Source organism: Henckelia pumila, chromosome 3 (genome assembly GCF_033568475.1).
Source record: "Henckelia pumila isolate YLH828 chromosome 3, ASM3356847v2, whole genome shotgun sequence".
Taxonomy (NCBI): domain Eukaryota; kingdom Viridiplantae; phylum Streptophyta; class Magnoliopsida; order Lamiales; family Gesneriaceae; genus Henckelia; species Henckelia pumila.
In genome coordinates, this window is record NC_133122.1 from 193432382 (window position 1) to 193493936 (window position 61555).

A 61555-nucleotide genomic window follows, 5' to 3' on the forward strand; every position below is an offset into this window, starting at 1 on the left:
AAACTCTTATGCTAATGTCCCAATCGCGTCACACAAGAAGGTAGATATGACAATGGTCCGGGGCGGGTCTCGGGTTTGGGTAGACGCGCCCCGGACCCGCCCCGCATATATATATATATTGTATACTGGTACATATATGTATATATTATATTATATAATGTATATTGTACATATATTATATATATATATGATATTATTAAATGCATATACTGTAATTATATATATATATATATAATATATTGTATATTTATACACATAATATATAATTAAACATGGACTTGTACGTATATTATGTATATTTCATATAATAAATATATATGTATTTAGATATAATATATATCAAAATTACTAATTAATTAAATTTTTTAAAAATAAATATTTGCGGGTCGGCGGGTCCAACCCCGGGTTTTTATGCGGGGCGGGGCGGGTCTATTTTTTTCTTTGTGGGGCGGGTCCCGGGTTCGGCAAAACCCGCCCCGTTGTCATCCCTACGAGAAGGCAAGATACTTATTAGGGGTGTCAAAACTCAACCCAACCCGTCAACCCGACACGATCCAACCCGAAAAATATCAGGTTAGGGTTGGGGGTTTTTGGGTTTGGGTCAAATCGAGTTGACCCGAAAGCTAACCCGAAAAAATTAATCGGGTTTGGGTTGGGTTAGGGTCAACCCGGGTTGACCCGAAATAACCCAAAAGTTTTAATTATTATTATTTTTATATGAAATTAAGATAGATTTACTACATTTTTATACGTTGTATGTTTGAAAAAAAAATTATATATTCATATAATATATTTTCTAAATTTAATGTTTATTTTGTACAATTTTTATTTTTTGTATTAAGTATACTTTAAATTTTTATAACTAAAAGTTCAAATTTAAATTATATATAAGTTTAGATTTTATTATTATGTGTTTTAAATTAAGTATTATTATTATTATTGTGTTTTTTGAATTTTATTTAATAATTTATTTAAAAAAATAAAAAAAATTCGGGTTGATCGGGTTAGTCGGGTTCGGGTTCGGGTTCGGGCTGTGCATTTTCGGGTTGATTCGGGTTCGGGTTGAATAAATTTTTAAAATTATTTTCGTCAACCCGACCCGACCCACCCGACCCACCCGAATTAACACCCCTAATACTTATACACTGTATCGTTAACTTGATTGACAATGACATTGCATCCTAGATGTTACCGAAAAACGTTAACCAATCGTCCACGATTCTAATCTCAGTGCCAAAGTCCTAGAGACCTCTCTCAGAGTACTCACCCGATCTACTTCTCCTTACTGAGGACAAATCCCTTATTTCTAAACAGAATAACCTTTGCGAAAAGAAATGGCCAAAAACCCTGCCAATTACTCGTATAATACTACATCACTGCACACCACTTATTCTATCTAAAAACCTCATATTACATATCTAATGGTATGATTACAAACTTGTAGAATACTTGAACTCAGTGTTTTCATAATCGGATCAGTTATCGAACCGGTCTACATAAAAAAACGATCCAACCGGTCGGACCGTTTTAACCGAACGGTCGAACCGGAAAATCGTTTATATAATTTAATATAATAAATAATATATTTTGAATTTTAAAAACTCCAAAATTATATAAATAGACAAAAAAATATATTTGACATAGTTTGAAAGCTAAATAAATATGTAAATATATTCAAAATATCAATTATAGTTATAAATTATTTAATTTAAAAAAATAATAATTATTAAAATAATTTTTTAAATGAAGTAAAAATTCTAAATAATAATGTATATATATATATATATATATATATTAAATTTAAATTTTTAAAAATAAAAAATTGTAAATTTTCAAAAATAAAATAAAAAATTCAAAAAATCGGTTCAACCGGTTCTTGACCGGTTCGGACCGGTTGGACCGGTTTTCCGGTTCTTGGAGTCGTTCCAGACCGAAGAACCGACCGGTTCTCGGTCGAACCGGCCGGTCCGATACGATTCCAAAAACATTGCTTGAACTGATTACGACCAGTCATGATCAAGGGCGTACCAAAGGCAGGGGCTTGACTGGGCTTAAGCCCAGCAAGCCCCCAACCTTAAAATTTTAGTATAGGTATATTTTGGTCCAATATATAAAGAAGCCCAACAAATTTTTTTGATTGAAAAAATTAAATGGGGCATGAAGAATTCGAGAGAATATAAAATTATTCATAAAAAACCTAAACTAGTGCAGCGCTCCCATCGATTCCATCCTCTAATTCTTTTCTCTATTTCTCTAATTTTCACCAAATTTCCTTAGCCTCAGGTACAGATGTAATTTCCTGCAGATTTAATTTATTGCAATTTGTCTACTAATTTCTCTAATTCTTGTTGGTATAACAAACTCGAAAAATTTGTGTTTCGGTTTCGTCATCCGTGAGTTTGGGTATCCAAAAATTTGCTTATATTATTTTGAAATGAAGTTTTAGATTTTTCAAATTTTTGGTTTTTTTATAATTTATACGTTAAGCCCACCCAACAAAAAAATCCTGGATACGGCCCTGGTCATGATCCTAACGCCTATATCTCGCTACTGGAAATAGCATCCTACCTCATGTTGGGTAATATCCCCGAAAGGAGACCAACGAAGAATGGCCAACTTCTCGCCAACCAAAAACTTATTGTGTCAATATTGTTGTCCACAATTCTCCTACTGTACCTAATTTCTCATGTCATTATCTTGGAAATACATTATTATTCTGCAGAACATTTAGATGGGCTAACACAATTATCGACACTTTTAGTCCGTCCTGACCGATTGCATTTGTCTCGTTACTTGAGATAACTTTCTGATATCGATATCGATACCGGTTATCCTTCCACGGATAACAACAAATCCTTGTCAACTTGACTCGCTAACTAGGATGAACAAAACTGGTTCACCTCGATCCTTTACGAAGTCCTTGATACTTGCGGCTAATCGACTAACCACTGGATCGTTCTCATTCGATTCTAACATCTCAATGACACAATACATCAAATACACACTGGAGATTATGACAACAATCTCACCAGACCACAAAAACACAGGTTCGACTGCTGTTTTGTTCCGTGTCTAAAAAACTGACGCTAATTCTGCTAATACTCATCGAAATACACAACACTCGTCAGATCACAGCTCAAGGACAAACTCTCGATAATACCATTGGAAACACTTAAGCAAAGTACTCAACTAACAGTCTCTGAAAAGCTGTCGATCACTAACAACCTGGAGTATTTACTTAATGATCTTTCCTCAAACTGGGTCAATCATTGATAATACCAAGAAATGCTCAATACCGGTCGGTATTTTCCTAATAAGAAAGCACTTGCGGAATTGTCACTAAGTTCTACGTTTGTAAAATTACTAATAATTTCAACAACGCCATCAAACAATTTCATGATCACAAGAGTCAAATTGTAACCACTTCCCATGATTAGCAGAATCCCAAAAATTTCGTCTTCTACGTTCCCAGATATTCCCAAAATGATTTAGAGAATCCTGAATGCACTAAAATTGCTTTACTGCTTCGAGGCATTAACAAGTGCCAAACTCCTAAGTATACCAGCTTATAGTACCGTCTCAAGTACCCTCTGATTCACTACATCTCAAATCAACATTGATTGGACTAAACCCAATGATCACGTTGATCTGCTGCGACTCATACTTAGCCTAACAAGATCATTTAGAGTAGGAAATCACTCGCCAATTACTGATCTCTAAAACTTACATAGCTCGATCAACAACCCTGATCTCATTGCCATAAGCCTGCTAATCCCAAACACTTGGAATCACAAGGTTCGTACCGAACTCATCACTCATATATCTGAATGAATCAGACGGTAGTTAAGATTAGTTGTAGTGACTCAACCAGTAATCACTAACTAATTAAATTATAAGCATGCAATTAAATCTTAAAATGACATTAAATAAATCCAACGAAAACCCGAACTATAACAATACAGCATACACCAGCAGAACAACCATGCTAAATAAAATATTATACAACCCCATCGAACGTATGTATTAAAAGTTCACACTATCAACCTGAAAAAAAAAATATCTTCACGCAACCACTGTAGCTCAATGACCGCTGCCACCGGGTCTGTCCAAACTAAGTCATGCCTCATCAAATAGGATGTCCAACAAAAAACACTTGGACGTGAGCATAAACGCTCAGTACAGGAGTACGAATATACATATATCATGCATACACATGCAATATGAAAGGGTATTGGAAAACCTATCCAGAATACTGCTCAATCAAGGCGTCATAGTATGTAGCACGCTGGGACGTTGCATCAGGAGATATCTCCCATACCATACAATCGTGGATATACCGATTTCCAAATCCATGGAAATCCACCCACTAAAATACGGGGCTGAGCAACCCCAAATGCAGGCAATGCAACTTAAGGAAATAAGCTCAACGTGTAAATGCATGTCGCATAATATAATGCACATAATAATGACACACATAACATGCAAACATAATACATGTATATCCAAACTGGTATCTCGAATAATACGTCCGTACCTCTAAGTATAAACCTCGAGCAACTTCGCAACATAGCAGTACAGGTACTCACAGTCAAAGCTTATAAGCAATAATCACTATATCACGTATTGTGGTATAAAAGCCTTAACTAGGATAATACATACTCTCTAATCTCTATAGGGATACAAAGTTGTGCCTGTGTTCGAAGTCAGACCTTTGATGGGACATTTTCAAAACTTAGGCACATCTCTGTTGTTGTCCCCGCGGCGCTCCGCTGCTCCCGGATTTCCAATATGACGCCTAAAAACCCTTAAAATTGCCTAAAAAGGAGCTAAGAACGAAAGAGAAGATTTTGGAAAGTACACTGAGAAATGAATCCTCGGCCATCTATTTATAGACACAGTTTGGACCGTCCAAACCCCGGGATCGGACCGTCCAAACTCCCCAAGCAATCCCCTCCAAACATGTATCCAGGCTTGTGACGTCACTGCTGATGAAATACGATCAGAGCGTCCGATCTAGCCTTCGGAACGCCTGATCTTAGCAACCAGTCCAATCAAATCCTTATCCACTTATCCAGACGAGATCGGACCGTCCGATCTTCCTTCGAAGCGTCCGATCTGCACGGGGCCTCCAAACTAGGCTCCCATATGTTTGGAGCGTCCGAACTCCCTTCGGAGCGTCAGAACTACCCAAAACACAAAACGTAATCCGGGTCCCTTTTTAAGATATCTTAATCATGTTTTAGCCATTTAACATAATTAAGCGCTTGATTAACTTAATTTGAAGACGAGTTACTACATTCTCTCCCACTTAAAAGATTTCGTCCTCGAAATCAAGACTAGGATAACGAAAATACAAAGCTGAAACATCTTATTAAATTACTGCGGTTCCCATTACAACTTAACCACGAAAATAAGATACAATCAAAACAACTCTGGATGTTCAAAACGCATACGAATTTCGAGTTCCCAAGTCGCCTCCTCGGTACCTCGTCTATGCCACTGAATCATGACCAGATAAATGCGTTTATTCCGAAGCACTTTGTCCTTCCTGTTAAGAATTCTGAGTGGTTTCTCCACGTAGGACAGATCAGGATCCAACTGAACTTCCGTCGGATGTAGAACATGGGACTCATCTGCCACGTACTGACGAAGTAGCGACACGTGAAACACATTATGGATACCAGATAAATACAACGGTAACGCCAAACGATAGGACATGTCCCCGACCTTCTCCAAGATCTCGAACGGACCAATGAACCTTGGAGCTAGCTTTCCCTTGAGATCGAACCTCATCACCTTCTAAAAAGGCAAAACTCTCAAGAATACGTTCTCCCCGGCCTTGAAATGCAAATGTCTGTGTTTGGTGTTGGCGTAACTGGCTTGTCTATCTTGTGCAGTATTGATCCTCCTCTTGATCAATTCCACCTTATCAACAATCTGCTGAATCAATTTCAGTCCCTCGACTTGTCTATTCTCTACTTCATCCCAAAATAAGGGTGTACGACAACAACAACCATAAAGAGGCTCAAATGATGTAATGTCAATGTTGTGATGTTAGCTATTGTTATATGTGAACTCCATAATCGGCAAATGATAATGCCAAAATAATACAAAGTCAATGACTGAAGTTCTAAGCATGTCCTACAACGTCGGAATAGTCTTCTCAAATTGACCATCAGTCTCCAGATGATACGTTGTACTGAGACTCAAGTAGTACCAAGGCTCGCTGAAAACTAACCCAAAAACATAAGATGAACCTCGAATCCCTATCACTAACAATACTATGCAACACTCCATGCAACCGCACAATCTTCTAAATTAAATAAATATCATAAAATATCAATAATTCCGTTTTACTATATTTTTAATTTCAAATCCCAATAAATTAACGTGAATCCGTATTCCAATCACATCGTGTTTTGTAGAAACGCCATTCAATTTAAATAGACGTGTATTTGTCAAAACGAAAGTGAATGTCGTCCCCTAATCCCCAAACCCGTCTGTTTCCTTCTCCCCTCTCCAAGTCACCGCTGTTGACACCGTACGCCACCGGAGATGAGTCGACCGACCCTCCTCCACCAGGGTTATAACAACTAGCTTCGATCTAAACCCTGAATCTCGAGTTAATAGCCCGACTATGCGCGACTCGAAGCCATGTTCTTCGCTAGATCTGCACCAGGTGACTGGCCTTCTCGTTTATTAGCTATTTCCGGTAGTGGCTTTTTATCTTGGATCCGAAAAATTTCATTTTTTTGCTTGTTTCAGTCGTGTTTGCAGATACTCTGGCGAGTCACCGCCGTCACCGCTGCTCTAACTCCGGCGAAAGCATACCGAGACCATCCTGGATGTTTGCCCAAGACCTCATGAACTTGATTATGGTCCACAGCAACTTCGATTGGACATACTGGTTCTGTCCTCTCTCCATGGTCTTCTGTAGGTGTGTTCTTCCTTTTTTGGCTTGTTTATATATTTCCCCTCTTTAGTTTTACACGTGTTAAGCTTGCTAATGCTTATATTGGTACTGAGAGATGGGAAATTCGGGCATTTGTTTTCTATATCATGTGGGATGTCTCTTTCATAAAAGAAAAAAAAATTTCACGCGTTGCATTCTTGACCGACCTCTTACCTAATTTAATTTCTGGGAGTGGTTAATTAACTCTACGAGATTATTGTTTGTACTTTGAAATTGTGAAGTCTCGCAAGTGTTCTTCCTAAACATAATTTGGGATAGACTGCTTATGTGGTGTTGCGCCTCGAGCATAACTGATTTGCATTTGTTTGCTTTTATAAGAAGAATTAGTCCATGTTATGATGCTACTGATATGTTGTTTGAGCAGATTTTGGAGAAATAAGAATGAAAGGGTATGCTAAATGTTGTTTGAGCAGATTTTGGAGAAATAATGGGGAAGCAATCAGAAGCTGATATGTTTAAAGAGATATCACCTAATTCAGAAGTTGGTAGCATAAAGAAGCAGCAGAAACGGAAGAAATCTAAGTCAACATCCTCCCCGAATCACTCGAATTCAAGAATATCGAAAACGAAAGCCAAGTTGATCTGTTGAATTTGGGTGGTGAAATGCAGGTTTTAGAGGCTGTGCTAACTAGATCAGTTGGGCTAGACATACCGGATTCATTATAATGTTGATGTACTGTTGGTTCTTTATGTTCATAATAAATATAATTTGCTTTGATTGTTGGTTTTTCCGTGGTCTCATAGCTAGCTTCGAAATTAGTATAATACTTGAGCTCAAATCTAGTTTCGAATGTGAGAAGGTTCTAAAATCATTCTTGATTTGAATGCGAGAAGCGATTGTTCATAGACAGTTAAGTTGGGACTTATAGTTGCAAAGGTGGTATTTAGAATAGATGAGTATTGTAAGAACTGAAAAAACAATAAAACACGAGAGTTTCTCCACGAATATGGAATATGGTGAGTTTGTCGTGTGAAATTATGTGCATTTATCTCTTCGCATATTGCTTTGTTTTATGTGGGTTTATTTTCAACAGTAACTGAAACATATTACAGTATTGGATGTAATACTTCCGGATCCGATGACTTTTGGCTTTAGGCTTGCTAAAAATAGCACTCAGTGTTGTAAAACTCTTCTGTGGGTGATTAGACATAGTTGTTTCTTTTTGCATGATATACATTTATGTTGATCTTGATTCCCATTTCGTATGCCCCACTTAATTAAATCACAAAGCAGAAACATTTGGAAAGACATGGCTGATTTGATGATCAAACAAGTAGAAGATGTGCTTCATGCCTTCATTTCAAACAAGGCTAAACTAGATAACATATGTAGGGAGTTCACAACAGCCTCAGATAAGAAACCACCAACTCAAACTATTATTCGTTCATGTGGTTATCTATACGCTAACCGGATGAGAAAATGTTGATTTTTGATATCGATTTGGTGTATGTCCCACTTAGAATCACAAAAACAGAGACACTTGGAAAAGCGTGGCGGATTTGATTATCCAAGAAGTGGAAAAGGGCATTGATGAATTCATCACGGACGGCTCTGTACAGGAAAATGATGGGATTATCCCTCTGAAGCTCATCGACAACATGAGGTAAGAATCAAACAGCCAAACTATTGTTCATTCCTATGTTTATATGTTTCCTTGGATGAATATTTTATATGAGAATATGTAGTTGAGATAATGATACTTTTTTGGTTTTAGTCAGCTCACTCTTGGTGCTTAAACATAGTTGATCAATTTGGTATGTATGTCCCACTCAAAATCACAAAACAGAGAGATTTGGAAAAGGTGACTGATTTGAAGATCCAACAAGTAAAAAAAGAGATACTATGATATTTTTTGTTTGATCTTAAACTCTAGTCAAGAATTTGAGGGAAAAAGTTTATTTCTATGTTGTTGCTTTCTATTTTATGGCCGTGTGAGGGAAACATGATAGGTCCTACTTCAAGTATAGAGCATGAGACACCCAAAACTCCAGATCCTAAGTTTTTTTTTCCAAATTTTTATTTTAGTTTTTAAATCCCATTTTAGGAAAAATACTATATTTTTACTGTATGTAGTTTCTTTCACACAGAGACACGTGCACGTGTGTGTTTTTATCTGAAGTTCTGAACCTCCTTTTGCATAATTTGAACGCAAATGCAGACTCTTAGGAGGCTTGCTCAGAAACGAGAGGCAGCCAGGAAGAGCAGGCTTAGGAAAAAGGTTATTGTAGAACAAAAAAATTAAGATAGATTAAGTATAACCGATGAAGCCTAACTTTTCTGTTAATTAATTAATCACCTAGGTAGTGTTTGGGAGTGCTTTTAGGAAAGCACTTATCAGCCTTTTGTTAACAAAATTTCAAATTTTTGTCAACGGAAAAGCTGAGAAGTACTATTAAGCTCTCCCAAACACTACCTTAGTATTTAAATCACAGGCTTAGGTTCAGCAGCTAGAGTAAGTAGGATTAGGCTGACTCAAATTGAACAGGAAATACAAATGGCAAGATCCCAAGTAAGTCTTTGATTTAGTATTTGCTGCCATTAATTGGTTTAAATAGTTTATTTCATAAAAAAATAAAAATAATTAAATAGTTGATTTGAAGTATGATATGATATATAGATGAAAGATTTTTTTAAAAAATAGATAGATGAATGGAAATGTTTGAAATCATCAAACAAACAATATTTGAAGTAGTACATCCATGACGTACTTCTGGAGAGCATCCTGTATTGCATACTTCTGGAGAGCTATATAACTTCAATTATTTGGTCACAAAAATTTTGGGTGCGGTTGAGAATTCAGCTGTTTTTGGATGCATGATTTGATGTTCGGTTGATTCGTCTTCTTGATGTGCTGTTAAGTTATTGGTCTTTTTAGGATCGGTTCTGTAATCCAGGCTTTTCTGGCAACATGAAATATGTTTGTTAAAGATCTCTCACGCAATTATGTGGCTCACTCTTCATGTGTTTGTTTATGATTTACGGGTTGAAAGAAACATCATGTTTGGAATGTTGGAAGGTGGAAAAGACATCAATTTTATGATTTGCAGTGCCACCGCTTCACCGGAACTCTGAGCAGAAATTCTCGCATGATGACACACAAATTCTAGATTCTTTTAATTTATTTGTGTCATTTTATTGTAAGTTTTGACATTGATATATCAATTTAGCTATTAATTTTGTTCCCAGAGTCTGTCTTTAATTTTTTTTTTTTGGGAATTTGAATTTTTAGTGATTATGATGCTAAAAAAATTTGTATTAATTTTATTTTTAAAACTAAAATAAAGAAGACAATGTTTTTAAACATTGTGGAATTAGTGTTTTCTCTCAAATGCAACGATTTAATTGGTATTTGAGAGAGTTTCTTAAAGTTAATTCTCCGCTTTGTGTGCCCATGTGTGGGAGATACTGGTTATATATTTCAGGCCGAAAGTGTGCATGAATGATTAACTTGAAATAAAAGATTTACATTGTAGTTAAGCTCTGGTTCAGCTTTTATTTATCTATAATTATAATATTTTATCTATTGTTAAATTTTTTAAATCACTAAATATTATCTATATTAACTTTTAAAAAAATAATTTATATATAACCTAAACTTTTTGATCACTAAATATTATCTACATTAACTTTAAAAAAAATAATTTATATATAACCTAAACTTTTTGAATATTTATAATTCATCCTCAAATTAATACAAAAGAATACATATGCACACATTTGAACTTTTGAATAATGAATTTACACAAATTACAGATTAAGTTCCATTCCCGCGGGACACTAGTTACCCTTGCATGTTAAAAAATTTATGATCTGCATTCATTAATTCCGGATCCTGCTTTTTCTTTTTGGCTTTTTGTTAAAGAGAGTGAATCCAGAATTTAACATACATTTAGCCAATTGAAATTTTTACTGTGTATATATATATATATATATGAATAGAATCGAAATTTCTAAGTGTTTTTAAAGTCCCAAAAACAAAGCTAGTATGCTAAAGATACTACATTAATGTCTGAAAATGAAGATTTTGGGTATGTAATAAAGGGATTCCCACTAATTACCGGCGGCTGCTTTGTACATATACATATTTAATGACCCAATAATGTTCCCATGGACCTCTATTTATCTCAAGTTTCGACTAATCAAATACATAATTCAAAGATTGTCGAGATTAACTATCGAATTAATGTAGTACAACATATATAATTTGTGTCCAAAAAAAGCACAAGAAAAAATAATCTTCAAAAAATGACAAAATATTCTGACTTAATAATGGATCCTAATAGATCACTATTTTTATAAATAATAAAATACAATTTTATCATAAAATGCATCAAGATTTCAATATCAGAATGGTCGATGATTATGTACTGTTTACTCACAAGACGACATATAATTTTGTTGATATTTTAGTTTCAAACGTATTATTATACTGGTAAATAGTAATTCACGTACTCAAAATTTTGAGTGCATAAATAATTTATGTTATATCAAAATATAAATTAATATTTTAACAATTTTTAAATTTGGAAAAAATAAAATTAAAAATTGATAGAGTGACCAACAATAATTTTGTTGAAATATGAAATAAGTGACATTTTTGTCTATCAAATAATAATAAGAAAAATCTATTATTCTAACCTATCTTATTCCTGAAATTTTTAACAGAGCCTTATTTACTGAACATTTTTTAAAGTAGCCTTCATATATATTCTTAAATCCCAAAGTACCCCCTTCTTATTTTACCCTTTTCTTCAACTCAATTTAATTTATTTTATTATCACATCCTATTTTCGGTCTTGATTTATATTCTATAAATTGTTATGATATGATTTTGAATATAGATTATTATCAAGATAGATTTTTGGTTAAGATAGATATCTCAATCTTATATATCTACATATTTGTATCTTGTAATTGTACCCTATAAATAGAGGTTCTCAGTTATGAATGAAATAGTTTTGAGTCATTCCCGGAACTCACTTTTCTCTCTATTGTATTCTCCTCTCTCTTTCATTATTAAATTTATAACACGTTATTATCACGAATGCTTTATATTTTAATTTGTTCTCCTGAACAGTACACCATATTATTGAAAATATCATATTTATGATATATAGACATTGATGCTCCAGAAGTAGCACAATTTATAGCACAATTTATAGTTTTGTGTTGATGTTCTTGAAACAACACAACTTTTTGTTGATGTTATTGCTTTTGAAATTGCAAAAAAAATTAGTTTCATGTTGAAATTTGTAAGCATACCATAAATTTGTATTGACTATCTAGATAGATTGATTTAAGATCTGAAATTTAATAATCATCAAGAATATTGATTAAAGATCTAGAATGATAAATTTTCCTGAAAATATGATATCTATAAGATTTATAATCAAATATATTTCAATATTCCTGAAGAACAATCAGATAAGATCTAAGATCTTTATAAATATTTTTGATATTAGATCTAATATCAGAAAATATTCTAGGAGAATATTAATTTGATTATAGATATATATTTATTGATTACTCTAGAAGAAATATTATATTATTTATCGATATTTCCGAAAACTATATTCCAGAATATTATTGATATGAGATCTATCAGTATTCGTGACGAATATTTATGAAAATCGAAAATCTATCAATATTTATGAAAAATATTGATTTTATATCTAAACATTCCTGAAGAAAATTTGAGCTACAATTTAAAGATCTAATACCGATATATCAATATTTCTAATATATATATATATATATATTGATATAAAGATTATAAATTTCCTGAATAATATTGATTTTAAATCTAGCAACAATCCTGAAGAATATTGTTTAAAATTTGTATCGATAAATGATATATCATCTAAAAATTGTCAATATCTTGAAGATATTGATGATTGAATTTAAATATTCCTGAAGGATATTGATGCACAATAAAAAAAATTATCGATATTCTTAAATTTAGTGATATAGTGCATAAGATTTGTTAATGTTCTCGAATAATATTAAAACAACATACAAATGTGTTAATATTCTCAAAAAATATTGATTTATTTTGAATTATAAATATATATTCATGTTGTTTTATCGATGAACGCACATTGTAATAAATATTTATTTATATATTCAATTATGCTCCAAAAGCAATTAATTCATAAAATTTATATCGATATAATATTTATCAATATTCATGAAGAATATTGACATAAGATAAACAATATATCAATATTTTTGAAAATTATTGATTAGGTTTATCATAAATCATGAATAAAATCGATAAAGATATATCTATATATATTCATGTAAAATATTGATATAAAATCTAAGAATTTATCAATATTTCTGCAGAATATTGATACAAGATCTAGTATAAATCAATTTTCTTGAAGAATATTAATGAAAAATAGAAGATGCATAATATTCTCAAAAATATTGATTTAAACTTTATCAATATTCTTGAAGAATATTGAACTAATATGCAAAGTCTATTGATATATATCATGAATAATATTGATATAATATATAAGATTTGATCGTATCTTGGAAGAATATTGATCAATGATTTAAAATTTGTTAATATTTTCGAAGAATATTAAACGTAGTACTCCCGATATATTTATCAAAATTCTTGAAGAATATTGTTTGAGATCAAAATTTTGTCAATATATTTTGTCAATATTTATGAAAAATATTGATCTATAATTAACAATAGATTAGTAAATAAAGAGCGATTAATATTGAAAGTCACCTGGTTGATGTGATTCATTCCCTGAAGTGAATGAATATAGTTTATATGTTGTGTCATGTGTAGATTAAATTTTCAAGGAATATGATTTTTTTATTTAACTAGAAGTGGAATATATAAAGATTACAAAATATCGGCATGAATATTTAGAAACTGTATGTTTCAAGTATTCTAGAAAAAAATATTCATACATGTAGTACGATAAATAAGTAAAAATATCGTAATCAAATATTGTACTAGATGTAAATTGATTTCTCATATCCCTATTTACAGAATAACGTACCTGAAGTACGTTAAAAGATTTTACAGGTTTCAATGAAATAAATTTGTGGGGCAATTGTTACATACCCAAAATAATATTTTCATCCTAACCTAAATAGATTTATTAAATGATTCTGTTGGGATCGGTTCAGAGGGTAGCGCGGGGGGGGGGGGGGGGGGGGGGGGGGGAATACACTCTGAAACTTATTTTCTTTCTTTAAAGATGATCAAGTGAAGTTTAGTTCACTTAATCTATTTTCTCAACTTCTAAAAGCAGTTTGAACAACTTAAGTAGTGCGGAAACAGTTCAAAGCTTTTAGTGATGCACAAGCAAGTTAAAACAAAGATGTATGAGCAAGATGTATGGGAAGTATGCAATAATAAATGAGGCACGATTTATGGAAGTTCGAAGGCTTAATCCTTCTACGTCTCCCATTCTTCCACTTAGGAAGGATTTCACTAGAAGACTTTGGTTATTACAACGTCTTGCAATACACCCACTTCAGACTTAGGACTTATCCAATGCCTAATCCGAAACTCCTAGATTTACACAGATAAGATTCTCAGTTCTTATCAGACTGGTGGAAGCTTTCAGAGTAGCTTCAAGTCTCTTCAGTAGTGGACGAGGTCCGGTTGAGCTTCTCAAACTGCAGAGCGGTCGAGAGGCATGGAAACCCTAGATTGATCCTTGAAGATCAGATACGTAGTATGTAGGCGAGGGTTGATTTGAGCAGTAAGTGTATGATCGCATAAGTGTGCTCAGATATTGCTTCAGTATATCAGATGAAGGATTCTGATTGTATGTTTGTCCACTCTGTCTTTTCTTTGTTTCGTTTCGTTGTGTCGTGGTTCCAATGTTGAGCAATCTTCTCCTTATATAGGCTCATCAGCAACGTCTTTACTTTGAACATTCTGAGACTGCATTGAATGCACATTTAATGCTTCATAAATGCATTGATGATTCTGCATGAAGATCGTACACTTCTTTAAATGCAGATAACTTCCAGGGTCCAAATATGGGATAAACGGTTGAATGCTTTATCTGTAGTCATTCTGCGTTTTTGCCATATTAGTGCAACCTGCTGTCTCGATGCAAGAACCAAGAAATCTTCTGATTCGCCGGTTCTGCTTTTGATAAAAGATCTTGCAACGAATGTCTTGTCTCAAGTATTTGACTTAAATTATCTTGATAAGCAGTCAGCATCCTACCGATGATAGAGTTTCACTCTGCTGGTTTGAGTAGCCAGTCAATAGACTTAGTAACTGCAACCGGTCGATAGACAATGTAGCTGCAGTCGGTCGATAGATAAAGGCGGTTGACAAGTTTTCGGTAGATAGCTGAAGGGCTAGATGGTTGCGGTAGCACTTGCAGTTATGATAGCAGTAACAGTTGCGGTAGATACCTGTGATACATAAAATTGGTAGCAAACTCCTATACAATGAGTTATTGTTTGTTATCACCAAAATGTCGGATTCAACAATTTCCCCCTTTTTGGTGATGACAAAACTAAAGTGCTCCGAAGCAAAGTAGGAAAGCAGTAAAATGAACTTCATTGAGAGAATGAATTTCATTAGTACAAGAAGCAATCTTATTACACCTACTGAAGTAAAATAAAACGGGAGACAGTTGAGACAAGTATAGAAGAGACAAGTAGTTCATCTTTTGAACCAACTAGCTCCTCCTGACCTATCTCCTTCTCTCTTTCTTCTATCAGCTTCGTCTTTTCTTCTAGACTCTTCTTCTCTTCTTCTTGCCTAAGCTGCTCTTCGTTGCTCTTCTTCCCCCTTTTTGGCATCACCTTGGTTGAGTCGGATGGCGATCTCGGTGAGTTGAGTGCCAAGGCAGGCTTGCATGGTGTCAATCTTTGCATCCATTCGAGCAATCAGAGCAGCTTGCATGGTGTCCATTCGGGTGTTCATCTGCTGATTAAGGCATTGTTCGAACTTGATGATTTGACCCGAGACGGTAGAGATTGAGTTAATGTGAGTGCGATGATGGGCATTGATTTCTTTGGAAAATAGAGCAAGTTCTCTGGACACGGTCTCAAAGTGCCGGATCATCGTATGTCTGGAGTTGTCAACCCATGCGGAAGTGCCTGCGAGGGATTGCGAGAAATATTGAACAATTTGCGATAGCTCCTGAAGCCTGGTCATGAGCATTTGATCAAGAGCTGCTGCCAGGGCTTCAATAGAGGAGTCGTCGAGTTGAAGCATTGAACTTTCTGGCTCATCCTTTGTTGAAGCTGGGCTAAGCTCGCGGTGAGTTGATACTGGTGAGCTGGCTGAAGGACCTTCCAGCAGTGGTACAGTAGGAGATGTGGTGGTCTCTACTGCAGCCAGGATGATAGGTGGAGTTGCAGGGTCAGCAAACGGTGTGTCCATCAAGATGTCTTCCACAAATTTGTCAATAGATGGAGACGATTGAAGCGCTGGTTCAGAAACAGTCAGTGGTTGTTCTGGAAGTGCAATTGATACAGTAGTGCTTGGTATCACGGTGGAGGGCACTTCTGCTACACTAATGCAATGAGTCTCTGTCACAGAGGTGACAGGAATTTCCGGTTCAGCAACCTCTAATAACTCTTGAAGACGGATTGGAGAGGTGTGAGCGGTAGCAGCTGGAGATGAAGGATCATCAGTGGCTTCCGGTTGAGGTGACGAGATGGCTGCTGGTGCTGCGGTTGAGATGGGTTCGACCGGTTATGATGAAGATACTGCCACGACCGATCCGAGAGCGGATGATTGAAACAGGTCAGCAGTAATGAGACCGGTGAGAATTCCATCTGAGAGAGCAGCGGCAGAGACGTCTTCTTCACCCTGATCCTGGGTAAGGAAGGTCTTCATCATTGCCTGAGCCTCTAATCCATAGGCTTGTAAGCAAGCTGCAGAAGTCGTCGCCTGTACGTTATTGATGGATTGGTAGTTCTGAAGCAGGTGAGTGACTTGACGTAGGCTATGCTGTAGGCCAGACAAGATTACAAAATCATCACTTGCGGTAGGACTCTTGGCATTGAAGTTTTTCACTCGCTCAGAGATAAGAAGAGACGTCAGGCTTCCGCGAAGCTTTAAGTCAATGAGCTGTCTTCTTCCCAAATCCACCACAATGTCTTCAGTGTCGGCGAGAAGAAGCATCTTCTGCTCAATAGTGCTGAGAGCTTTCCACTTGGGAAAGATTTGAGCGTATGTCAAGTGAGTGCGGGAGTGATGCCACTTGTCAAAGCGTTGTAGGTAGCGCTTGACAGTTCGGATAGTGTGAGAAGTAATCAAGTTAAGCTCCATGGTAGCTGCTGGTAGGGCCTTGGGTGAATAGATCATCACACCTTTACCTTTGTCGTTGGGATCAGATGGAGTGATCTTTGCAGTAGAGGTGGCACCTTCAATAATCATCACGCCCTTGGTAGGACGTAGAGCAGCAGTAGTGGGCTTCTCGACCGCTGGCATCACCTGAGGTTGAACGGTAGGAGCAAGTCCAGAAAGGGACTTCAATTTCTTGTGTTGCCTCTTCTTCTTGCCTGCTGGCGTAGCTGGCACAGTAGCTTTGGATACTGGAGGAGAGGACTTGCTGAAAGCTTGAATGAGTGGGACATTCTCACGCGATTCTTCTTCAGAGTCAGAATCAATGATGAGTTGACGCTTGGCAGACTTCTTGGAGCGAGCCTGCTTGGCTACTGTCGGTACCGATGGAATCGGTTGAGCATCAGCAGAACCACTTGTGGTTGATGGCAGAGTGTCGACCGCAACCTCCCTTTTGTTCAAGAATTTGAGAATGGTAGCCTTGTTGAGCCATTTGGAGGGGTGCAGTGGCTCAGTCTTGGAGAAATCCACTCCAAGGAGACTCAAAACATGGCAAATTTGCAGAGCATATCCCTCGAATTGTCCTTTGCCTCTGATCATCTCACAGAGAGTGGTGAACAATATATCTGACCAGTTGATGTTGATCTTTGAGGCAATGCATGCCATATACTGGAACTTCTCCATCGTAACTTTGTCATAAGATCCAGCCTTGGCAAGTAGATTCTTGGCCACGATGTTGGTCAGTAGCCTGAATGGAGCTTTAAGATGAGTCTTCTGAGCAGGCAGCTTGATCGGAGCTTCTGTGACAGAGAATTTCTTCAACCAGTAAGAGCAGTTGCCGTCAGGAAGGTCTGCGCATTTTGTCAAACCCCTGGAGGGCAGATCAAACGTGCTGGCGAAGAACTTCTGATTGAATGAGTAGGATTCTTTCCGGATTGAGCACTTGATAGTCCCATGCTCTATCTGGGCTGTAGCAAATATGTGACGCCCGGGGCTGAGGAGGCAGGGAGTGATCGCCGGTGCCAAGAGGTTGCACGGACAATGAGCGGCTCCTGGTAGGCTTTTAGGCAGAGGGAGACATGAATGAACCGATCCCGTGCCGGAATGAGAGGGGATTCTGAGACTATGTAGGTATGGGACTACATAGTTGAGGAGAGCTTAAAAAGATTTCATATGTACTGCTCATATCAAGAAGGTGCATCTTCTTTTCGGGAGCTCATCACATAAGAACTTCAAAGTTAAGCGTGCTTGACTTGGGGCAATTATAGGATGGGTGACCCCCTGGGAAGTTTCTCAGGGTGCGTGTGAGTGAGGACATAAGCACGCTGAAAAGACCCGTCTTGATATTGTGGGTCGTTACAAATGGTATCAAAGCCGACCTCTCTTAGTACGGTATGGTTCGGGGACGAACCAAGCGGAAGCTGGTGGGCATGTGACGCCCGGGGCTGAGGAGGCAGAGAGTGATCGCCGGTGCCAAGAGGTTGCACGGACAATGAGCGGCTCCTGGTAGGCTTCTAGGCGGAGGGAGACATGAATGAACCGATCCCGTGCCGAAATGAGAGGGGATTCTGAGATTGTGTAGGTATGGGACTACATAGTTGAGGAGAGCTTAAAAAGATTTCATATGTACTGCTCATATCAAGAAGGTGCATCTTCTTTTCGGGAGCTCATCACATAAGAACTTCAAAGTTAAGCGTGCTTGACTTGGGGAAATTATAGGATGGGTGACCCCCTGGGAAGTTTCTCAGGGTGCGTGTGAGTGAGAACATAAGCACGCTGAAAAGACCCGTCTTGATATTGTGGGTCGTTACAAAAGAAGTCCTTCAATACAGGCAGATCACAGATGGCGCTGCTGCCCAGAAATTTCTTCAGTCCGGAGGCTTCAAGTATGGTGAAGACCTCAGTGATTCCTGTATTATTGGCATCAATAAGGGAGTCGAAGCTGATGGCAAGGCAAGTCTTCTGGATCGACATGATAAGCTGTGGATAAAAACTTGGACATATAGTAAGCAAAAAGCTTGAGAGTAATAAGGGATGGCAGTTTATGCAGTATGAAGGCTCAACAACGGTGAAAAGCTTATGTGCGAGTTGAAAAGAGTATATATAGGAACCTATGGGCCATAGGATGATGTCATGTGTTTGCAAATATCCAAAAAAAATTTGAATTTCAAAAAGTTTTGAAGTACACAATCGCCGCACCCAATCAGTTACTTTTGGTTCAAAGCACAAGGCGACTAGTACGGAGCTTGTCAGAGACTAGCTAAAGGCGGATGATATGCAAACATTTAAGGCAATTTAACAGCTAAGCCAGTAAAGTCATACTAGTAATCATTCCCCCTAAAAGCATGCATACTAACTTAGATCCACTAAACCAAGAATATTGCGAAAATATGAAAACTTAGCGTCCGGTAGAGGCTTGGTGAATATGTCTGCTGCTTGCTGATCGGTAGATATGTATTCCAGCCTGATTTCCTTCTTTAAGACATGATCTCGGATAAAGTGATGCCTGACATCAATGTGCTTTGTCCTTGAATGCATTACTGGATTGTGAGTGATGGCTATGGCACTTGTATTGTCACAGTAGATTGGAGCTTCACTCGACCGGATTCCATAATCATTGAGCTGCTGTTGAATCCAAAGTATTTGAGCACAACAGCTGCCAGCAGCAAGGTATTATGCTTCGGCGGTCGAGGTAGCAATTGATGTCCGCTTCTTACTTGACCAAGAGATCAGTCTATCTCCAAGAAATTGACATGTGCCGCTTGTACTTTTGCGATCAATTCTACAACCTGCATAATCTGCATCTGAATAGCCAATAAGATTAAGATTTGAATCTTTGGGATACCAAAGACCCACATTAGTAGTGCCCTTAATATATTTAATTATACGTTTTGCGGCAGTGAAATGAGATTGCTTAGGTGCTGCTTGAAATCTAGCACACAAACAAACTGAGTACATGATATCCGGTCGACTGGCAGTCAAATAAAGCAGTGAGCCAATAAGGCCTCGATACAGTGTTACCTCGACCGGAATTCCCCCTTCATCTTTATCAAGTTTAATTGATGCACTCATGGGGGTAGATACGGTTGAGCACTGTTCCATTCCAAACTTTTTTACCAGTTCCTTGGCATACTTGGATTAATTGATGAATATTCCAGTTTCAAGTTGCTTTACTTGCAATCCAAGAAAGAAGGTTAGCTCTCCCATCATACTCATTTCAAATTTCTCCTGCATCATCTTAGAGAACTTTGAGCACAAATTGGGGTTAGTTGACCCAAATATAATGTCATCAACATAAATTTGTACTAGTAAAACATGATCACCTTTTACAAATTTAAAGAGGGTCTTATCGACCGTTCCTATTTGGAAATCATGTTCCAACAAAAATTTTAGCAATGTATCATACCAGGCGCGAGATGCTTGTTTTAATTCATAAAGAGCTTTGTCAAGTTTATAGATACATTGAGGGTGAATAGGATTGACAAAACCTGGTGGTTGTTCAACGTACACCTCTTCTTGAAGTAGTCCATTGAGAAATGCAGACTTGATATCCATTTGATATACTTTAAAGTCCTTGAAAGTTGCATAGGCAAGAAAGATGCGGATTGCTTCTAATCTTGCAACTGGTGCGAAAGATTCCTCAAAGTCTATGCCTTCTTCTTGTCTGAATCCTTGAGCAACAAGTCGAGCTTTGTTGCGCACAACAGTGCCATGTTCATCGAGCTTGTTACGAAACACCCATCTAGTTCCAATAACATTTTGATTTTCCGGTCGAGGAACTAGATGCCAAACATTGTTGCGGGTGAACTGATTCAACTCTTCTTGCATAGCTTCAATCCAGCTGGCATCTAATAGAGCTTCATCGATCTTCTTGGGCTCTACCTGAGATATGAAAGCTGCATGCAAGAATTCATTAATCATTTGCCCACGTGTTTTCCGAGGAGCAGAGGGGTTACCTATGACCAACCCAGGTGGATGATCTTTGTTCCACCTAAAATAATTTCCTAATGGGTTGTCATCAAACTATTGATGAGCGTCCTCGTTTACTGGATTATCATTGGCAGGAGGATCGTTGTCAACCGGTGGGTCCTCTACTGGTCTTATTTGACCATACTCGGTAGAGGGAACTGGATCATCCTTCTTTGGAGGATATGGATCACTGTCACTCTCTTCCTGTAGATTTGTGTTTTCCAGTCTATGACTAAGATCATTTATGCTCCCTTGAGATTGTTCTGTACATAAAATAGACTCACCAAAAACAACATGAATGGTTTCCTCGACCGTTAGTGATCTTTGATTGAACACTCGATAAGCTCTGCTAACGGCTGAGTAACCAATAAAAATTCCCTCGTCTGCTTTGGCATCGAAGGCTGTCAAATGAGTTTTACCATTGTTGTGGATAAAGCATTTGCACCCAAAAATTTTGAAGTATGAAATATCAGGTTTTGTGCCATTCCAGATCTCATATGGAGTTTTGTTAAATCGTTTATTAATCATAGATCTGTTTTGAGTATAGCAAGCTGTGTTAACTGCTTCTGCCCAAAGCCGTTGAGAAACATTAGAATCAGCAATCATAGTTCTAGCTGCTTCTTTTAAGGTACGATTCCTTCTTTCAGCAACCCCATTTTGCTGTGGAGATCTAGCAGCTGACAACTTATGTTTGATTCCCTGATCATCTAGATAGGTCACAAGAGTGGTGTTTAAAAATTCAGTCCCTCGATCACTCCTGATTCTATCTATCACAGTAGATTTTTCATTTTGCAAGCGTTTAAAAAGCTTAATCAGGTGAGGTGCAGTTTGATCTTTTGAAGAGAGGAAGATGACCCAAGTAAATCGAGAAAAGTCATCTATCACTACAAGAGCATATCTCATTCCCCCTATGCTTCTCACTGGTATAGGACCAAAGAGGTCCATGTGAAGTAAATCCAAGCATTTGGAAGAAGACATACACCCTTTATTTTTAAAAGTTGCTCTCACCTGCTTTCCTAGTTGACAAGCAGGACAAACTTTGTCTTTTACAAAATCTCCTTCAGGCAGACCAGAAACCAATTCGTGCTTCCTCAAATTGGAAATGGACTTAAAATTTAGATGATTTAACCGCTTATGCCACAACCAAGGTTTATCATGATGAGCAGTGAGACAAGTAGGTGATGAAATATGTGAGCAATACCAGTTTACCTTGTAGGTGTTTAGGTCTCTTACACCGGTCATGAGAGTCTCACCTTTGTCATTTTTTATGATGCAAGTGTGCTTGTGAAACTCGACCGAATGACCATTGTCACACAGTTGGCTAATGCTTATCAAATTATAGCATAAGTTGTCAACAAGCAAAACATCTTTAATAATGATGTTACCATGGATAATCTTACCCTTACCCACAGTTTTACCTTTGGAGTTGTCTCCAAAGCTGATCTTTGGTCCTTTGCATTGCACAACTTCTGTTAGGAGATCTGGATTCCCTGTCATGTGCCGTGAGCAGCCACTATCTAAGTACCAGGTAGTGTCCTCGATAGAAGTGATCTTCTCGCCCGTTTGAACTTTTAGTACCTGTTAAAAAGAAGAACTTTTGGTACCCATATCTAGTAGGGTCCAGGTCGGATTAGCCCTTTCGGGACCCACACCTGGAACACCCTTACAGGTTTGCCCGTGTGTGTGTCCAGAAATCTGTGCGGTCGATAAGCAATAAAAGTGTGTGCTTGTGAAGTTGCTGTGTGCTGCTTGATTTTTTGATCCTTATCAGTTAGCCTATATCTCTTTTGAACAGACCTGCAATTGAAGTACTGGTAAGGCTTCTCCTTTGACCATCTTCTCTTAGAATAGTTAGACTCATTCCATGGCCTTTTGAAATTAAATTGGTTTCCCTTTCTTCTTTCATTAGGTTTCGGTTGAATCCAAGTTTCTCTTTGATTAGAGGTCTGGGGGTCCACATATCCCAGCCCTTTATGCTTGGAGCTTCATTCATTGGATACTTTCTGATTTTTATCAATGCTGCACTCATCATGTTCATATATCGTGCTGGACCTGACAAATCTTATTTTGTTAAGACTGTCTTTGTCCAGACTCGACTGAATACAAGATTCCATAGACTGTTCATTTGTTCCAAACCCTAGACCGGTTTTGTCATGTACCGGCCTTTAAATTTCTTGAATCTTGTCAATGGTTGCAGAATATTTATTCCAAGCTTTAATGGTTTCAAGTAATTTTTTGTTTTCAGTCAAGGTTGCTTGGAATACTCTTCTCAAGGTGTCATTCTCGGTAGCCAGCAGATTTAGCTTGACCTTAAGACCATCAAGCTCCTTTCGCTGCATGCAGCTTGATTCGCTTGACTTATCTTTTAGGTCAGCTCTTTCTGCCTTTACTTCCTCTAATTCCTTGGATAATGCTTTGTATTCATTAGCCATTTTGTGTAAAGCAGTAACTAAATCGCTATGAGTGAATTCGGGTGAACCAAAGTCAAATACCTCCTCAGTTTCTTCTTCGATGTCAGCCATAAGACATTCCACCTTTTCATCATCGCTGTCATATGAGGAGCTTTCGGTATAGGGGTTGTCAGAGTCAGACTCAGCCCACTTGCTCTTGCTTTCGTCTGCTACTAGAACCTTCTGGTCTCTCCTCTTTCTAAATGTCCTTTTGTCATCCTTGCCCCTTCTCCTTTCGAAGAATTGCTTCTGATCATTGCTCTTGGGCTTGGTGCATTCTGCAATGAAGTGACCTGGTTTGCCACAGTTAAAACAGGTGGGACCATCGTCTGTATGGTCCGATTTATGATAAGTTTTAAACTTGGAATTGTTTTTACGCATAAATTTACCAAATTTCTTGACGAAGAGTGTCATGGCCTCGTTGCTGATTTGCTCAACTGATCTTTTTGGAGCTTCCTCGACCGGTGGACGCATCACCGTTGAGGTTAAGGCCTTGGTTGGTTGAGAGGTGGATGGTTCATCTTCTGTTCTCATGTTGAGCTCGAACTCGTAAGCTTTGAGATCTGCAAACAGGTCATGCAGTTCAACTTTGCTTAAGTCTTTGGACTCCCTCATGGCCACTGTCTTGATCTCCTATTCTTTAGGCAGGGCTCTCATAACCTTCACAGCAATTTCATGGTTAGTATAAGTTTTACCTAAAGCAATGAGATCACAGATGATACTACTAAACCGTTCATCAAATTCAGCCATGGTTTCCCCTGGCTTCATTTTGGCATTGTCATATTTTTGGATGGCCATGGTGAGCTTGTTTTCCTTGGTCTGGTCATTTCCTTCACACAGCTGAGTGAGCTTCTCCCAAATCTCCTTTGCTGTGGAGCATGACTTGATTTTGCTGAACATATTCTTGTCCAGTGTCTTGTAGAGGATGTCCCTGGCTACATTGTCGAGATTGGCCTTCTTTTTGTCCTCGGTGGTCCACTCAGCTCTAGGTTTCTCAATCATTTGTCCTGCACCAACGGTCAGAGCTGGGTTGACCTTCATGATTTTGATGGGACCATCTGTTATGACATATAGCATGTCATCGTCCTGTGCTGCAAGATGTGCCTGCATACGAATTTTCCAGTCATCATAATCTTCTTTAGAGAACATAGGAATTTTGTTGAAAGAAGTCATGATTTCAAAGCTTTAGATCAACAGTTGAGGAAAAACCCTCTCTGATACCACTTGTTGGGATCGGTTCAGAGGGTAGAGGGGGGGGGGGTGAATACACTCTGAAACTTATTTTCTTTCTTTAAAGATGATCAAGTGAAGTTTAGTTCACTTAATCTATTTTCTCAACTTCTAAAAGCAGTTTGAACAACTTAAGTAGTGCGGAAACAGTTCAAAGCTTTTAGTGATGCACAAGCAAGTTAAAACAAAGATGTATGAGCAAGATGTATGGGAAGTATGCAATAATAAATGAGGCACGGTTTATGGAAGTTCGAAGGCTTAATCCTTCTACGTCTCCACTTATTCCACTTAGGAAGGATTTCACTAGAAGACTTTGGTTATTACAACGTCTTGCAATACACCCACTTCAGACTTAGGACTTATCCAATGCCTAATACGAAACTCCTAGATTTACACAGATAAGATTCTCAGTTCTTATCAGACTGGTGGAAGCTTTCAGAGTAGCTTCAAGTCTCTTCAGTAGTGGACGAGGTCCGGTTGAGCTTCTCAAACTGCAGAGCGGTCGAGAGGCTTGGAAACCCTAGATTGATCCTTGAAGATCAGATACGTAGTATGTAGGCGAGGGTTGATTTGAGCAGTAAGTGTATGATCGTATAAGTGTGCTCAGATATTGCTTCAGTATATCAGATGAAGGATTCTGATTGTATGTTTGTCCACTCTGTCTTTTCTTTGTTTCGTTTCGTTGTGTCGTGGTTCCAATGTTGAGCAATCTTCTCCTTATATAGGCTCATCAGCAACGTCTTTATTTTGAACGTTCTGAGACTGCATTGAATGCACATTTAATGCTTCATAAATGCATTGATGATTCTGCATGAAGATCGTACACTTCTTTAAATGCAGATAACTTCCAGGGTCCAAATATGGGATAAACGGGCGAATGCTTTATCTGTAGCCATTCTGCGTTTTTGCCATATTAGTGCAACATGCTGTCTCGATGCAAGAACCAAGAAATCTTCTGATACGCCGGTTCTGCTTTTGATAAAAGATCTTGCAACGAATGTCTTGTCTCAAGTATTTGACTTGAATTATCTTGATAAGCAGTCAGCATCCTACCGGTAGATAGAGTTTCACTCTGCTGGTTTGAGTAGCCAGTCGATAGACTTAGTAACTGCAACCGGTCGATAGACAATGTAGCTGCAGTCGGTCGATAGACAAAGGCGGTTGACAAGTTTCCGGTAGATAGCTGAAGAGCTAGATGGTTGCGGTAGCACTTGCAGTTATGATAGCAGTAGCAGTTGCGGTAGATACCTGTGATACATAAAATTGGTAGCAAACTCCTATACAATGAGTTATTGTTTGTTATCACCAAAATATCGGATTCAACAGATTCAGAAGATCATTAAGGTTTTGTCATTTCAAAGAAATACTAATTCACCCGCAGTGAATTAAGATATAAGGACTCAAATAAGTCGATATTTATATTCGACATATGAGATATAAGAAGTTACTAAATTGTACATGAAGTACGTTAAAAATATCTCTATCAAACATGATACATAATTTATGGAGAAAATTGATTAATACCCAAATTATGTTTTCAAAATAACTTAACATAGATGTATTAAAGATCCAGAAGATCATTTGGTTATCGTAAAAAATGACGTCTTTGATAGTATTTGAGTTTTTTGGAATCCAAATACAATATTCACTCAATATAGTATATCATTACAAAAATGCTCTAGAAGAGTTAATATACATTTCTTGAAGAAAACACATGACATTATTGTTAATAATGAATATTGTTCTTATGTCTCATAGATAAATATAATATCAAGACATTTGATCTAGTAGATATATATCAAAATAAAATTGAGTGGTACACAAACTCAATTTCTCAAAAATAGTATTGTATCAATTTCAGTATGATAAAATAGACATCATAATAAACCAAGAGGTTATTGACATTTTAATTTACTGATATTGTAAAAATGAAGTTTATTAATATCGTAAATAAAAGTTTGTTGATGTCATAGACTTAAATTTGGTATCACAAACTAGACATACCAATAAAACTTATTGATACAAATACTTTCATAATGTGGCATAATTTGATTGGTTTTGACATCCCAATTATATAATAAATTATTGATATTATACAAGGGTATTATTCAATTAACCAGAAGTTCTTGAATTGATAAATAAGATGATTCTTGAACCAGAGAACTAGAGGATTCTAACATTAATTCAAGAATTCTTATGTGTTAATAGTATAGCTATCAATAGTTCAATTGGGACCGAATCCCTATATTTTCTGAAATAAAAAATAATTATAAACGTGTGTCCACGACTCGCAACATGATGTTTACGAATATATTTACTGAGAATAATTTTCAGAATATACAATCAATAAAAATGGTTTAGTTGATTAATTATCAAATGCCTCCAATCAACTAATAGACCATAGATTTTGAAAATAATGCGTCATATTTTGAGATGTGATATGTTGCCTGCAGAAAATATTGTAAATATTATGCCAACTAATTATTATTAATTTTTTTACTTTGAGCCAAGTTTTATGGGTTAAAAGTTATTGATTGTGCGTTAAATGCACTACAAAAAATCTCCCCAAGAGACTGAAGACATGTTGGAAATATTTTGATTCTTATGATTCAGTATTTCGAATAAAAAATAATGAGATTTTTATGACGTAATTCTTCAATTGTTGCTGAAGTAAAGCAATGTTTTCCAACATTGAGGAGGAGGAACATATAAGTTAAATATATATCAATGAGAATATATTGTCTTTAAACTATAAAATGAACCCGATTTTCAGAGTTTAGTTTTAAAATACATTGTCTGATGTAATGAGATATATTAGCTATTGTAATTGTTTCAGTTGAACAATTTTTGTTTTCTCGCTTTCTAATTGGTTTTAAATCTAAACCAATAACCCCTACTCAAAAGAATGGAAAAATAACTAAAATACCAAATTAAAGAGGTTGATCGTCTTGAAGAGATCATGACATAAATAATAGTAAAACCCCAGAAGAGGTTCATGTATCTGAAAATTATGATATCAATGTTTCCCTGTAGAACCATCTTACTTGCAAGTAACTTTGAAATACGCCAGAAGCTTGGTCGACCAATTAGTTCAAAGATATTGTATCTTGAGAGAAAAAAATATAAGAAACAAAAGATCAAAAACTCCAAAAGTAGTGATTTGAAAATGGATCGATCAAATAAAATAAAGATCATTATTCTTGAAGAATACTTATGAAATCTCAATATGATATCAATGAGTTTTTGTACGACAAAGGGATGTGAAAATCATAAAATGTAAATCCCTCTTGTAGCATGAAGTTTTTCATAAAGACTTGAAGTTTACTATGAGAAACTAGTTATATTTTCATGATTGTGTTGGCTAAGTATTTATATGATTCGAAAAATCTCTGAAAGATTTTAAGTGTCAAATAAAATTATATTCAACCTCCATGACTATATTTTTGATAAAGCTACATAAGTCAATAAATGGATTAAAAATAATAATAATTCAAACACATGTGATACAATCGGCTTAGTACTTCAGAAAAGTTTACTAAAGTTGTCAAGTATTTGAAATATAAACATGCATGAGATGAAAACTTGTAATATATGAAGTTTTTTTTTAGCAATATATCCGATATTTCCCAGAAGGACTATATGTTAATTAGTCATAGTACACAACAAAGTACTAAAATACATTTATATGGATATATTATATCTATTAATGAATGTTTGGTCATTTAAATGATCAAAAGATTTTTTAGTCCTGAAGTACTTTAAGCATCAATCGAAGATAATGTGGCGAATCTTTTCATATGGGCATTGCCGATATCAATCTTTGAGAAAAAAAAAGATTCAATATCGGGCAACGACTTAAAAATTTCAACAGATTTCAACTGATGCTTGCAACATGTGGAGTAATTCTTATGACTTGTTTATGTTTTTTTCCAATAGGTATTTTATAACAAGGTTTTTGATGAGGCAGTCAACAAGAAGAAAAAGATGTCGTACTCTTTTTCCTTAACTGAATTTTTATCCCATTGAATTTTATCTAGTAAGGTTTTAACGAGATACACCCGTCTTCAAGAAACATCCAAGAAAAAATATCAATTGTTGTACTCTTTTTTCTTCGCTCAAGTTTTTATCCCACTGGGTTTTACTGACAAGGTTTAACTGATGCAACAATTGAGTTTCCATGAAGTTTCCAAGCAACCATATTATCAAACAGAAATAATCATACAAACATCGATATATAAATTTTGATATTAGACTAATAATTCACCAGTGCTTAAACAATAAATCAGAGCAAAGATAATTTCACTACAAAAAAAAATTTGCTACGGTTTTTCAGTAGCAAATTGCATCGCAAATCCTCTTTTTGCTACGGTTTTCTAATACATAGCAAAACCTACCGTTGGAGCACTTTGCTACGGTTTTTTAATTTTAAAAAACCGTCGCTTTTTGCGATAGTTTTGCAATGGTTTGACCATATCAAATTTTGCTACGGTTTTTCAAAACCGTAGGGACTTTTGAATATTATTTTTTAAATTTATTTTTATTTTTATTTAATTTGTTTTGAATTATATTATTTTTAGTAAAAACAAATTATATTTTTAAAAGATAATTATTGGATTTTTTTATGATATTTAATAAAGTTATAATTTTATACCACTAATTGATGCATAATTGTATATATATAGTATTTACTCAGTTTAATAAATAGCAATATTCAAATTATGCTTTCCCTTTTACTCAAAATAATATAAAGGGAATAGTCAAAGCCTCACAGGCAAAAGCGAGTTCATAAAATTTTTAAAATATTAAAATAAAAAATTATACTATAATAAAATAATAATCGTCTCTGGAAAATCTAAACACAATTTATTTAAAATAAAAAATTGAATCTTTTACATGTAAATGGTTTGAAGGATATGTGTGTGTAAGTGTGTGTGTGTCAACTAATGTAAACTTAATAGGCTAGTTTGATAAAATGATTGATTTAAGGCCAAATTTGATCAAGATAGTTTCATTTAATTTTAAAAACTCCCTAAATAATAATAACAACAAAAACAACAACATCAATAATAATAATAATAATAATAATAATAATAATAATAATAATAATAATAATAATAATAATAATAATAATAATAAGTTGATAGGAGAGTAATTGGTGATGATATATTTTTTGATAAACAAAAAAGACTCATCTTATCATATCACAAAAATGTTCTATATTTATTTAACAAATATATTATAAAAACATATTTTAATAAATTTATATGTCATCTGAATATAACTGTCATATTCTAATAAAATATTATTTACATTTATACCCATATTAAAAAAAACATTATTATACCAAAGAATATGTTTCTATTGTTAGAAGAATTGATCCGGACCACACCTGCTATGAAAAGCAATGACTTTGGCATAAACTATAATATTTCTTTATATATCAAGTCGGGATTAAAAATATGTCTTATAAAATTGAATGTAACAATTATGACTAATTGTATTTTCGTACTTGTATACCAAAAGCCATTTAAAGTTCTAGTTTCTAGCTTTCACATGGAAAAATTATTTTAACACAATTTTTTTTATTTATATATTTATGCATATATAGATCATGTCGAGTGATACTAGTTACTATTTACAACACTACACGCATGTGTCATATGTATAATTAGAGCATGTATTTGCATACATCCGTTGTGGGTGACGAAAAAGTTGATTTTTTTAAAAATTAATTTCAAAAAAATTTAATAAAGTTATGAGAATAAAAAATAAATATTTTTTAGATTAAAAATATTAATAATAAAAACATAGTGAATTATATTAGTTATTTCCTACTATTTTTTTTCAAATAATTTGAAATTTTAATGGAAGTACTTATGACCTATCCCTCAAGAGTGAAGGCACGGACGACTAATTATGTTATGCTAAAGATATGCACCATTACTCTAAAAAAAAGAAGATATGCACCATTAATTGTCTGAAAATGAAGGGGTAGCCTCTTTAATCGCACATTTTCTTGATTCTAAGAGATCTAAATTTGGTTTAAAAAAGGACCTATATTTGTGATTTATAATTTTATATTTGTCTCATGTGTTGATCTATATTTGAAAGTAAAAAAGTTTTTTTTGACAAAAAAAAAAACTTTTAAATGATTTGAATCGTGAGATCGAAAATCCATGTTAAAAAATTGATTCACGAGACCATCATATAAAGTTTTCTGTTAATTAAAAGCATGTGATGATGAGGCACTTAGAGTAGACTAAGCCTTTTATTTAAGGCGAGGCCGTCTACTGAGATCAAACACATTAAAAGCTAAAACACATTGAAAGCTACGGGCTTTTCTTAAAGTTCCGATGTTCCTCTCTATTTTAGTTTCCAAATTCTTTTTGTGTGTTCAAAACTCATTAGTACACAATTCAATGAAATCCTAAATTAGCCGTCAAATAGAGATGACTTGTCACTTGTGTGTCAAAAGACGGCATTCTAATTGACCTATTTTTAATTTATCAGTTATGTTATATTACAAAAATTAATACCAATTGTTAGACGTCGAATCTCACTAGAACTTACTTATATTGATGTTATATAATAATTACATGTAATTTTTAAATTATAAAACTATGTCAAATCCACTTCAATTTCAAAATGTATTTGGGGTACTTATATGATATCAAATTAAAAGTAATATGCAAGTATGCAACCGTGTCTACAATCCTCATTATACATATAATATTATTTTTTTAATTTTTTAAATAAATAAAATACATTAAACAATTTAATCATATTTTTTGTCGCCCAAAAGCTATATATATATATATATTTATTTATTTATGTTTCAAAATATTTTTGTCTTGGATATATATTAATCTGTATGCTACTGATAAATAAAATTTTAACACGTTTAAATAACACATTTTATGTATATGTCCAAACCATGGTCAATCTGTCATGAGTCATCTTTTAAATCTTTAGAAAGTCATATAAAATGTTGGGGAAATTGCATATATTACCCTTGTGAAATCCCGGGTTTGCTGATAACTCCCTATGAAATTTTTTTAAGCTAATAACCCCATGTGATTCTATATATGTATCATGCACACCCTTTTCAGCTAAAAATAACGAAAAAATGACGAAAATACCCCTGCTTAAAAAAATGAAAATATTAATATAAAATTATTATATATAAGTTTCATAGTTATTTAACTAAAATTTGATTATTTTATTCAATTAAACATAAAATTATTAAAAAAATTAACTTAATCATTTTTTTTAAATAGGGGTATTTTCGTCATTTTTTAGTTGTAAAGGTTTTCTTGCTAAATATCTAGAATCACAGGGGGTTATTAGCTTAAAAAATTTTTATAGGGGGTTATCAGCAAACTCAGGATTTCACAAGGATAATATATGCAATTTTTCCTAAAATGTAAGCAATTGCTCAAACTCTGTTTTATCAAAAGAGATGTAAACAGAATGAGTTTTTCTTTTCTTTTTAATATCACGCACTAATTTGTAAATCAAGTAGTTTTTGTTTATATCTCCCAAATTACAGTGAGATAACATTAATATTTAGAATCGTTGAAACATATTGTGACTTTGAAATTAAACGATATTTAATTTCCAATAACCATATTAATTAAGTAATGTTATCATAAATAATCAAGGATATATAACGTCAAAAAAACTTGATCTTTAGACAAATTAACTGAATTTCATGCCGCCATATATGCACACGAAAATTTTTACGGTTAAAAAAATTAAATAAAAACTAAACTTTACTAGTGAAGTTTCTTGACACTATTTTGATTTTTTTTATGTGTGAATGTAAATATAACACAAACCAATTAAATATTAATTGCATGTCATCAACTATTTTGATTTTTCTCATGACTCGGAAAAAGTATATATTTAATTTCCAAGCATGTATTGTACGTAGCACCTGTGAATCATATATTATAATAACTTACTTAAATTAGTCGTAACGAAAAAAAAAAGTAGGGGAATCGAAGAAGGACAATATAGAGTGGCTCATCATGCACCATGTATAAGCAAAAATTCAATGCATGTCTAGAAATGGAGCAGGTTTTTTGAAATGAAATGTACCAAAAGTTTCACTACATGCATGGAGCCGTAAGAAGATATACAATGTGGCTTGTCGTTGGGTGAAGAAGATTTCGTCGAAGAGCAAGATTGTGCTCCCAGCTGATCGATTCCATGGCGCCGAAATCGAAGAAAACAAGTTCAGCTTCAAGTTCAAAAGCCGAAGATAACTCTTCAAAAAAAGTGGTTGGTTTTCGACTCATATATATATTCTTTTTACTCACTTGTTAAACTCATGATTTTTCTTCAATGATCAGATGATAAATGAGCCACGAGTTTTCAGCTATCAAGAAATCACAGAAATGACGGATCAGTTTCATAAACTGCTTGGTGCGGGAGAATACGGCCGGGTGTATCAGGGGACTTACAACAATAGAAATGTTGCAGTCAAGATATACAAACTAACTGGAAAGCGTTACTGGGAGGTAATCTGGAATTTTTAGTAGCCCGGGCATTCAATTCCTAAAATAAAATGATTCGAACTCGACTCATAAAAAACAGAGGGCTAAGAAAATTAGCAAACAATTAAAACCTAAAGAAAAACAGCGACAATTGGATCAAAAATAAATATGCATGAGTGAAAATTACAAAATAAAAATTCGAATACCACACGCACAGTAAATGTTATTTTGTTTATATTAAGTTTACTCCAGTTTTTTTTCCCCTCATTTTGTTTCGTTTATTCTTTGTGTTTCGTTTTGATATTCTCATTGTTATTGACTTTTATTGTTGTAAATTGGAGATTAATTATAGTTTAGGATTTGCATATGATTTTTGAATAGTAATAGAAAATTCATTTTATTTTTTAAATTATAAATTAATATTCCTTTGTTTTGTTTTTTTTTCTTATATTGGAGTGAGGGTGTTTACATGGTCTTGAATCTAAGACCTTTCCCAATTGTGGAAAATTGGTGCCACTAACAAGCCTTGCGCAAATTAATATTCCTTTGTATGCAAATTAATATTCCTTTGTATTTTTATTTTGTATTAGTTAATATTTACATACGGTCACTGATATTCTCATTCTCTTATATTAATATTTACTTTGATTCGAACCTTATTTCAATATGTTTGTTTTTAATAGTTTAATGCCAAATCAAGAGATAAATAAGGAAAACAATATTAAAGGATGATGAATATATAAAAGATTATATTGTCAAATGTTTTCAAATTTTACGAGCTTAAAAAGTTATTGAAGATTGTACAAGTTAGAAGATTTTGAAATTACCATGAACACGTGTCTTACAATTTTAATTGTTGTATATGTATTATTTTGTTTTTGGCAAAAAAAAAAAAGAATTCTAGCATGAGTTACAATTTTAATTGCTATGTATTATTCTTTTTTTGACAAAAAAATTTAAAATTCTAGCCCGAATAAAATCAAAATCATGGCTCCGCCATAGTCATAGGCCCGATCTTTTTTCAAGTTTTTGGGCTTGATAGTTAACTATTAATAACTTTCTTATTTTTTTATGACAAGAATGAAAGAGACGCCCTCTCTAGCTTGGATGATTCAAAAAACATTGTATCCCTAATTGGAATACAATATGATGACGGTGAACACTTCAGTATTGTTATGAATCATGTATCTACCACTCTACAAGTTGTTCTGGAACGTAAGTAAACAATTGACATTATGATTACACACAAATTATACAAAATATCTTGCAATACAACTTTTCTAATGGCTGAAGTTAAAAACAGGAAAGGAACTTGAATGGAAAGTTGCGCATAAGATACTCTTACAACTTGCGACGGCGATTCAAGAACTTTCTCGCAAAGACTTCGTTGTAGGTGATATCAAACTTGACAACGTGTTGTTGGATCAGGTAAAAAGAACATTATCTAACACCATAGAAGAACACCAGTACATGTAATTGATTAATTTAATTGCAGGATTACAATGTGTTTCTGTGCGATTTCGGATCGGCTAGGAGGGGAGGGAAAGACATGCCAACCGTAAATTCACACTATGCTGCAAAAGAAGTGTCACTAAAAGGTAATGATAATGTGAAGTGTGTATTTTTTCAAATATTATTCGGAATTCTACACATGTGGCATGAAACATTAACAATCGCTTCCACAAATTTTATTTTGGGTTCGATGGCAACCGTTATATTCATATCCACTTAGCAATATTTGTCATTGTGTAAAATTCATTTGTAACATATATGCTATTTCTAAAAATATTCAAAAGGGATGCGAAAGAGACGAAAAGAATATACTATTGAATCCGAGTTCAGATGTGTCTGTGATATATATGTCTAAATCCCAAGTGTACTGTATTTTCATCCCATTTTAATATGCATTTATATAAGAATCCATGAAAGCAGTGTTGATAATGAGTTGTTTGGATTTTTTTTCTATTCTGTGTCAAATATTAGCCTTAGATCATTATTTTTTGTTCATATTTTTTAAATTTTGAATTCTTGGTAAGTAATGTCTTGTTATTAATTTTAAAACTATTTTTAGTAACATATCCAAATTGAACGTGCTCAATCTGAAAATAAGTTTTTAATCTATAATGTCTTAATCAATATATAAATTGTTTATAATTTCAGGGCATGGATCATATGCAACAGACATCTTTAGCTTTGGCGTCATTATGCTCCAAATGATAATGAAGGAAAATAAGTTTGGAGGAGTGCCTTCCACACCTTTCCTACACGTAGCCGGAAAACAGAAGAGGGAAAGTAGCTCGAAAAAGGAAGACGATCACATATCAGTGAAGGCAAAGACAAAATATAATCTGAGTCAAGAGGTCGTTCACAAATCAATATTGAGTTCGGGATGCAGCACTAAAGATGCGGCTACTCTCGCAAAATTGGGAATTGAATGCGCTGATCACTTTGAAAATAGGCGTCCTACTGTTGATGAAGTTATAGCAAAGTTGCGAGGACTGAAGTCCTAGTGCTAATTTTTAGAATCTTACCTTTTGTTTTTGCAAAGCATGCTCCTGATGATAGATAATAGACTATGCGCACGAGTTATTGACTTTTAGCTATTTGTTTGTGATGGTGTTATTGTTTGATCACAAGCTAGACTCGATGCTCTGTGTTTTCGTGAATCTTTATTTTCATTAATGGTCAATGTCGTTGTGCTTTCATGAATCTTTATTTTTTTAATGGTCAATATCGTTGTTGCTGATGGATATGCTAAGATGGAGATGTGGGTATTTTTTGTCTGTACTTGTTCACTTACATTTAATCTCAATCAATTTCCAGCATGTGTGTTTTCTGTAGATGGTTTTACTCAAAGAATCAAAATTGCCCTAAGATTTGCTAGTCTTCTCAAATTTTTACATGCTGGAAATCCGAAATTCAGTCCCTCATTGTTCACAATCTAGATGCTGCCCATATACTGCTTGAGGAGGTCTTTCAACTAATTCACCAACGGTATAAAAATATAGGTTGTTGAAATTTATGAACTTAATATGCAGGACTATAACCCGAAATTCTTGGTATGATCACTGGTGGAATATCTCCAGACAGAACAAAGATAAAATGGGGTGCTCAATTGGTGTCAGGGTTGTATCGACGCGTCACGTGTATGGGCGAAAAATTCAGAAAACTAATACAAACAGCCAAGATGTTGAAAATATGTTTGCACCATCACAAGATGAGATCCATTACAAAATGTTCATTGAATGATTTGATTATTTAGACGCACGTGCAGTCCACCCAGAATGCTTTATGCCATCCATTGTATTAATTTGCTCCCATGCATGCGGGAAACTACTAAGGTAGTGAAAACTATAAAACTATAATGTAGTTTTATGTGTACACAACTACTTACATAAGCATGTTATTACAAGAAAATAGAAAGCAAGGGCTACAAAGAGTTTGTCAACCATTTAATGCACAGCCCCTTGCAGCTATAAAATTTCAATTTTCTTGAAATCAAGAAAGCTAAAAAATGTGAACCACAGCTGCAACTTTCTTTCAGACAGGCATCAAGCTGTTTTCCAAATGCCATGGATTTCAAACCTTTCATAGTAGAATAAACAACCTTTGGTCTAGTTCAAATCTAGCTGCAATCGAATGATCTCCCTTTAGCATCATCAGAAGACCGCCAAAGGAAACATATACATCCCTAAACCCAGTAGAAAACAAAGCTCATACAAAGTACAAGAAAAGCATACGAGATTAATCAACACTAAGCAAATAAGAAAATCAAGGGGCAAAACCAACAGAAAACGTGGAATCATAACCGCTAATTACATCATCAATACTACCAAGTTGTTCGAATGCAATGAAGATTAAGAAAGTTGCAGCTTGGACAAAGGAGATGTTGAGGATATTATTGATCATTCTTTGCCATTGTAGCATATAACTCAGAGAGGTGTATTATAAGAACATTATATTCTAGGTGATTTAACCAGCAAAAGACATAGATAAATGTCATGAGAGATGAATGCATACGCTTTAACATGCTTCTCTTTGGTTTCTTCAGAGATTTTGTACAACTTCCCTTGCATGACATAATCAAACTTATCTGCAAGCGATTTTCTGTTACCCTGAATCAGATTATAATTATCACAGAGCTAATCAATTGTTCTCCCAGCGTCAGTGCAAGAGAATTATTATTTGCTCAATTATAACATATATAAAAAGGCTTTTGACCACAAAACCCAAGATAAAGTACAAGTAGCTGATATTTTGTTGTCCTCTGATTTTGATAAAGTGTGAATAAGTTTGTTGCTTCACATAAATTGGAACTTCACGACTTTACAAATTGGAGGACAAGTACCTCAGTTGTGTGCCAAAACCCTAGAACAAATTCACTCAAGGAAATAATTCTAAAGTTACCAAGGAGCCTATAGTAAGCCTATTGGTATCAACAAGATCCCAAAACTACAAATATATTTGCTCAACATTACAGGTTGCAAATTCCCCAAAGCAACGGACAAGTATCAAGAACTTGACAACACTGGCTCTTGTATCATGAAAGCATCAATGTGAATCTGATTGTGCTCAAATACTGGCATCACCAACCAGAGCGATAAAGATGTTCTAAAATCATGTAACTGGGCATTTCTAGGGGAAAAAAACTAGGGAAGAAGCTTTATAAAATCTTAAACTAAACAAAACTCGCAAAGCTTGTAGTATGTCAAAGCATGATTACTGGAGTGTAAAAACACTGTCCGGTGTTCCATCCAAATTCAGAGTAGACGCCAAGACCATCATGAATTACTCTCCAACATACATCAGATATATATCCGTGTTGACATCAAGGAGCAAGAGCATGTCAAATTGTTCACTTCTGGCAGCAATGCGTGAAACTAAAGAAAGAATAACAGAAGATTAGAAGTTTGGATGGACAACATCCCAGATCGAAACATGTCACATATTAAAGTTAAGCAGTATGTAGAATGGAAAGATGACTTACCGAAGCCGGAAACAAGTAAAAAATCAAAGGATGACAATGCACAATTACTAGTTTATTATTTTAACAGTTCAGTGCACAAGTTCTTCATTCGTTTAGAAGCTCTAGCGCATCCATGAAGTGTGTATTTCCTAACTTTAACAAGACCAACGGTAATTAAAATTAAGAAACCACAACACATAATAAAACAATACCTTCAGCAATAAAAATTTACCCGAACACATCCATTACAAGTAATAATCCATATTTCGATATAAAACAGATATCAAACTCAACAATTCATTGTGATAGATAAATTCCTACTCCTGAGACCGTAGTATGTCAATTTGGCAGGCAATGACCGAATATGGCCAAAGAAAAAGAATCACATAATAAACTCAAATAACCATATAATTTACAAAATCCCCTAATACACAAGAAGGATACATTTATCAAAATTTTTGCCATCTGGGTCCACTGCTTCCACTCGAAATATGTCTTCGAACAGCGTTTCCACCATGGTAAAAGCAAACCTAGGAACCGAATACCGATTGAAGAATCAAACTACGAATCAAGTCCAAATCCAGTAAAGTTTACCTTTTACGCAACAACCCACTAATTCAAAATCAGAAGGAATTTACATCAAAGAGAATGAAAAAAAAAACACACACACACCCCTTTGAATTTGGGCTTGGAATCCTTTAAGCCCATTAGTGAAAAAGGTATTTTGAATTTGGGCTTAAAATACTTAAAGCCCATTAAGCCAACCTGGGCAAAAACACAGTCCGCCCGGACAAATTATAATCGTACGGCGCAGCCCAAATTTCGTCTTCCTGCCCGGGCGATGTTTCTTGAGTTCCGACCGAGCATAATGAAAAGGCTGAGTTTCACTCAAATCCCTTCCTTAGCTTTATTCAATTCCGACAAGAACACGGTTTTCTCGAGTAATTCTGTTGCGATGAACAATAGTTCTTCTTGTTCTCACAATATTCTGCTTAACTATGAGATTCCTCGAAAACATTGCAGAGCTTCTTTGGATGCCCGAAATGTTACACCCAGGTACTGAAATACAGTAATTTTTTTTTCGTTTTTGTTTTTCTTCTTCTTATAATTTTAGTATTTATTGTTTTGCAAAATGCAAATAAGTTGCGAGCATTACATTTACCTTTACATAATTTTCGTTTTCTGTGGTTAGAACTTAGGAGGAAGAAATGTTGGCTGATGGGAGTTGTTAACTACTTCGGAATCACAGTTCTTGTAGTGGTCAAATCAATTAGACTGCTATGATTTTGTTGTAGATAGACAAATTTTATTTATTTTAATTTTTTGGAGGAAATTTAGATAGACAATTTTGATGCACCGTCCGTGTCTTTTGCACTTGATCCTAATTCTTAATTCTAAAGTTGGTTGGATTGGTGCAATTGTGCTCATATGATATTGGGAACAAAATTCAGACGCATATATGTTTCATATGTATTTAAGGCAATCTCTGACTGAATCTTCTCAGACAGTTTAAATTGCCTCTAGAATATGAATGTTTGAAGTGCTTTACTTTTCAAATGTTTATGATCTGATTGATTTTTTTTTTTCACAATGTTCCATTGCACAGGGGTACCAACACACAAGTCCATGGTTTGTCTGAAACAGTTGTAGGTGTTCTTGGAGGTGGGCAACTTGGTCGTATGTTGTGTGAAGCAGCTTCTCCCATGGGAATAAAGGTGGTTGTTCTGGACCCTGCTGAGAATTGTCCAGCAAGTGGCCTGTGCCAGCATCATATGGTTGGAAGCTATGATGACAGTGCTACAGTAACAGAATTTTCTAAAAGGTTGGACTCAAAACCTTGAATTTTTCGTTTCATTTACTTCTCTTGTTTGGTGAACCTTAGTTGATTTATCACGGATTGGGTTAGATGTGGAGTATTAACTGTGGAAATCGAGCACGTTGATGCTGCTACTCTTGAGAAACTTGAACAAGAAGGGGTGGATTGCCAACCCAGAGCTTCAACTATTCGAATTATTCAGGTTTGTGTTTCTGCCCAGTATCCTTCATGTATGAATTACACCATTATATGGGTAATGCATGTTGCTGATGTGCCGTCGTTTAGATTTTGCTCTCAATAACTTCTTGGCTACCCGAACTGCAACAGACAACTCTATCTACGTAACAAAATTGTGCCCCTGGTGTCTTCATGTTAGGCAAGTTTGTGAGTTCCTAGTCAACAGTTTTATTTCATACGTGAAATATATCAGTAATTCGGGATTTGGTATGTTTATAGTCTAACACTAATATTACTTCTATGTGTTACTGATGCGTCCTATCACGATGGTGTTCTTCTGTTCTGTTTTCCATTTGAACTTCTTCATCATGCTCTATGTATTTAAGAAGACATTACTATTTAATATAAAGAAGACTAGAAGAGCAAAATTGAAAATTACTTATTTTTCTGAGTGATTGCCGTGGCATAATAAAAGTACAAGTGGAAGTGGCCCAACCGTAAATTCAGTTATTTACAACTTGTTTTTGTGAGAATTGTGGTGCAAGTATCAGTGTGACTGTGAAGTGATAATTTATTTCCTACTGTTATAGTGTTTATTATAAAATTCATTGTGTGGAAGGGAACCTTTGCTATGCCCTTGCCGCATAGCCTTTTTGTCATTGTTCTTGAGATGCAAGCACTTCAGTTCAGTATGTGTGACTTTAGTATGCATATTAAACAATATCTTTGTTTTATAATAAAAAAAATAAATTTTTAAAAAATCGCGAACCATAGAGAATTCAGATATTTATATCCTTATGTAATGAGAGAAATTATTGAAGTTACTCACCTATTTGATGACTCATATAGCATGTCTGACAATTTTCTTGGGTATACATAAATCATCAAGGTTCATATTATTATACCATATCATAAACTCTTTAATCAGTTCACATCGGTGTAACGTGTCAATTGTACACAACAAATGGAAGTGTTTATGGCATCATTTGTAGGTTCAATTTGTATGTATCTTTTCTTGTTGAGTTTTGGGTCAGTTGAAAGCATGTACTATAAACTGCCTTCTTTAGAAATTCCTATCTTTATTTTAGCTTGTGCTTTGAGTAACAAAGTAACATAATTGTTAATAGGATAAATATCTTCAGAAGGTGCATTTTTCTCGACATGCAATACCAGTCCCTAAATTCGTCCAGGTATTCCCATATTGGCAAGAGTCCTTGAAAATGGTTTAGATGAACATTTAAATTGCTTTAAAAGCAAGTGCTGCAATTTCTTTTTCTGATGAATAAAAAATGGCCGAGACAGATAGATGATTTTGAAGGTGCGAAAAGAGCTGGTGATCTGTTTGGTTATCCTTTGATGATAAAGAGCAAAAGGCTAGCTTATGATGGGAGAGGTAATGCTGTTGCTAAAAACGAAGGAGAACTATCATCGGCTGTGGGAGGTAAATTCGCGTTCAGTTAACTTTTGGATGTGTAAACTTTTCCTCATGCTGTTAGTCTATTTTAATATCTGGGGAAGGTTGTGCTGACCAAATTTTTTGCTTTATTTTCATTTGTTAAGTAGGACCTTGTGTTTTGAATTACCTCAATTCTTAGTTTGATAATTGAATTCCGTTATGATATATTTGTATTTGCAGCAGACTTTTTGTGGCTTCTAAGATCTTATTCAAAATTACAACTGCGATAAGTTCATAACTGGACATTTTGCAACAATTTTTTTTTCGTTATGATTCAACACATTTCATATATAACGACTAAATTCATTTTCCAACTTCATATAAGTCATTTTGCTGTCATCAATTTGGAGTTTTTTTTCTTTGCTGAAATGGTCATTGTAACTGAATTGTGGCCCATTTGCAGTCCTCGGAGGATATGCCCGTGGTTTATATGCTGAGAAATGGACACCATTTGTGAAGGTTAGCTTCTGTGAGCAGTCCCGTCTTCATGATAGCATAAGCTCACATCACCAGTATCCGCTTTAGAGTTTCATGTTTGTTCTCCCCAACAATTTGCAAATACATGTAATACCTGTATTTAGCCGTGAGTCATTGGATTTTGTTTGACATGTTGTGTATGGTAGTATCATTTGAAATGCTGTGTATGGTAGTATCATGGTTTCATGCTTGCTCTCTCTCCCTACCAATATGGAGATATTTGTAAATTCTGTGTGATTTTGGGTAATGCTCTGATAGATATCTGTCTTAATTGATAACTTGTATTACCGGTAAGCCAACTTTTGTAACTATATGGATGGGTAGAAATTTTGCTGGGAAGGTGGGACAAATATTTGAAGAAGTATGGATATGATTTTTGTCTTCCGCTGATCTGCTCCACTTTCTTGAGCGGCCATTTTCACTTGATTTTGCAGTTTCTCCATGGTATTACTCATCTCCTGAGGTAGGTCGAAAGGGATGAAAGCCACATTATGATTCTTGGTGGAATGCATGCATCTTTATACTTGTTTATTCAACCCTATTATGCAAGTTACTTGGCATATTGATAAGGAAATGATGATTGTAACTCAAAAGATCTGGTATGTAGAATCTAGTTATAAGTTTGGTTCATTAACTTTCAAACTTCAGAATTAAGGTTTATGAAAGCTTTATTAATTTATTTGCTGCCAAATTTGGTAAAATACTGGTCTTCGTATTGTTGCTTTAATTGTTTTCTATGATTCTTTTTATGTTTGAAATAGATAGGACGGGTTTTGGTGTCCATACTTGAACTCTACTTTGTAAATCTAGAGTAGGTGTTGACTGTTGAGAGATGTAAACTGCTCCCTCAACACTTCTATTATTTTTAGTTTGAGGTTTATTTATTATATGTTGTGGTGTTTATTCTAATAACTCGATCTGCTTATTAAGCATAAATTATGATGTTGAGAGATGCCACCCTGAACAGTTCAGTGTTTTTAATTTATAAATTGTTTTCATAATCATGGAAAATTTAAGGGATATATTATATTATTTTCATTTTGTAGGTAATAATACAATGTCTAGACTAGACGATTAAATGGTTTTAAATTCTATCCTTTGTTTTCAATGCAGGAGCTTTCTGTCATATTGGCTAGAGGACGAGATAATACTATGGCGTGCTATCCTGTTGTAGAAACTATCCACAGGCAATTACAGTCACTTTTTTTTTTTAATAATTGTACACTCGAGACGCTTGATGTGACTCAAATCCCAGGGTTCCAATTCTGGGAAACCTATTGCTCCATAAAAATGCCGATTGGTTGGTCGTTGCTAAATTACTTTGGACCAGTACTAGTTTTTTTTGTGTGGTATCTATTTGTCTTTAACTATTTTTAGAACTTTTCATGTACTTTAAATATTTTGGTACCTGCATTATATGTGTAGGGAGAACATTTGTCACATTGTCAAGTCCCCCGCCAATGTATCGTGGAAGATTCTAAAACTTGCAACTGATGTTGCATACAAGGCCGTGAGTTCTTTAGACGGCGCTGGTATATTTGCGGTTGAGTTGTTTTTGACAGCTGATGGCCAGGTTATACATTGATTCATATTGTTTCACTTGCATTACATACTCAATATTGATGCATCTTTACATGTAAATAATTGCATACAGGTGTTCTAGCTCTGCAGTTTTGTGTAGATTGTTTGTGCTTACTTAAATGTCCAATTTCCTTAGGTCTTACTCAATGAAGTGGCACCCAGACCTCATAATAGTGGGCATCACACAATTGAGTCGTGTTTTGCTTCACAATATGAGAACCATCTGAGGGCCGTTGTTGGTCTTCCACTAGGCAATCCATCGATGAAAACTCCAGCAGCTATCATGTACAATATACTGGGAGAGGAGGAGGTAATTTTACTATTCGACAAACCCTTATGCATTGCCTTTGAGAACGACATAAACTGACCTCATCTGGCCAATAAATTCGAAATTTCCAAAGTAGCTGTTTATTTTGTTTGTCACTACTTGAAATTTCCAAACTAAGTTCTTTGGCAGCTGATGTCTTTTGCTGGATTTAACATGTTATGATAGATGATTCAGTATTCTTACAAAGCCTCGAGGAATTAGATAAAAGATGGGTGTTTATTCAATGTTAAGGTGGTAGTTGGCATATCAATGAACTGTTGTGTTTAGTTTGGTGTAACCTTCCTTATAGGGGAGATAGCGCGATTGATTGTCCATGGTAGCTGTAGAATATTTAGATTAAATTAAATCAAATCTTATCTTTTATATAGTATCAGTTTATTTGGTAACAAGATTTATTTATTTATAGATAGATATAGATTACATCTAGAATCTTGGGATTTGATTTGTATTGTAAATTATATAATATAGTAGCATTCAATGTAAAAAAGTTGTACTGAAATAAAAGAAAAGAATTCTCTCTTTTTTACATGGTATCAAAGCCTAAGGTTACAAAATGGCCAAATCCGATTCTTCCCCTTTGAAAGACAGTACTGATTCTGCCGATTCCACGGCCGGAAAAACCCTCACTCCCATCACAACCTTTTTGGGGAACGATCACTCATCCTCTTCAATTACAAGCCACAAACTAGATGGAAAAAATTATCTCCAGTGGGCACAATCAGTAAAAATTGTGATTTGTGGCAGGGGAAAATTGGGGTACATCACCGGTGAATTACCAACTCCCAAATCCACCGATTCTTCATACAAAACATGGTTGGTCGAGAATTCGATGGTTCTTGCTTGGCTCATAAATTCAATGGAGCCTCAAATTAGCCGACGATATCTCTGGTTCAAGACGGCCAAAGAAGTATGGGACGCAGCCCGACGTATGTATTCGGACTTTGGTAATGCTTCTCAGATCTTTGAGCTCCGTTCTAAACTCAAAGAAATGAAGCAGGATTCAAAGTCTGTCACTCAATACTTCTCGGATCTTCAAGACCTCTGGCAAGAACTCGACCTTTTCTTAGAGGAAGAGTCAACCTGTGTGGACTGCAGTGTCAAACAGAGGAAAAACATCGAGAAGGAAAGAGTATTTGATTTTCTTGCGGGGCTTAATCGCGACTTGGATGAAGTACGCGGTCGGGTGGTGGCCCGAGAGCCCTTTCCCTCGGCTGAAGATGCATTCGCTGAGGTTCGACGGGAAGAAACTCGCCGAAAAGTCATGCTTGTTGATGTTTCGGTTGTTACATCTATACCAGAAGGTTCTGCCCTTGTTTCACACAAGCCCACATCCTTTGGGAAGTATAATCCCGACCAAAAGTCAAGTAATCGTCCGCTGTGTGACCATTGTCATTATCCTGGACATACCAGGGATACATGTTGGGACCTCCATGGGAAACCTGCGAACTGGCAGCCTAAAAAGAAAAAGGACAGCAAGGTGTACAAGACCAAATTTGCCGATGGCAAATCAGATGCTACTTCTATGTCCTTGACTAAAGAGCAGATTGAACAACTTTGCAAACTGCTCAATCAATCTTCGGTCAATCCCAGTGTTAGCTCATGTTCAATTGCTCATTCTGGTAAAAATTTCTCTGTCCAAAAATCCTCATATTTCTCTCTGGATCCTTGGATCATTGATTCAGGGGCATCAGACCATATGACAGGTTGTTTAAATATCTTTTGTACCTATATTCCTTGCACACGTCCCACTACTGTTATACTGGCTGATGGTTCTAGGACAGGCGTTGCTGGAATTGGTAACATAAGATTATCCTCAACTTTGGTTCTGTTAGCAGCCTTCCATGTTCCTGCATTGAAATGCAATCTGATTTCAGTTAATAAATTGACTCGAGACAGTAACTGTGTTGCTAAATTCATGTCTTCTTCATGTCAATTTCAGGACCTACTATCGGGGAAGATGATTGGCAGTGCTAGGGTTCATGTCGGCCTTTATTACTTCGAGAATGATCCAACAAAGAGTAGACAGAAGTTCGAGTCTAATAATGTGTCTTTTTCTGTGTCTAGGAGTCGAGAACTTATTTTGTGGCATCGTAGACTTGGTCATCCAAGTTTTTCTTATTTAAGACATCAATTTCCTTATTTGTTCAGTAATAAAGAGCTTGAGTCACTTGATTGTGAAATTTGCCAACTTGCAAAACAAACTCGCACCTCTTTTTCCCCAAAACCATATGTACCATCAACACCTTTTTCTTTAATCCATAGCGATGTATGGGGACCTTCCAAAGTCACCACCTCAGGTGGAAAAAGATGGTTTCTCACATTTATCGATGATCACACGAGAGTCACTTGGGTTTTTCTGCTTCAAGATAAATCTGAAACTGCTCGCACATTCAAAATTTTCCATAAAATGGTACAAACCCAATTTCAAGCCAAAATTCGAATACTAAGAACAGATAATGGGAAGGAATACTTTAATTCCAGTCTTGGTGAGTATTTATCACAGCATGGGATCATACACCAAAGCTCTTGTGTTGATACTCCACAACAAAATGGAGTGTCGGAAAGAAAGAATAGGCACTTGTTAGAAATTTCCCGGGCCCTTATGTTTACAATGAACATTCCAAAATATTTGTGGGGGGATGCTATCTTAACTTCCGCCTACTTAATAAATCGCCTACCTAGTCGCCCTCTAAAGTTCAACACTCCTTTGTCTGTTCTCAAGAAGCACTATACTCACGTGTTTAAACCCCATGATATTCCTCTAAAAACCTTTGGGTGTACAGCTTTTGTCCATCTCCATAACCAAGGTCAAAGCAAGCTTGATCCTAGGGCTGTCAAAACTGTTTTTGTTGGATATTCTCCAACACAAAAGGGTTATAGGTGTTATTGTCCTCAAACCAGAAAAATGTATGTCTCGTGTGATGTTACTTTCTTTGAAAATACTCCTTATTTCTCATCCGCTGCGATTCAGGGGGAAAACAAGAGTGAATCTGGCTTCTGGGATGTTTTGGATATACCTTTACCCACTGATTCTGTACATATCAGTCCACTGCCCAATTTCAACTCAACTAACTCTTCATCCAGCAGCCCTCCTCTCAGCCCTACCAGTTCGTCCAGCAGCGTACCCAGTTTGCCCAGCAGCCCTTCCAGCCCCTCTCCTAGTCACACAGAGCAAAGACATGTTCCTAGACAGCAAAAACTACAAGTCTACTCTCGCAAGAAAAAACCTCAGTTTGAAAAAGAAGTCATGGATCCCACTCACTGTCAAACAAATGACCCGGTAGTGGAACCTCCCAAAGAACCAGGTATATCCAATTCCATTCTTGATCTAGACTTGCCCATAGCTGTTAGAAAAGGTGTAAGGTCTTGTACCCAACACCCTGTCTCCCAGTTTGTCTCCTACTCAAAACTGTCACCTCCATTTCGTGCTTTTACTTCAAATCTATCTAGTGTATCTATTCCCAGGTCTATTGAGGAGGCATTGATTGTTCCGGAGTGGAAAAATGCTGTTCTAGAAGAGATGGATGCCCTTAAGAAAAATAACACATGGGACTTGGTGAAATTACCACAGGGCAAGTGTGCAGTGGGCAGTAAATGGGTTTTCACTCTAAAATATAGGGCGGATGGCTCAGTGGAAAGGTATAAAGCCCGACTGGTGGCCAAAGGCTTTACACAAACCTTTGGGATTGACTATAATGAGACTTTTGCTCCTGTTGCCAAACTCAATACGGTTCGAATTCTTCTCTCTTTAGCAGTCAGTCTTGATTGGCCTCTGCATCAATTCGATATTAAAAATGCATTCTTGAATGGTGAGTTGGAAGAGGAAGTCTATATGTGTCAACCTCCGGGGTTTACGGAGAATCTAGGAAGAGAAATTGTTTGTAAACTTAACAAATCTCTCTATGGTTTAAAGCAGTCTCCTAGAGCTTGGTTTGACAGGTTTTCAAAGGCTATCAAGAGATTTGGGTACAAACAGGGACAGGCTGATCACACACTGTTTATGAGACATTCTAAGAAAGGAAGGATCACTGTTATCATTGTGTATGTTGATGATATTATTATCACCGGAGATGATAGTGAAGAAATGAACAAAATCAAACAAATGATGGCAAAAGAGTTTGAAGTCAAAGATCTTGGATCATTAAAGTATTTCTTAGGGATGGAGATAGCAAGGAGCAAGAATGGAATTTCCGTTTCTCAAAGGAAATACACCTTAGATCTTCTGGAAGAGACAGGCATGCTGGGAAGCAAACCAAGTAAGACCCCAATTGAACTTGGTAATAAAGAGAAGATGCTGGAAGGTGAGCCAGTTGACAAGGGAAAGTATCAACGCCTTGTGGGAAGACTTATTTATCTTTCACATACAAGGCCGGACATTGCATTTGGAGTCAGCTTAGTCAGCCAGTATATGCATGCTCCACGTCAAGGTCATCTCAATGCTGTGTATCGCATCTTGAGATATTTGAAACAAACACCTGGAAAAGGTTTATTCTTTACTAAAACCAGCGACAGGGGAATAAAAGGATTCACTGATGCAGATTGGGCCGGTTCGATCGAAAATCGACAACTGGATATTGTACATTACTGTGGGGAAATTTGGTAACGTGGAGGAGCAAGAAACAATCTGTTGTGGCCAGGAGCAGCGCTGAAGCTGAATATAGGGCCATGTCACATGGAATATGTGAACTCATTTGGATAAAGAGGGTGATGGAAGAATTGAGAATCGGATTTGAAAGCCCCATGAAACTATACTGTGATAACAAATCTACCATCAGTATAGCTCATAATCCTGTCCATCATGACAGAACGAAGCATGTGGAAGTAGATCGTCATTTCATTAAAGAAAAATTGGATGGAGGCATAATCGACATCGAATATGTTCCCACTTCTCATCAACTAGCTGATCTACTAACTAAAGGCCTGACAGAAAATTCATTTGAATTTCTTATTCACAAGCTTGGACTCATCAACATCTATAGCCAAGCTTGAGGGGGAGTGTAGAATATTTAGATTAAATTAAATCAAATCTTATCTTTTATATATTATCAGTTTATTTGGTAACAAGATTTATTTATTTATAGATAGATATAGATTACATCTAGAATCTTGGGATTTGATTTGTATTGTAAATTATATAATATAGTAGCATCCAATGTAAAAAAGTTGTACTGAAATAAAAGAAAAGAATTCTCTCTTTTTTACAGTAGCTAATACTGTCTCTAAGTCCAGAATTTGTCTTCAATGGCTACCAGCCTTTAAATAACATACAAGTCGTTTCTGAATATAGGGAGAACTAGGTTTCCTACTTGCCAATCAATTAATTGGAAGTGCATTGAGAATCCCTGGAGCATCAGTTCATTGGTATGACAAACCAGGTTAGTCAATCTTTTGCTCAGGGCACATGTTCTATTTTATTTACTCTCTCAGGTCTGCATGGTTTGATGACAATTTATGTAGTGTTGCAGAGATGAGGAAGCAAAGAAAGATGGGTCACATCACAATTGTCGGCCCCTCTATGGGCATTGTTGAAGCTCAGTTAAAATCCATGTTAGGAGAGGAGATCTCAGATGACCGGCATGTAGGTTAGTCGTGTTATTCGATTTAAAATGTCTATTAGTGAGTGACTTGATATTTCTTCATCTTGCTTAATGTATAATGCTGATCAATAAGGATTGGATATATCATAGTTGAAAGAAGTTTTAAAAATTTCAGAATAATTTCTCTCTCTTTTGTTTGTTAAAGCTGTGTACTTTTTGACCATAATATTTTAGCCTTCGTAATGCCCTTGTATTTTTTTTATATTCTAACTCTCAGATAAGTCTTCATAATTATTTTTTTTGTCCTCCATTTTATTAATTATATTATATGCCCCCTGCTTTCTTTGTTGGTTTAGGGATTGACCTGCTAAGACTTTTAAATTTGTATCCAGCTTGTGGAACATGCAGACTTGCCTGTTTCAAGTCTGTAAATGGTTTTTTGTTTAATTGTAGTTTGTTACAAGAGTGGGATAAAATTGGATGAAAGTCTTTTTGTGCTAAAATCTCGGAGGATATAAAGAATGAGGTGAAGAAAACATTAATTGCTAATTCAAATTTTTTTTCACTTGTCCTGAAACATTTATCTAAATTATAAATTATTCTTCTACAATCTCTCTCTCCTCCCCCAAAATTTTGGGTGTGCTATAAGTTTTCAGAGTGTGTTTTGTTTTAGAAAAAATCACAATTGATGAATTGTAACTGTAATAGCTTGGAGTTCATTACTCATAATTATTTCATTCAATTAAAGGGATTGGGCAACGGATATACCATTTTTTGGTGCTGATGATTTGTGAGAACTCTCCATATTGTGTGATATTCTCTCCCTTGACAATGAAAAATAAATAAAAAAAATATTTGTGTTGAGGGGAGGGGAACTAGTTGCATGGTGTTGCTTTGCAAACATGATTTTTCTTTAAACTGATTTTTTATATGATCGGCAGATCCCTCTTAATGCAGGTTCACCTCGTGTCGGGATCATAATGGGCTCTGATTCAGACCTTCCTGTGATGAAGGATGCTGCAAAGATTTTAAGAGAGTTTAATGTGCCTACTGAGGTTATTGCCAAAAACTGCATGTTTGTTGGTGATTTTGTTTCATCGTAACTATGGTTGTTGGTATTGTTGAAGTCAAAACTCATCGAACTTCATTGTATAGGTGAGAATAGTTTCAGCCCACCGGACCCCTGAAATGATGTTTGAGTACGCCGCATCTGCTCGGGGTCGTGGAATTCAGGTTATCATAGCTGGTGCAGGTGGTGCTGCTCATTTACCAGGTGCCTGTTAAGGCATGACATTTGAATTTCATCTTTAGTTTGGAGTAAATTCTGGTTAACCTTGTTCAATTGATTAGGCATGGTAGCTGCATTGACCCCCTTGCCTGTGATTGGTGTTCCGGTACGAGCATCCACGTTAGATGGACTTGACTCCCTCTTGTCTATTGTTCAGGTATTTGTCCTACTTTAATCTATCTTTGTTAACCAATTGTTCAATTTATAAAAGTAATAATAATAGATATTCTGTGAGGTGAGGAAGCAAAAAAATTCAGGGTATAATTGTGGCACATGGAAATGAAAGAAAGCATCGTATTTTGAAAATCTAAATCATTATTCTAAGCTAAATCCGTGCTCAACCTTCTATAACTTGCTCAAGGCAATACCTGTCAATGCCCTTGTTACAGCATGTCTTTAACTTAGGAGCTAACCACATTCATTTTCCCATGATGAGGCATAATCTTATATTTACACCGATATGTTTCATTTTGGAGTTTCCAATATCTTAATCCACTGTTCTGGCCAAGAAAATGGTGGTCTCATTATTTGAAGTTGATAAAGAGAAAATGACTTCTCTAATTATACTTGTATCGTCATTAGTACTCAATGCAGTCTATACCCGAGATACAACCGACTTTCACTTGTCTGTGTTTTCTAGATGCCGAGGGGAGTCCCAGTGGCGACAGTGGCAATAAACAATGCAACAAATGCTGGTTTACTTGCAGTAAGATTGTTAGGGATTAGTGACATTGATTTGCAAGCTAGGTCGGCCTATCTCTCTCGCTTTCTAATCAAATAAGAGAATTGTGCAAATCTTTTTTTTTTTATCCTCCAGAAATTTTCTCACCGACCTTTTCCATTTAAATCATATAGGATGGCTCAATACCTTGAAGATAGAAGAGATGAGGTCTTAGTTAAGGGAGATAAACTGGAAAAAGGTGGCTGGGAAGACTACTTGAATGCGTAATGGTTCTTCCCAAGAATACAAGAGCTGTGGTTAACAATACAGCATTGCAACAGTCCCAATCCGTCAAGAAACGGTATAATTATGTATGATAAGCATGGCACAGATACAGGGAAATGCTGGAGTTGTATGAACACGTCACTTATCGTCGCCACACTTTGAATTTTGTCGCTTTTGTAATTGAAACATCTAAATTAGGCATTCACCTTTTTGTTTGGTTGCAGCATAGAAATACCGAAGAGGGTGATCTCCTGTGTTGTAAGAATCTAAAGCTTTTGAGTTGGTGAGGTATTAATATAACGACCGAAAAACTGTTCTGGATAAATTTTGGACTCGAACATTGATTTTCTTATGAAATTTTTTGGTGGATCATATTTGGTATACGATAGTGTTTGTTTTTCTGTAAATTTTTTCTGAAATTTTATTTTTACAAGGAGTATTGATGCAATGAGCTCAATTATATCATGTCAATAAATTTGCAATAGTAAACTTTTTATTGAATAACAAATATTAAATCAAATCTAGAAAAATTTAACATCGAATAAAAAAACAGTGATAGAAATATAGAATCCTCAACAGCTGTTTGGCAATCCTAACATTTAATGCCAAATTCCAAAATATCTTCCAAGAAACCACTCCAATCCCCGGCTAGTTTTTCAGATCAGGTTGGAGTGGTACGTCTATGCTCCTCCGGGAGGAATACTCCTTCTATGTCCAATGAATGACATGTGTCCCTGGTACTATAGTGTTGCAGCAGTCACTTTACCTTGGGATGAACAATTTTTTTTTATTTTTTGTTTTTTATATTTTAAAAAATAATTATATAATATTATATTAATTTATAAGTAAATAAATTAAACAACTTATTTTAACATCGTATAAACTGACCAAAAAAATTTATCAAACAAATTGAAAAAACATATAAGCTCAATTAAACACTCTCTAAATATGAATTTTGTATTCGACACATTTCGAAATCATGCTATTAATAAAACTTAAATGCAGCCATATTAAAGATTTATTTGTGACATAAATTTAAAAAAAAAAAAAACATCCATTACATCCACAGCGTATATCGAAATATATTATTGTCATTTTAATCAATTAATGTTTTTCAAAAAAATCCATATATCAAATCAAATCAAATTTAGTCAAAATGAATAAAGCAATAGTCCCGACCATTGGCGGCGTCTGATCTCTACGATAAAAGTCGCATCCTTTCCTTTTTTCACAATAACTGCGTCGATTATCCATCAAATCCAACGTCCCTTCCCCTCTTTACATATAATCATCATTTCTTCATTCATGCATGTTTACATGCAACAAAATTTCTTCTTCGACTTTCTCTTTCTTGATTGATTGATATATTGATATTAAGGCTGAAACAGTACTACTCTAGCCGAGCCCACCGCGGGAGATTTGAATAATATTTCTTTGCCTGCTGTTGAGGAATCATCATCATTATCATCATTCATCCATTAATGGATCACTTCTCTTATCTCCCTGAAGCTGTCATTCTCATCATCGTCTCCTTTCTCCCATTCAGAGACGCTGTCAGAACTTCTGTCCTCTCCAGAAGGTGGCGCCACTTCTGGACTGCCACCGGGGACGTCGATCTCCACCAGAGTTATTTCTTCGTCACCAATGGATCAGATTCCCAAACAATGGATTACATGCATTTCATGCAACGATGGATGCAAAACTTCCGAGCGCCTCAAATGAGAAGGTTCCGGGTCGTTTTCTCCGGCAGCGTCATCTCTCCGGGTTCCGACATGCAACGATGCGTGGAGTTTTTCTCGGGGAATATCCGTCGGGAAACCAGAGAAGTTCATCTCGATTTCTCCGACCCTTCGTGGGAATTACATGGTATCGATCATAAACCTCAGACGATCATCCAACTCCCCTTCTTTCGACCACATGCGACGTTGGGATCCCTCCATTTGTCCGCCTGCAGATTCGATTTCCTCCGATGTGACACCTTTGCAGCACTGAAAAATGTTTATCTGGGATGGATCGAAGTGCCCGGCTACACTCTCAACAGATTCGTAGCCATGTGCCCTTCGTTGGAGGATCTGAGGCTTAAGAGATGCTGGAACGTGAGTGAAATGATGATCGGCGCGCAGAGACTGAAGGTTCTTGTTATCGACAAATGTATGGAGCCCGAATCGATATCCATCGATGCGCCGTTGTTGAATACCTTCAAATACTACGGTCTGTGTACTTATGTGGGGATGGATTATCACAGGAACATGGAGGAGGCGGTGTTTGATTTCGGGGTTCAATCCGAAGTTTCGGACCAAGGAGATGGGCAGATGCTTTACAATCTGCTTTTAGAAATTTTCAGCGTCAGGGTTCTCACCATTTGCAGTTACATGCTTCAGGTAAATATATATATATATATATATAGATATATATGGGATTTTGAAACGAGTGTATTTGGTATGTTGGTTATCTGTATCCCTTTTTTGGAAGGAGAACGTGGATAATATTATATCATGAATTTTATTTATAAGCATAATAATATTGTATCATTTATTTTATATACATGCATCATGTGTGTCACCACGACTAATTGATAATAATGTTGCATTGAAGGTGTTACCAATGTGTGAAGAGCCGCTGTCGCTGGAGTCGAAGCTTAAAAATATGAGGCACTTGATATTGAAGACGCAGTTGCATATGAATGAATATTATGGGATAAGCTTTTTCTTGGAGAGTTGTCCACATTTGGAACTTCTTGAAATTCACTTGGGCGCTAGGAGGATTTTCCCGGTAATTTATTTCGTTTAATATATATTTATAATAATATAATAATATTTATTTAAAAGCTAGCTAATTGCTAAACGTGTTACGTGTACGGACGTGTGTGGATTATTATGTTTAAAAATATATTTCCCAAGTTTCAAATTTTTCTTGCTAAGAAGGCGCAGTTTATCATTCCGAGTGATATAAACATCTCTCGATAGGTGAGACATAAATTTATATGTATACGTATAATAATAACTTGATCAGTGCAACATTTGTGCACATGAATTTCTTCTTTTCGGATGCATGTTTATATATATGGTTGTATTATGTTATATTATGTTATGTTTATCGGTTTATATTTTTTAGGAAAAATTACAAATTTAGTCAGATATGTTTGTCACTTCGCGATTTTGGCCCTCTATGTTTTCACATTTCAGTTTTAGTCTCGCATTTTTTTATTTTTGGCAATTTCGGTCCTTTTTATTCGAAAATGCTTACGTGGCACTGTACACGTCAGCTCCACATCAGCACTGAATTGGTGTTAAGTCAGCGCCACGTCGGAAAAAAGACTAAAATTGCCTAAAAAAATAAAGATAGCGGACTAAAACTGAAATCTGAAAATATAAAGGACTGAAATCGCAAAGTAAAAAACATACGGAACCAAAAAAGCAATTTTTCCTATTTTTTATGAATCATAAGAGAAACCATACAATAATAATAATTTTGAAGTGTCTGATATTTTGATGATTTCAGGATTACGAACCTCCATTCAAGTTCGAGGAACATCCATTCTTGATTCGCGACGAACGACATCGGAGAAACTATCGATGTCTGAAACGAACTTTGAAGACAGTGAAGGTGAAGGGATTCAAAGGGACAGATGATGAAATAGTGGTGCTCAGATATTTGCTCAAATTCGGGCTCGTTCTGGAGAATCTGTTCGTTCATCTGTCCAAGGAGAAAGGCGCGAATGGCGTCGACATGGAAGCAACTTATATAGAAAACCTTCGGAGGTTGATACAGTTGGGGACTTCGTCTCCTTGTCTTCAAGTATACACAAACTACAATCAAGATGATTAATTAGTTTTTTTTTTATCAGTATACATTTTGTTGTTCGATTATATTCATAATTGTTAGGTCCATGTGATTTAATTTTATAAGATCATGATACAGTTTTTGACTTTATATAATATATATGTGTGTGATAGATATTTCGTGTTTTCTGTTTATGTGATGTTTGTGCAAACTTCTATATCAATTAGTGCTCGGAGAGATGAAGTTGGGGACTATGCTAATGGGTCTTATAATAAGAATATTAAAAATATTTAGTCAATTATCACTGAATTAAATAATAATAACGTTTTGGGCTCAAGTGGAACAAAAAATGAGCAGGTCTGAAGGACATCAATTCTGTGACTTTATATAAATACTAAACAGAAGAATAGACAACAAATCAGAGTGGCGCAGCGGAAGCGTGGTGGGCCCATAACCCACAGGTCCCAGGATCGAAACCTGGCTCTGATATTGAGAGCAAGCTTCTCAAACTCCACTCTTCTTTTTAATTTTCGACATCTTTATTTTATTCTTATATTGTTGTTATTATTATTAATACTAATTTATTATTATGTGTATTTTTTCACTCATACACATTTTTTTTAAGAGTATTCACTAATATATTGTGAATATTGATAATTTTTTATTGTCTCAAATATCAATAACTAATTATTTTTAGTTAATTGATCGAGGGGATTTTGGGTACATATGCTAAAAATGAGGCCGTTGAATATTATGATAGAGCTAGGAACTCAAAACCAAAAATATCTCAATTAATCAATAAAAGAAAATCTCAATTTATATTTTTTTCATGAGTGGGAAGCCGCAACTTCCACTCTTCAATGTATTGAATAAATTCGATTTAATGCAATAGTCTGTAAACTTAGCTAGTTAGATAAATTGTACTGAACAAACACTGTGTGGCATGCTAGCCTGATAAGATGTTGGTTGAGATAATCGAACTTATGAGCATTTGTCTAAAGTTCACATACTCTATCAACTTAGACACCATGGACGAATCTATGAATGGGCTGTGCTAGGTTATATATATATATATATATATATATATATATATATGATTTCAAAAATAATTAATAGTGTAGTAAATTTTAAATCTTGTATGCTTATTGTATAAAATTTCTATAAAATTCAGCTTATGACTTCGGCTTTTCAAGTCTTAAATACATATACAAATGCAATATCTTTTTTGTTTCAGATTAATTTTTAAAATTATAATAGTTGTGTGATATGAATGTATTAAAAAGTGATATTTTTTATAATTTTGAGAAAAATATATTACTTGAATAATGAAATTATTTGTTTTTGCCTTAAATAAATTATAGTGGCCAAAAAAATGAAAATTTAGAGTCTTATTTATTGTTGTATTACTCTAAATTCATGAAATTTTCAAATGAATTTCCAAATATATTATATTTTTTTATAATAATATATAATTTATTAAATTAAGTTCAAGCACACTCTAATTCTAATTCTTGGATCCGTCTCTGTCGGACAACAATATATAGGAGGCCCAATTATATGTTATTGATAATATGACAACATATTCTCTTTGTCCCTCCCAAAATTGTTATTTCGAATCATAAATGAAATACAAAGGTTGCTGTTAACAATATATAGGTCTGTCCGTTGCCCCTTCCTTCTTTATTTATTGCATTCATATGCCCTACAACGAAGCAGAGAAAAAGATACCTCACAAACTATATTAATTTTATGTAATACCCATAAATTTGTGGTGCAATTTGTATTTTTTCTATTTTGATCATGTTAACCGTAGATAACATCTTTAGTCAAATAATTTGCATGTTTGTTTAATTTTTAGGTCCCGGTAATAGTTAATTGTAGTTTTAGTCATGCAACTTAAATGTTGTTTATTTGACCGAATTCTATGGTATCTTATGTGGAGGACTAGATGTTGATCTAGATATTTTTGGAGAGAAACTTGCATATATATGTGTTAGAATATTATGTGGTCTTCCAAAAATCCATGTCAGCATCCGCGGATACCACATTATAAGTAATTTTGAACAAACACTTCGGTCAAATAAACAAAATGCAAGTTATATGACTAAAATGTAAATTCATAATTAACATGACCAATTTTTTTTTTAAAAAAAAGTCTAAAATTATATATACGGCCAGAAATATAATGTTTCTTAATTTTATATTTGTTATATATACAACACACAAATAACGTACGTTTAATTCGTTGTTTAGGTATCACCTAAATTAATTAAACTAACATGAAGTAATTAATGACGTGACTTTCCATAATTACATTTTATGCTAAACTTGGGATCAATTTGTTAATTTCATCGCAATTTAGGCTTCATAATGTACAAAGGGTTACCTGAAATTTTTGAGGTTGTTGTGCAAATAAATGAATGATAAATTATGTATGTCGGGGATTAGGACCACAAATTGGAAACAAGCCACATGAACATGCCTATGCACTTGGATTTGGAGACACCTAAAAAGGGATAATCGACACAAAAGTGATCCACATTAATATTCCCATGATTTAAACGGCGTATAATGCCTGTTTGATAACTTCAGGTGGTCCTTAACATTACATTTTAAGGTTATTAATTTATACTAAAGAAAAAGAGAAGATGCATGCCACCAATTACACCAAACGAGAGTTAATACATCAAGAAATTTTATTGCGTCAAATTTATGACACTACGTCGTTTTATATTGTTAGATAGGTAACATATATAATTTTTGGTCTAGTGGTAATTTAGTGTTTAATCCTAAAAAATGTATGTGTTCACTAAGCATATATATAACATTAATTTAATCACAAAGCGCATTTTAGTGAAAATGACAATAGATCTAATGGGTGCATGTCTGCTAGATCCCTATAACTTCATATTGGATATATAAGTAAACGAAATGTTATATATATCTACTTGCTGCATTGTAATGTCCATGTATTGTCACAATGGACTATAGATGCTAGCATTTAGATAGTACCTCATATTACTTACATAATGAAATCGAAATATAATGAGTTTAATTAGATAATCGCCCTCAAGAACATCCATTTTGTTTCCACCGTTGATTATATAGGTTGGATCTATACCATCCATCTGGGTCATAATGTCACATTTATGCTCTTTATCATCAAATATAAGTTCACGTGATGATATGATCAAAACGCATCTCATTTGGTTCCCATGACCCTAATTTCCTTCCCCACAAGGAAGATGGGTTAAAAAGAACACACTTCTTTCACCAAACAATGAACTCTCTGTTTGCTCTCACGTGAAAGGTATTTATCACTTTTTATTCCACCAACTAACATAAAAAAAAGACCAATAGGGAAAAAGTTAGGTTCACCGATAAGTTGCATATAATTGGTAACATAATTCGTATAACTTAAACATCAATCAAGAAAACAAAATTAAATAATGTATACTTCACGGGATTTTAGATATAGGACCCTAAACCTAGAAGCAAGTGGAGTCCGCCCGGTCCTCTCAAAATATCCGAGTTGGTGGTGTATGTGAGTGTTTGACACAGTGATCACGATTTCAATTTCTTCTACCAATACTTTCTTGAGCATTAAATCCGTCGCACTGAATTTGCTTAGTACGGTTCATCTATAACTAGCAAAAATTTGCTAGCAATTGCGTTAGCCCAAGAGTTTATCCCAGTAGACATTGAAGGACCGCAGAGTTTTAGCATAATATATAATAATAATAATAATAAGTGGAGTCAACTTATAGCTTAAATTGATCAAGGCCGAGAACAAATCCAAGAGATTTGAGTAGCATTTGAAGTTGGGTACTTTCAGTACTGTCTTATATGGCCAAGTCGCCAAATATATTAGCTTCATATATAGTACGAAAATCCGAGCTTGTTAATCGAGTTCAAGCTCACAATTATTTTAGTTCGAGCTCGATACAGAACTCGCGAGTAAACCAAATTGCGATCATACAAAACCAAATTGCGATCATACAAAAGCAATGCTTAAAATGACTTAATTGCATCCACATGAATTTTATGACCACATCACGACCCAATGACGATGTCTGTCTTGTCTTATCTCTCCCAGGCTCCACTTTAGATTAGAATATAAGCCAAAGAAATACCTCATGCAACATCACAAATTACCAATGAAATAAACCCAAGATGTCTCATATTCTAAGCAAGCCTTCCAACAAGACAAGACGTCCCCAAACCACAACTCCGCAACCACAAGCATCCATAATATTCTCTCCTCATAAACTAATCATGATGATGGCACGAACGTCCTACGTTTCCGGCCCCGTGCCTCGCGAAAACAAGTCCGCGAAACCGAATCTGGTGGCAATAGGGACAAGAGGCACTGTCGGATCCCTATTCAAGAAAGAGATAGATTACTTCACCCGGCCGTGCTCCAATAATGATCAGCGTTCCCATGATCTTGCGCTCTGCTCGGCTTCGAGTGTCAAGTTTTCTGATCCTAAGATCGAATCAACCATCAATAACATTGCTCGAAAGAAGAAGAAGAGAGGAAGCAATAGGCTCATACCAAGCATGTGTGCTATGGTTGAAGTAGTGGAAAGGAATCAGACATCAGGATTTACATACAGGAATCTGAAGGCAGATCTTAAAAGGTACATATGTTATATATTACTTCGTTAAATATAATGTTTTTCTTTCATGTTTCATACATCCCTTGTCTGAATTGCTACATATATATATTGTCCAATATTTCGACTATCTTAGATTCTTAAGTCCCTTTTTGATTGTTTCTTTTTTCATCTAACAGGGGTTCCATCTACTGATCATACACCAGCAACAGCAAGCATGAGAATTTGACATGTTCCAAGTTTCCTTTAGACTATTCAGGAGTGTCTGAAACAGATCTAGAATAAAGTACACGACAAACATATTAGATGCAGATCTACTTGTTGTGTCGGACAGGATTTATTATAATTAGATTTCAAACTCGAGCGAGATTACACTTGTACGGAAACTGATCGTCCTAAGTTCACCTATTTTTCCGGGTTTTTTTTCACAATTTCACGACGCAGATGAATCACACATGGATGTTTAATAATAAATGTGGAATCTACTGAAAAATCATTGAATCTCACGTGAATTGGTAAATAAGCAGCCTATGATGATGCATGGGTGGTCTCATTGCCCGGTTGATAGATGTTGTAAAGACCATCGACAGCTGTTATATGGATATTGGTTATTGGGCTTTAGATTTGGTATTTTTGGATTGTTTGAATGTATTTATATTAAATGAATTTCTAACTTCACTTTCTATTAATTTATTTATTTTTATTATTATAGTTAGTGGTAATGTAGATGGATTTGAAATGAGAAACACAAATAGATCGTTCAAGTCATTCGGTCCTGAGTTTTATTGTGTTGAATATGTTAATGCCTGACCTTAGTTCATAATGTTCTTAGTAATGACATAGTTTTATTCTGTTGGGGATATTTAAAAAATATGGAAATCTATGATAATGATTTTTTTTATGAGTTGGAAATAAATAATAGATTTTGATGATGTTGAAATTTTACCTCGGGTTCGGTCGGGTAGAATGGATCCTTCAAATCTTCTATGAAACAGGTTAGGTCGGGTATCAATGAAATCTGCGCAAGCAACAGCTAGGTCAAGGGGCGCCGAAGGTGTTTTCGGCGTGACCCCCCCGATGCCTAAGTCAGTGGCTTGAAGACAGAGGATATGATTAATGCGAAAACTGAGATATATGAATACGTGAATATAAGAGTGAGAGTGAATGCG

General features: G+C 35.3%; 5 protein-coding genes, 1 long non-coding RNA gene, 1 other non-coding gene and 1 pseudogene across 9 annotated transcripts; 6 read left to right on the forward strand and 2 right to left on the reverse strand.

Annotated features, from left to right (window-relative positions):
• Positions 1–5421: 5421 nt before the first annotated feature.
• On the reverse strand, positions 5422–5793 carry LOC140890261 (uncharacterized). Its single transcript, XM_073298022.1, has one exon. The coding sequence runs from the start codon at positions 5791–5793 to the stop codon at positions 5422–5424; it is 372 nt and encodes a 123-aa protein (XP_073154123.1).
• A 677-nt stretch (positions 5794–6470) lies between these two features.
• Positions 6471–10159, forward strand: LOC140891029 (uncharacterized). 2 transcript variants are annotated; one of them, XR_012152403.1, is made up of 3 exons: positions 6471–6679; positions 6766–8577; positions 9133–10159. It is a non-coding gene; the product is annotated as an uncharacterized lncRNA (long non-coding RNA). The 2 variants fall into 2 exon arrangements; XR_012152402.1 differs by having other exon boundaries at positions 6766–10159.
• A 22969-nt stretch (positions 10160–33128) lies between these two features.
• On the forward strand, positions 33129–35925 carry LOC140890262 (L-type lectin-domain containing receptor kinase IX.2-like). The gene is made up of 6 exons (XM_073298023.1): positions 33129–33200; positions 33272–33439; positions 34495–34630; positions 34719–34843; positions 34911–35013; positions 35576–35925. The coding sequence occupies exons 1-6, from the start codon at positions 33129–33131 to the stop codon at positions 35923–35925; spliced, it is 954 nt and encodes a 317-aa protein (XP_073154124.1).
• Positions 35926–36994: 1069 nt separating this feature from the next.
• On the reverse strand, positions 36995–39002 carry LOC140890823 (DNA-directed RNA polymerases II and V subunit 8A-like; annotated as a pseudogene).
• Positions 39003–39184: 182 nt separating this feature from the next.
• LOC140890521 (phosphoribosylaminoimidazole carboxylase, chloroplastic-like) lies at positions 39185–52359 on the forward strand. 2 transcript variants are annotated; one of them, XM_073298370.1, is made up of 16 exons: positions 39185–39437; positions 39988–40203; positions 40288–40399; positions 41502–41564; positions 41677–41815; positions 42234–42289; positions 43421–43494; positions 43733–43880; positions 44025–44198; positions 49504–49591; positions 49682–49798; positions 50711–50808; positions 50909–51026; positions 51104–51198; positions 51682–51788; positions 51897–52359. In XM_073298370.1, the coding sequence occupies exons 1-16, from the start codon at positions 39223–39225 to the stop codon at positions 51988–51990; spliced, it is 1914 nt and encodes a 637-aa protein (XP_073154471.1). In that variant the 5' UTR covers positions 39185–39222; the 3' UTR covers positions 51991–52359. The 2 variants fall into 2 exon arrangements, with proteins under 2 accessions (XP_073154471.1, XP_073154472.1); XM_073298371.1 differs by lacking the exons at positions 39185–39437; positions 39988–40203; positions 40288–40399; ... (3 more) ...; positions 43421–43494; positions 43733–43880 and having other exon boundaries at positions 44179–44198; positions 49674–49798.
• Positions 52360–53468: 1109 nt separating this feature from the next.
• LOC140890263 (F-box protein At3g62230) lies at positions 53469–55815 on the forward strand. Its single transcript, XM_073298024.1, has 3 exons — positions 53469–54368; positions 54583–54759; positions 55489–55815. The coding sequence occupies exons 1-3, from the start codon at positions 53469–53471 to the stop codon at positions 55813–55815; spliced, it is 1404 nt and encodes a 467-aa protein (XP_073154125.1).
• Positions 55816–56187: 372 nt separating this feature from the next.
• TRNAM-CAU (transfer RNA methionine (anticodon CAU)) lies at positions 56188–56259 on the forward strand. Its single transcript has one exon. It is a non-coding gene; the product is annotated as a tRNA-Met (tRNA).
• A 3792-nt stretch (positions 56260–60051) lies between these two features.
• LOC140890264 (uncharacterized) lies at positions 60052–60581 on the forward strand. Its single transcript, XM_073298025.1, has 2 exons — positions 60052–60410; positions 60566–60581. The coding sequence occupies exons 1-2, from the start codon at positions 60052–60054 to the stop codon at positions 60579–60581; spliced, it is 375 nt and encodes a 124-aa protein (XP_073154126.1).
• Positions 60582–61555: the final 974 nt, after the last annotated feature.

What these genes read in the sequence shown, in the direction of transcription:
- LOC140890263 (XM_073298024.1), top strand. Translation starts at nt 53,469, where the DNA reads ATGGATCACTTCTCTTATCTCCCTGAAGCTGTCATTCTCATCATCGTC. An exon ending in TTTGCAGTTACATGCTTCAG is followed by an intron (nt 54,369 to 54,582) that starts GTAAATATATAT and finishes GTTGCATTGAAG; the next exon opens with GTGTTACCAATGTGTGAAGA. An exon ending in GCGCTAGGAGGATTTTCCCG is followed by an intron (nt 54,760 to 55,488) that starts GTAATTTATTTC and finishes TGATGATTTCAG; the next exon opens with GATTACGAACCTCCATTCAA.
- LOC140890264 (XM_073298025.1), top strand. Translation starts at nt 60,052, where the DNA reads ATGGCACGAACGTCCTACGTTTCCGGCCCCGTGCCTCGCGAAAACAAG.
- LOC140890521 (XM_073298370.1), top strand. Translation starts at nt 39,223, where the DNA reads ATGTTTCTTGAGTTCCGACCGAGCATAATGAAAAGGCTGAGTTTCACT. An exon ending in GCCCGAAATGTTACACCCAG is followed by an intron (nt 39,438 to 39,987) that starts GTACTGAAATAC and finishes TCCATTGCACAG; the next exon opens with GGGTACCAACACACAAGTCC. An exon ending in GTTGTAGAAACTATCCACAG is followed by an intron (nt 43,495 to 43,732) that starts GCAATTACAGTC and finishes TTATATGTGTAG; the next exon opens with GGAGAACATTTGTCACATTG.
- LOC140890261 (XM_073298022.1), bottom strand. Translation starts at nt 5,793, where the DNA reads ATGAGGTTCGATCTCAAGGGAAAGCTAGCTCCAAGGTTCATTGGTCCG.
- LOC140890262 (XM_073298023.1), top strand. Translation starts at nt 33,129, where the DNA reads ATGGCGCCGAAATCGAAGAAAACAAGTTCAGCTTCAAGTTCAAAAGCC. An exon ending in CTGGAAAGCGTTACTGGGAG is followed by an intron (nt 33,440 to 34,494) that starts GTAATCTGGAAT and finishes TTTTATGACAAG; the next exon opens with AATGAAAGAGACGCCCTCTC. An exon ending in ACAACGTGTTGTTGGATCAG is followed by an intron (nt 34,844 to 34,910) that starts GTAAAAAGAACA and finishes ATTTAATTGCAG; the next exon opens with GATTACAATGTGTTTCTGTG.